At 37.4% G+C, this 70,586-nt stretch overlaps 2 protein-coding genes and 2 long non-coding RNA genes across 9 annotated transcripts in view; 2 read left to right on the plus strand and 2 right to left on the minus strand.

The window, feature by feature from the left end:
* The first annotated feature begins 2,187 nt into the window (after positions 1-2,187).
* On the plus strand, positions 2,188-5,790 carry LOC136258779 (uncharacterized). 2 transcript variants are annotated; one of them, XR_010702993.1, is made up of 6 exons: positions 2,188-2,336; positions 3,970-4,190; positions 4,240-4,331; positions 4,924-5,017; positions 5,069-5,158; positions 5,393-5,790. It is a non-coding gene; the product is annotated as an uncharacterized lncRNA (long non-coding RNA). The 2 variants fall into 2 exon arrangements; XR_010702992.1 differs by lacking the exons at positions 4,924-5,017; positions 5,069-5,158; positions 5,393-5,790 and having other exon boundaries at positions 4,240-4,901.
* Positions 5,791-19,224: 13,434 nt separating this feature from the next.
* On the minus strand, positions 19,225-39,934 carry LOC136257399 (NACHT, LRR and PYD domains-containing protein 12-like). Its single transcript, XM_066050584.1, has 4 exons — positions 39,705-39,934; positions 23,299-26,008; positions 19,510-19,694; positions 19,225-19,457 (listed from the first exon to the last, which is right to left on the minus strand). The coding sequence occupies exons 1-4, from the start codon at positions 39,872-39,874 to the stop codon at positions 19,361-19,363; spliced, it is 3,162 nt and encodes a 1,053-aa protein (XP_065906656.1). The 5' UTR covers positions 39,875-39,934; the 3' UTR covers positions 19,225-19,360.
* A 7,500-nt stretch (positions 39,935-47,434) lies between these two features.
* LOC136257400 (NACHT, LRR and PYD domains-containing protein 3-like) lies at positions 47,435-58,012 on the plus strand. Of its 5 annotated transcripts, none has more exons than XM_066050587.1 (5): positions 47,579-47,719; positions 51,604-51,695; positions 54,275-56,990; positions 57,508-57,692; positions 57,747-58,012. In XM_066050587.1, exons 2-3 carry the CDS (start codon positions 51,640-51,642, stop codon positions 56,550-56,552), a joined length of 2,334 nt encoding a protein of 777 aa, XP_065906659.1. In that variant the 5' UTR covers positions 47,579-47,719; positions 51,604-51,639; the 3' UTR covers positions 56,553-56,990; positions 57,508-57,692; positions 57,747-58,012. The 5 variants fall into 5 exon arrangements, with proteins under 5 accessions (XP_065906657.1, XP_065906659.1, XP_065906661.1 ...); XM_066050589.1 differs by lacking the exon at positions 51,604-51,695 and adding an exon at positions 53,710-53,833 and having other exon boundaries at positions 47,582-47,719; XM_066050585.1 differs by lacking the exon at positions 51,604-51,695 and having other exon boundaries at positions 47,435-47,719.
* Positions 58,013-70,091: 12,079 nt separating this feature from the next.
* LOC136258361 (uncharacterized) overlaps positions 70,092-70,586 on the minus strand; it is a 2,204-nt gene continuing 1,709 nt past the window's right edge. The window contains exon 3 of the long non-coding RNA XR_010702762.1: positions 70,092-70,586. This exon is cut by the window's right edge and continues 279 nt beyond it. This is a non-coding gene — a long non-coding RNA (uncharacterized lncRNA).

Here is a 70,586-nt window from a genome sequence, read left to right on the forward strand (position 1 = left end):
ATTGACAGAACAGCCTTGGCAATAATGCGTCTAACTACCTCACCAACACCAATAGGACAGACACCAGGATTTTTATCCAAAGCAATAAGTCTACACGACACAAGTGGCAAAACAATTTCAGGATCAACAAATGATGTACACAGACGACGAGCTAAAATAGCAATGGAACAACAAAGTTCAGCAGAGGCAGATTTGAAGGATAAACACAAACGTCTCCAGCCATAAGCATCCAGACCAGAAGGTCCTGTAGATCCTGAGGTATGAAGAGCGGCTGCACGAATTACAGAACCATCCAAGGCTTCAAAAATAACTGGGTGATAAACCAAAGAGGAATCAGTATTAGTATCCAAACATTCAGGGTAAAGTGGAGCAGCAGAAGGATGTTTACTTTCAAGCACATCTCGCACTGTTTTATTTTCTTTAGCATCAGTAACTTCAGACAAGTGGAGAAGCCTGCCCTTTCCCTGTCCTGAAAGTATGTCCAAGGCATGCTTGGTTTTTCCATTAAACATAAGCTTGGCAAAAGAGTAAGCTAATCTACCATCTGGATCAGAACAGTTGGAACGTGGCTGTTTATTACTGAGTCTTTGTTGAATTGCTCGCCCCTCTAGTACTAAATCATTCAGATTGCCATCCATCCACAACTTCAAACGTCTTTCAATACACGAGATATGATCTTTACTCTTTGAAGATTGAGAAGGCTTCTGAAGAACCAAGTAAAAGCTGCCTTTAAAGCAATACCTTCTAGGGCAGATCCTTCTCCAGCAGCACGAAACAATCTAGCAAGCTCTAATACAAACTTTTTGATGACATTTCCATTAGGGATTTTAAAACAGTTACTTCTCCAATGAACAACTTCTTGATAGGTTGCTTCCAAAGCATGACAGAACTTTGTGAGTCCATGGAACCCCAAGTGAATATTGCATCTGAAGTAGGCGAAAAATCCAGTAGGTTTGGTAGATTAGGCGAGCTTTCTCCAGCGGATACTGGGGCAGAGGAAGAAATCAACAATTGAGAAGAGTTCCCGCTAGGGAGCTGTGAAGTAGCCTCGGAATTAGCAGTGACAAACCGACAACGTTTCAGTTCTTGCCATCAAAAATCTCACACATTTCAATAAAACTTGACAACGGTTTTCCACGACAGCGAATCGAAGATTTCCAGTTTCTAGATGATGATTTACCAGCATGGCGCTCAAATTCACAAGGTGTGAAAATCTTTAGAAATACAGCGGCTAGAGCCACTAGACAAGTTCTTGGTTTGTAGCTTCGCGTTTAAAGCACCGCAAACAATGTCCACTTCATTTCTGTCGACTTGAGAACTCGACGAGGCCATGCCACACCAATCCCACAATCGAAATCAATATTTGTGCGTATAATGTTTACAAGCAGCCAATGGCGATCAAAAAAGCCAACAAGGGTGGCCACAACTCTAGTCTACGTATATATAAACGTACTTATACACCTTACTAGTCTGGTGCCATCTTAGCCCAGATTAATTACTGTAGTCCACTACGACATTGAATCAATAAAACAAATATATTCTAAATAATACTAACCTTTACGTTCGATTGTGGTAACCAGTTTTGTCATGCCACCAGATTCGAGCTTAGCCAGTGTGGATAGTAAGAATTAGACTAGTATCGTTTAGTAGTTAGGTTTTGTTTACTTAAACCGTCTATTTAGCTGCTTTTTTTGCTCGAGAGAATCACTATGGCGATTAGTCTGGTGCTTAGTCTATATGGCGATTGAGTGATCATGCTGGCATGCTGAGCACTACATGATGAGAGTCGAACAGCGAATGCAGGTTAGTGATATAACCCATAGCGTACTAGCTTTCAATATCTCAGGTGGCTGCAGGGAGAACGTCATCGCAACGTCCGGCTTGGTTACCCACAATCAATGTTAGAAACCTGGCCTTTATAAGTGTTACAGCTGTCTTGTGAGACTCTCCCCACCTATTAGGTGAGTGGTACATAACAGTTATACAACGTGCACTCGTGCTCTGCCTGTATAAATGCACTTGCCTTCGGGCCTGACGGCCCTCAGGCTCGTGCGTTTATATCAGGTAGAGCACTCGTGGCCGTTGTATAACTATATAGGGATTGACTAAGTTCACCCAATCCCATGTCACTCACGTGACTAGTATTATGTAACCACAGTAGATTGCGGGTGAATCACGAGGTGACGTAACACGTACCTTACAACTCTTATTAGAGCGCTTTTACGATGATGACTTGCAGGATGCTTGTAAGAGAAGAACAGCGGTTTCTTTGTTGGGACTAGACCAAGTTTCACTGGGGTTAGCTACTGAACAAAGAAACTAGAGTACTATAAATGGTAAGTAGGAATGTATTGCATTGTACTGGTAGCTAGCTCCATTTATTTATTTATTTATTTATTATTATTGATTAGCAAAACCCATTGGGTAAATCGCTAATGTACAAAAACAAAATTTTAGTGTCTATGCATTTTGCAAACAGTTCTTGAAAGTAAGTAAGTCTATATTGTCAAGATCTTCCATATCTAAATTGTTCCAGTCTGGTATTGATCTTGGTAAGAAAGAGTTACTATATCGATTTGTTCTGGCATACAACTGTAATAGCTTCAAGGGATGGTTTGCCCTGGTACTTGTTGCAGGAGATAACACTGGCAGATACTGATTTGGAACATAAATTAATTTGTTTACAAACTTAAACAACAGCATCAGACGTGCCTGTTTCCTACGATCTTCCAGTGTTGGCCATTTTAATTCCACTAACATTTCAGTTATACTGTCCCTATGATTCCTTCTCCAAGGTCTATTTAACACGAAACGTGCAGCACGATGTTGTATCATCTCTAACTTGTGAATGAGTGATTGTTGATGTGGATCCCAGATAGAAGAGCAGTATTCAATAGATGGCAAGACAATCTGTTTATATGCATGTTCTTTTAAGTGAGGTGGACAATGGTGGAGAGTTCTTCGCAAAAATCCCAGTAGACGATTAGCTTTATTGCACACTGAAGTTATGTGAGGGGTCCATGACAACTTGTTATCTAAAAGTACTCCCAAATAGTGATGTCTCTCAACAACTTCTAAGGGGATTTTGTACATTGTATAGGAGAACTCACTAGCAGAATGTAGTGTAGATATCTGCATGATGCAACATTTTGAAACATTAAATTCCATTTGCCAAATATCAGCCCATGATGATAATGTGTCAAGATCACTTTGGAGTATCTTATGATCTTCGGGTGAGTAGATAGGACGATAAACTAAACAATCATCCATAGTAAGGGTACAGTCCACTAATGCTTCCACTGTGGCCAAATAACTGGGCTGCTTACAAAGCTGCCGTAGTTCTTCCAAGACAGTACAGAGGCCAAACAGAAGTTGTCAGGCTATGGTGCATGGCTGTTAAATACTCATTCTGTATTCTGTTGGTGCTGCTGTAGGGTATGCCCTAGTTGTTGCATGCTGCCACTAGAATTTACTTGATTGACACAATAACAATATACTCCAACATACTGGGCAAGGCAATGTTTCTCATCATCTACCAGGCTGTGTTCCCTTTATCAACTGTCCCTTGTCATCCTTGGCAGTATTTAGGTCGTTGTGGAACTTCAGGCCTGGCCACTATTTGTGACACTTGGACAGTCTTGCCTGAGTAGCCCAGTGATAGTTTGCTGGGCAATATGGCTGCCAGAAGTGTGCGTATGTCTTCGGTTGTGTCCGGTCATATTTTTCTTCAGTAGGAAACTATTACATTGTTCAAGTGTACCCAGCTGTTTAAGTGGGGATCAGCTGCCAGTTAACACCAGATCCCCATTAGATTAACCCAGGTCCTGACTTTAATTACTATAACTGGTTGTACTGATTTTTACTGGGGAAGAAATTCCCAAGGTATATATATATATATATATATATATATATATATATATATATATATATGGATGTACATAGTACATGTTACATGATATCTGATAACAGGCCTAGGTACTGCATGATACATGACGGAACCCTCACTTGATGAGAGCACTGAGATTATTTGCAAGAAATCAGTTTTCGTCATTGGAATGTCTGCCCGGATTTGGTGGTTGGGCCAAAAAACTTCTGTTGAAGGTGTTGCTAGTACACCACAATTATCTACTGGTGTTGTAGCTGATTCTTCTGATTCTTTTATTATGATAAGTAAAACTGTGGACACTGAGGTGAACTATAAGTAGCTACCCCTCAATGGCATCATTCATTGATCCATAGTTGCTGCCATGGAAGGCTTCCCTACAGGAGAGCTCTGAAAATTGTCCTTTATATCAATAGGATCTCGGTGGGTTGAACAATGTACTATTAAGGTAAGAGCTAGCTACTTAAGTGCAGTGGAACCTCTTAAGTAAAGGACACTTGGGGACCATGCTTGCTTGTTCTCTGTATGGAGGAGTCCTATGCAGGAAGGTTGACGTTATTTTAACTTGCAAAATTATTTTAGCAATTCTTTTAGCTAATATTCTGAAGGCTGCAACACACAACTTAGCAAGGAAGTGTACACACTACATTGCATTAGACACAAGTATGGCTTAGACAGCAACTAGCTAGCTTTACAGTAGACTGCATGATAACATAATGTAACTACTTAGTTTCTTACATACCTATTTATTCATAATCACCGTAAATGTTCCACAACACTCCTCCCAATTTGTACTGACTTAAAGACATAAGAGTATTGTAATAATTGGTGCAGTGCATGTTGTCTCTAATAGTGTGGAGGATTGACTTTAAGGAACTGCAATTAAATCAATATGTTATTTAGAGGTAAAGGCATGTATTCAGTGCACAGCAGGGTGTACTCATAGATTGTCCATTACTTGTTATATAGAGGTGTAAAAAGGTTACCAAATGGTAGGGGCCCATGATGTAGTGTCCGTAATTAGGAAATGTCCATTTCAGCGAATGTCCATTAATCGAGGTTCTACTGCTGCTAGATTTGTATACAACCAATTGGTAAAAGTTGCTAGCCGGTTCTTCCTGCTTCACAGGCACGGTACATACACGTACACTGTATATCATCCTGATATGATGTGGATAATTTTAGGCTGTAAACAACAAGGCATAGGTGTTCTCAACCAGGTGTTTTAACAGGTGTTGATTCACTGAAGTTACTGCTGATGGTGCATATTGACAGGTACGGTTAGGTCTTGCAACAAAACTGTGTCTAAAGGGGAATTCTTTAGCATTACTTTACTAACTGCACTGCAGCCAACTAACTTTATCGTATTTAGTGGAATTGCAATTATTGGGCACTAATTAAGTTGTCCGGGTGCCTATGTATGCAACTTATGGGACCAAATTATATAACCTTATTAATAGGGGTGTTACAGAGAATTGGTTTGAAATGTTATGATAACTATTCATGTAGGAGGCAACTGATGACCTCATCACCAGCCATGCTTACAAGGTTATCATGAGCTCTTAAAGACCAAGCCATCCTACACTGTATTATTGGAATGTGACAATGAATGGCAAAGTAGCCAAAGGCTATGGAGACAAGAGAAGGCAGCTAGAAAGAAAAACATCGGTCATACTTGTTTAGTGTTGTACAGTCATTATGTTCCCTTGTAGTGGCAATAATATCTGAAGAATAAGAGAAGCCGAGAAATAAAGAATAATGACACAGCTTGTCTAGACAGCATCCTAACATTCAACTATACATGAATTGAGACCTTCCATATGCAGAATAACTCTACTGTAAAACATGGTATGCATAAAATCTTTTGATCTTTGGGTCTTTAAAATCACTAAGAGACCCCTGGAGAGTTCACTCAGATCTTCGTGGCTTTAAAAAACTTTTACGTCGCCTTGGATTTTTATGTATCATCCTTAGTGTTTAAAACCACAGAGATCCTCATGGTAGGTCTCTAACTATTACTTAGTGTCTGTAAAAGTACTGCTTACTACAGTAGAGTGGTTAAACGACAAATTTTGATGAAATTGTTCACTATTGTGATGTGATAAAAGCACCAAATTTTATGTACAAGTTGAGTAAGGTATACTAAATCATTTGAGATATGGTGCGACATCCAAATCACTGCAGAAAGCCATACAAGTATATTCAAATCTTAGTTTTTGTTTAAATAGCATGAATGTAATTTCAAATTTAGTGCAATCAGAAAATGTAATCAACTGTACTTAGTCACTTCTAAAGGTGCCAATATTTCAGTGTAAAAAGTAGAGACACAATCCGATAGAAACAGTATCTATGGTTTTGTATACCTTAATTCTCCATGCTTCTTAACATTGCAAGCTAATGAATGACCTGGATGGACACCTCAGCTTCTGGATGTGTTGTTTATGGACACCTCCCTTGATCAGCTCCTGGCCAGATCTTTAAACTCGACATAGACTACAAACGTTTTACAAAGCATTCCAACCCAAATTCCTTTGATTATCTTCCAATGACCAGAGAAACCAGGCAATATCATTTCATGCCTCCAACAACACCTACAACAATTTTTTACATCATACCAAAAAAAGCTTTTTTTCCAGAACAGTACAAGAATGGAACTCGTTACCACGATTCCTAATCGAACTAGATGGCTTTGATTCATTTTCTATTTCAAATTACTGTACCAATGTGAATGTATGATTTTTTTCTTCCTGAGCATACCAGCATTGACAAATGCAGATGTAAAGTGTCAGTATGTTCACTTTTATGGCTTCTTCAATACATTTCTGTTGGTTTTACTTTTCAGGTTCTTTGAGCATATTATGATGGTTACTTTTAATGGCACCATATCTAATATCATATTAGCATGAATCAAGCAAATATGTGATCAGATTTGCGAAAAGGGGTCTTCCACACTTACCAACTTTGATGGTTAATGACTTATGATTGGAAAATGCTACTGACTTGACATTTGGCTAGTAGTGAGTACCAGCATAGCTTTATGGATGGAGAAAATTTCAGGTTTGTACATTAGCTGAACACTAAGTTATGAGCTGATCTCCTGAGTTCATACAAATGGATGTGTGTGGAACACCCCTTTCACAAATCCAGTCACATTGTATCAAGTTTGGAGCTTATATCAAAAAGTGAACAATTTTTTTTTTGCTTAGCCGCTCTACTATTATGGACACCAACTAATAGTGTCCTGATTATCAAGGCTTCCTGCTTTTCCAGGTCCGTCTATGTACTATGGGATACTTTGGGATCATTACTGAGTGTCCAGATTGCACAGGTGTTGCTGTAACAGGTTAACGAATTCCACTGTACCAGGTACTAATGACTATTAGTCATTAAATCTCCATCTGCTGCAAATACTTTAAGGTGTGATATTATTACATGGTTACTTGTGTACAAAGTGACCTGCTAATTAGTAAGGGTAAGTGAAATTAAATTAACGCATTCTTTGCTATCCAAACTTTCTCATGGACAAATTTAGACAAGTCTTATAACTTGGTATTATTATAGTCATGAAGGAAATGATGATTTCAAACTGTCTAGGTGAAGGGGAGCAGTGTAATAAGCAGCACACACAATAGTGTAAATGTGGTCTAATTTTATTTGGTGATTTTAATTGGGAGACTATGCATTGGTTTTGTCCATGGCATGGAGGGATATTGGCAGAATTTTATTTCAGGGAATTTTGTAGTTTAAGTTTCACACCAATGAAACCACATATCTGGTAATTCATTATATCCTTTAATTATACATTAGATAATCACACATAATAGCTGTATTGGCCTGTCAGATCAGTATTGCTCCATATCATACTTCAGACCGCCATTCCTCCAATATCTCCTGTATACAAATACAGCAGTAATACCTCTTTTAAGCATCTAACTCTCCACTAGCTATGTAGACAAGGTCTTTAGCCTTGCACACTCCCTAGCAGATTTTCAGGTCCAGAGCTTATAAAGATCAGAATGGATGGATGGATCAGTGAGATTATATCAACCAATCGAACTAACATAAGTTGGATACTGACTTTGCCCTTCTTCATCACATTCCACAAGTAGATAGCTTCATCTTTAGGAGCTCAGGACAACCCTTGCGAACGTGGTTGGTGATGAGATCATTAAATGTGACCGGATTTGTGAAAAGGTACCTTTTTCACACACAAAATTTGGCCCATTTTTGAACTTTGAAGCATTATAACTTTTTTATCATGACATATAATTGCCTAAAATGTTTCATGAGTGTAGCTACAGTATCTGGCTGTAGTTTGAAACCAACAGCAAGTTAATCAGTGCAAGGACTCAAGTGTTACATCATTTTGTTTGCTGGTATGTAAAATGTGTGGAAAAGGTACCTTTTTGCAAATCTGGTCACAAATGCTTCCTACGTGAATATATTTATCATGATACTTCATCTATTTATAAGGAGTATCTCTGTCATATAGTTTGGTCCCATAAGTTGTGAACATAAATTAACATACATGGGCATCTGGACAATTAGTGCATGCCCAATACCTCAGGTTCACAGTACACAAATAAGGCAAGCAAGATGGTTCTATCATTCCATCACACAAACTGGCTCACACCAGGTACTTCAGGGATGTGCCCAGGTTTAGAATAGTGGTGGCTACAAGAGACAGGGATGAGTCCAGAAATGTTGTGTGAGGCCTTAACTCATGTATGGCAGAGGTGAATTTGTAGTGGTTGTTGAGTGGTAGTGGTGGCTATTTCATTTGAGAGGTCATCGGTACCGACCGCTGTGGGCTCATCCCTGCTTCATGGTTTGTAACAATGTTTAGTTTAGTACATGGGCCGTGTGCATAAGCAGTCCAGGTGGACCTAATATCTTGCAAAAATGGTCCAACTAGATCACATGTGACAACAAAATGGTTGTGATGATATACATAGGATATTGATTACTTCACCCAACAGTATCACAGTTAACATCCCACCCATGGAACACCGCACATGTTTCCACTCAAATAGATAGCCAGGCCATTTGTTAGTCTATGAATGGAGCCATACTAGTATATAGTGCTGTGGTAAGCTTTCTGATCGGCCAGGCAAAGTACAGATAACTTGTTTCTGATTGTCCACTTAATACCTCAGCTTCGATACAGGGTGGGTTGGGAATTTAGGAGTATGCAATAATGAAAAAGACTATATCTCAATAACTTTCAATAATGAAACCAATTATCACAATAATAATGAGTCTTTACAGGTGCAAAAAAATTGTTTACGAGCAAGCAAGTAATTATTCTCAAAATGGTTCAAACAGCACTGCCACAACTGGTTGGAGAAATGTCTCACAAGTGTACCCTCAAACTGCCCTTGTTAACAGTATACAAAGGTTTCTATTATCTCAATAATTAGAAAATCAATCACAGCTGTAAGTCATACAGGTGTATAAGTGATTATTGCACAGCACTAATCTAGGTAACCAAAATTGCAACAACAGCAGGCTATTTGTCACTACAAAGATTTGAAAGACATTCTAATCACAATTGCTTATAGACCCCAAGGAGTGGTCCGGCTAAACATTGCTATGGCTTCAGATTTCGTGTTTTATATTTATGGGGAAACTGAGGGCAGAAGCGTTGAGTGTTCTATTACAAATACAAAGCGGAATAACTAGACATGGAACAAGTCTTTTGCCTAGTAACTTACTTTTCAATAGCAATACTTTACCTTTCAGATTCCTTTACATTAGCATTTATAGAACATATACATTTTTTGCCCTATAAAAAGGTGGATGCACTTTTCACGGCATGTATTAAAGTGCCACACCCTTGTGCGCACAGAGTCTATACTGTTATCACTTTTCTGAAAACATTTCATAGATGTAAATGATGGTTTGTCTATCGTAACATCGAGCTTGCACAAATTACGTAATATATTTTGAGGTGGTGGATGTAAAGTGAGGTAGGCTGCAAAAACTAGGGCATACCCAACAGCACTACCAGTGAATACAGAATGAGCATTAATAGCCATGCACCGTAGCATAATTAACAAGCTGACAATTGGCTGTTTCTTCTGCTTGGCCTCTGTACTGACTTGGAAAAAGAACTACGGCAGCTTTGTAAGCAGCCCAGTTATTTGGCCACAGTGGAAGTATTAGTGGACTGTAGCCTTACTATGGAGCTAGCTACCAGTATAATGTAATACATTCCTACCATAGATATTCGAGTGTATTTTAATATCTATGTTCCTACTTACCATTTATAGTAGGCATTCCAGTATCCGAGATTTTTTAATAAAAAAATTCTCCGTATATTCCCCAATAGAACCCTGGTACAAAATGACAACTGGTGTTTAACTTGGGATTGCTCCGTCGTCCGAGCTCCAATGAGGGTGAAAATCGCTGTGGGGTTTGTCCACACGCTGATCATCATGAAAATCTTAGTTTTATCGTGCGCGTTACATATAAGTAAGTTTTGTGTTGTTTTGTAATCTTTTCAAGCCTTGTAATGTATGTAGAATACTTTAAAACTTTAAAAAACGTACGGTCGGGTGGAAGGTAGTCACTGGTGCTTACTTTAAAGTGCGTAGTTACTTCGCTCGGGTTAGCGACTTTCAGCTCCAGAGCAATTTTCTGATGGTTGTGTCATCAGCTCAAAAGTATAAACCACTTCAAACTCCCCATAACAATGCCATAATTGAAATCACAACTCCACCTTAGGTATTGTTGCATCATTGTGGCACCTCCACTTTAGTTGTTTAGCTTTATAAGTTGTTAACTTGATGTTTTTACCAACTTGAGATAGCCACTTGCCTATGGGCATACACCATTGTATTGAGAAGTGTGCAGTAGGTGAAACATATTTGCTCACCACAAAGCATACAAAGATCGCTGAGATCCAATAAGACCTGAAGTTACTCTCATTACATGTACAAACTTGCAGCTAGAAACAACTGCAGTTTCAAGATAGTCCAGATTGCTAGATGGCTTCCTGATTCAATTGTGCCATTTTCCCCTGTAAAATGTATGGGGAGCTCTGGAGAAAAAATGTACCTTTTTTCAGTTTTTAGTACTGTGCATGCCAAAGTAGCTAATTCCAACCCAACAAACTATATATTTCTGAGATCAGCAACAATACTCTATCTATTGAGCATATAAAAAGCCCGTTTTTCCAAAATTTTAAGATCAGTCTGGAATGCCTATTTATAGTACTCTAGTTTCTTTGTTCAGTAGTTACCCCACTGAAATTTGGTATAATCATTGGAAGACATTTGATCACTTACACTGATTTTCAAAACAAACCACTGTACAAACATCCTGCAAGTCTGAAACGTAAAAGCGCTTTAATAAGAGTTGTAATGTACGTGTTACGTCACCTCGTGATTCACCCGCAAAATACTGTGGTTACATATACTAGTCACGTGAGCGACATGGGATTGGGTGAACTTAGTCAATCCCAACTATATAGCTACCAGTGCGTATATATCGTTAAGGCAGTGCGTATATCTCGTTAAGGCAGTGCATATATCTCGTTATACACTGCCCTAACGAGATGTACGCACTGCCACCAGTGTGTATATCTCGTTAACTTGAGACATTGCATGCCTAAGAGGTGTGCACACTATATCCACAAATCATCAGATTTCTTTGATGTTTTACTGTTATCATCTTATATAGGGAATCAAGCAAGCTGTGATTGTGGGGTTGAATTCTACCAAACAACCTGTGATTGTGGGATTCAATCTTAATACATTAACAGTTGTTTGTTTTTTACTTTTGTAAATGTAGCAAATAATGTAACATAATTAGCACTAGTCTCTTAAAATTGCTATATTAGCAATAATAAAATCAAACTACAGTTTGATATATTAAAATTGAATCCCACAATCACAGTTTGTTTAGTAAAATTTAATCCCACAATCACAGCTTACTTGGTTCCCTATATAAGAGAAGGGTATAGCAACTAATGATTTTGCCAATTAGGTGAGTCTACATGCTAAAGCAGAACATATTAGTTATACCTGTGTATATATCAGGCAAAGCACTCTTGCCCATGGTATAATTATTACATGTATATATATATATATATAATTATATAATACATATATTTATTACACGTCAATTAATCCCTATAGGATAACTTTTTTGCAGCTGATCTCTATACTGGGTGGCCTGAAAAATGTAGCTGAACTCTCTACAGGGTGATTTGCTTGTACATAGATTAACTCTCTACAGGATTCTCTCTACATGGTGACTTGACTGATCTAGCTGAACTCTCTGCAGGGTTATCTGTTTGTAGTTGAATTCCCTACAGGGTGATTTGTTTGCAACTGAACTCTCTACAAGGTAACTTCTTCTAGCTGATCTGACTACAGGGTGAGTTGTTTCTAACTCATCTCTATACAGGGCAATTTATTTGTAGCTGAATTTTCTACAGGATGATTTGTTTGCAGCTGAACTCTCTACATGGTGGTTTCTTTGTAGCTGAACTCTCTACAAGGTGACTTCTTCTAGCTGAACTCTCTACAGGGTGACTTGTTTTTAGCTGATCTCTCTACAGGGTGACTTGTTTCTAGCTGAACTCTCTACAGGTGATTTGTTTGCGGCTGAACTCTCTACATGGTGGTTTCTTTGTAGCTGAACTCTCTACAAGGTGACTTCTTCTAGCTGACCTTTCTACAGGGAGATCTTTTTGTAGCTGAACTCTCTCTCTACAGGGTGATTCGTTTGCAGCTGAACTCTCCACATGATGGTTTCTTTGTAGCTGATCTCTCTAAAAGGTAAGTTCTTCTAGCTGATCTTTCTACAGGGCGAATTGCTTGTAGCTGAACACTCTACAGGGCGTAGTTGAACTCTTCATACGATAGTTTCTTCGCAGCTGAACTCTCTACAAGGTATCTTCTTCTAGCTGATCTCTCTACAGGGTGACTTGTTTCTAGCTGAATTATCTATAAGATTTTAACTTTAGCTGAACTCTTTACAGAATAACTTGCAATGTAGAATAATTCTTTAATGGAACAAGTTATAGAACGGTAACACCTGACGTCGCAGTCATTGCATAGTTACTTCCGCGGGGCAGAAAATGTACGCATGTACGCATGCTATTGGAGCACAAGTTTCCATAGGCGGCGGAAAGGGGGGGGGGGGGGGGGGGGGGGGCTAGGGGGCTTACAGAATGATATAACAACACCGAAATTATCTTTCTTAGAGTGGGGCTGAAAACCGTGATAAAGATCGAGATACTCTAATAGAGCAGTCACTCTAATAAAGTAGTCAGTGTGTAGCGAGCTATGAAAGGATTTTTATGTAGTTTATCAGCTAGAAATGGTAGCTGGTGAGGTGGAAAGCTCTTGTCAGTTAGTTGCGACCTTTTTTCTTTTCTTTCTTTTTTTTTGGTCTCACCTTACCAAACTATAGAAATAAGTCTGGGTCAGCCCAGCCCCCCCTCATATCAACTACTTCCTCCGCCGCTGCAAGTTTACTTCGCCTGAGGTTTGTTGAGACCGTCTTTCACGTTGTCAGGAACATGGAAGAGAGTAGCATAACAGATATTTAAGTAGTACAGGTTAGTTTGATCCATGCTAGGTGAGGGCACAAGGATTTTGTCACTTCTGAAAAATGTGATAGAAGAATCCCACAATCATAATGTTTATATCGACAAATTGACATATAATGGTTCCGGCATTATTGTTCATTCTTTCTTACTGAAGTGTTGTTTAGTGACAATGGCTTTCTCTAGTTGAGCCCAAAACAGCCGTTCTATCCTTTTAACCTGGGTAAAACCAACCTGATGCCCAAGTGATGTTTTTCATCGTGTTTCCCACTTCTGTTCAATGTCCTGAGTAAGTTTCATGCCGAATGAAGTACCAGAAGCTGACTTGTAGCCTCTTGAAGGTACCCCACCATTAAACTTGCCCTGCGGAAGTTTCGGTTACGCATTTTAACGTAATTAATTTTTGTGACGTAAAAGTTATCGCTCTATAAACATAGCCAAATTCTGACTGTTCTATTAGAGTATCTCGATCTCGCATTTGCTACAAGTAGTTGACTTTCGAATCATAACTCCGTAGTTTGTAATCCGATTCTTCTGTATTACTGGGAGGACTTTCTATGATGATTATTCCAGCTACACACCGATTTTCAGTAAGCGGTTTTCCTGGTAGGTGTATTCATAAAAATCGGTCGCGTGATTGTGACACAGGTTGCGTTTTATGTCATATCTCCATGGTCTTTACCTCGATTCTTATCAAACCACAAAAAGCACTCCTACGATGGTTGTTCCATCTACATAGTAATTTTCAGCTCATTCCTTCAAGGAATTTACTGTGTGGGCGTGACAGACCTTCGACCTTATTTTACGCAAATAATCGGTCATAACTCCGTGAATATTCCTTGGATTCCTACCAAAGTTGGTACGGATATCCGCCTCAATCAGCCGTTTAAGTGTGCCAAAGTTCAGCCCGATTGGAGCACGCATTCGTGTTTTATGGCAGAGTTTGCGAAGTGTGAGTAATGAAGTAGAAGAAAAAAGAAAGAAATTAAAACGAAATTTTGTTCGCTCGTATCTCGGAAATTACTGCAGCAATTTTTTTTCAACTTTGGTAGGTGGATTCCCCTAACTGGCCGGCATTCCTCTAGCAAATTTGGTTCCAATTGGATTAGGAATCACAGAGCTACATAGATGTGAAAATTGCGTTTTCTTTCTTCCTGTTAATAATACTGACGGTGTAGTGCGCCGGATACTTGGGCCGCACGACACACTACCTTGTGGGTCATTCCATGCCAAATCACCGAGAAATTGTAGGGTCACCTCTCGGATTTCGACGAAACTTGGTGTGTTTGTAGTACCTATGGTGCTCATCATCCATACCAATTTTTTGCCTCATACACCACATAGTTTCTGATTTATGACCACAAATATTTTGAATATTTCATGAAAAATTGGTTCGTCTTGAGTTACAAAATCAACTGTAGCTGACCACTGTGTTAATATTTTAAAATAAAATTTTGAGTGATTAAAGGCTGTTAATTGATCTTTCAAGTAATCCATAAACTATGGAATATCAATTTAATTAAGGTTCAAAAAGGCTCCAATAAAAATTTTAATCCTTAATATTTCAAAAGTGCTAATTCAAATTCTTTGAATTTTTTAGTAAATATTAATTGGGTTATGGTCTAAAGTTGGTAAAATTTTTGTGGTGGGGCCACAATGGGTTCAAGAGATATAATTAAATATGTTGTGGTATGTAGTGGAATTTTGTAGTCTATTATTGCTATATGAGAGTGTACACCTCTAATAACCACTGCTGATAAGGCCATATCAACTTTGTCCCTCACAATGAAGGTGTCTAAGTACAGTGCAACCTGTGTTAGTGACCACCTGTATTGAAAGACCACCTTTGTGCTGCAATTTATATAGTTGTATAGTTTTCAAATGCAGCCAGCTTATATAGCTTGCAAAGGCAGTACAATGACCAGCTAATGACGCCACGTCAGTTGTTGAACTGAACATGTAGCAACATACCTGCTGCTTACTTTGAGTATTGTAACAATGAAAATTGTTCAAGACAACAGGGGCGTTGCTTTCAATTCTCACGTACAATCTATGGTACAAGAAAACTGCACTCTTCTGTGCCAATCTCAGATAGCAGAGTGGAAATAAAATTTTATTCATAATCTGATGTTTTCAGGAAAGAGAGAGTTGCTCTAGCAAACAATGAAGCTTCACCAGAATTGATTGCTGGATTTGTCACTTGTTTACATGAAGAAAATCGGTGGTTAACTTGTGTGCTTCAAGTTTGCAGTGACACTAAGGAAGTGAAGCTGACATTTCTGTATCCACACTCATTCAAGTACCCATAGCCCCAGAATATCCACACTATACCAATGGATGACATTCTAACTCTCGTAGACCCAAGGACAAGAAGTGGTTGTGTGTACCCTGACAAAAAAGAAAGACTTTTGCTACCAAACAGCATCACACTGCATCACCACAGTAACAGACTTGTATTACATGCCTTTGTCACAATCTGTTTATATATGCATATACATTTAACTTGCAGCTGAATCAAAGAGTCTTGTGTGTCTGCAAACCTAAATCAGCAGAATGGGCTTCAAGGTGTGCAATACTGCATGGGATATCTACTATAATAACGTAAACACCACTAGCTACCTAACTCAGAATCCCATAGAGACCCCAAGCTGAAACTTTTGCAACTAATAGGTGAATGTTTGACAAGTATTCACACAAATTCTAATCAGCACTTTTTGGTAGAGCAAAGGTCAAAGATTAGGAGACATGGTTAATTATCAACATCATCAAATTAAGCTGTTAAATACACTAAACAACAGCTTTTTCTTTGAGCTTTAAAGTGGTGCAATTTATTTTAAAAATACCAAGGTTATGATGCTTTGAATGGTCACAAGTACAGCAAAAATAGAATACCAAATAAGCCATTTCTGGGAAGCCATACAAGCAATGGGTGAAGGGACACATGACCACTTTGGATACCCACACACCAAATTTCATCCAATTCTGAGGGGGCTAGGTGCAAAACTTTGGTGAACTGATATGGAATTACCCATACTGTAAATCAGACTAAATAAATTGTAGCACAAAGGTGGTCTTTCAATACAGGTGGTCACCAATACAGGTTGCACTGTACTTGGACACCTTCAATGTGAGAGACAAAGTTGGCATGGCCTTATCAGCAGTGGTTATTAGAGGTGTACACTCCCATATAGCAATAATAAATTACAAAACTCCACTACATACCACAACATATTTAATTATATCTCTTGAACCCATTGTGGCCCCACCACAAAAATTTTACCAACAATAGACCATAAACTAGTTATTATTTACTAAAAAATTCAAAGAATTTGAAGCAGCACTTTTTGAAATATTAAGGATTAAAGTTTTTAATGAAGCTTTTTTGAACCTTAATTAAATTAATATCCCATAGTTTATGGATTACTTGAAAAATCAATCAATAGTCTTTAATCACTTAAAATTTTATTTTAAAATATTGATACAGTGGTCAGCTACAGTTGATTTTGTAACTCAAGATGAACCAATTTTTCATGAAATATTCAAAATATTTGTGGTCATAAATCAGAAACTATGTGGTGTATGAGGCAAAAAATTGGTTTGGATGATGAGCACCATAGGTACTACAAACACACTAAGTTTCGTCAAAATCCGAGAGGTGACCCTACAATTTCTTGGTGATTTGACATGGAATGACCCTTGTGTCTTGATAACTAAACATTAGCTATAAATTACCTCTTGAAATACATAGAAAAATAAGATATGGCAGCTAAATACAGAAAAGGTGGGTTTTACGTACAAGCATAAATATTGGTAGGATTATAAAACTTCACCTGGTAAACGTGGAGCCAGTTCCAACTTTGACATTTTGCGACCTACAACAGGGTTCTGGGGGAGTCACCCAGAAAGCCCAGTCAAGCTGAACAACATACTAAGTAACTGCAGGTAGCATTATCATTAGTTGAACTTCATACTTCTGAATTTACAGTGAATATTTTACATCAACTATCCAGTTCTTGGAATCTATTTGCTTACAGATTAAAGATAATTTTTGTTCATCCAAGGGAGCTTTGCCTGACCAATATATAATAAACAAATGTTGCTTCCCCATGTCCTGTTTGAGTATTATTTAAAAGGCAACCACTTATTAAAATGGCATCAATTGTATCAAATTAAAGGGCACTTCAAGGAAAAATTTAAAGTTGAAACAAGTCTGTATGCTAGGCTGTTCAAAAGTCGTATTGTTATCACATATACCAATAATGGCGGATCGAGGATGAGGCATTTGGGGCAAATGCCCCCCTCAGTGGAAGAGCTGTGCTTCCTTTGATAGAAATACTATACAACTTGTCAGACCAAAATAATTTATATAACTCATGACAACTGCTTATTATCATCATTTACTGCTTGAACCAAAGTGAAAACAGTTGTGAAACTGTCGTCTAGCACCTCTGAACTTACTAAGTGCCTCTAAAAATAATTGTGTTGTGTGGTTGTGTTGGTTGTTAAGACTTTCATAGCCTTTTAAAACAGTTGTTAAGACTTTACAAGCAACTGCAAAGGACGTAATGACAAATATCAACATACTAAAGGAGTGATCATTGCTGCTAAAAATACAGCAACTGACAAGAGAATCCCAACCACATACAACTTAGGCTGTTTGTGCCCCTCCCCTTCCCAGTTCCTGGATCCGCCCCTGTATACTTTCAAGAAAAAGACAATTATAAAGCCATTTAATAATGACTATAGTACTATAGGTAGTGGAAATAAGGAAAGAGACCATCCCCTCACCCCTCATTTTTAGTTAGAAAATGCAATACTGAATATACTCTAATAAAGCAGTCAATTACTCTAATAGAACAGTCCCTTATATTTCGGTCTTTGTAATGTATCTGTTTAATTATGCAAAACCTCTCAAATCATCTAAAGTACTCTCCCCCAGGGCCTCTAATTATATAACATGAGACATTATACTGTTACAATTATATGCCTCAAACTCCACTGTGCAGTTGTCGTCATCAACATTGGCCACTTTGACATGTTCAACTACCCCTGATAGTCCTCAGTTTAACCTTGCAGCCAACCATCACATTATAATGTTTTAAAAAAAAACATTGTGAAGTAGATAATTAAAAAGGGAATGGAGCATCCTCACTGCATCTCTTGTTTGATTAAGGGACTAATATGTATCCACATGATCTTCACGTGCATCCACGTGACCTTTGATATGACTTTTACCTTCAAGACAAGCCTTGTCTTCTTGTATAGATATCTCTAGACAGGATATTCTACAAATTTAATGAATTGGATGAACTTCCAATGAATATTATATAGCTATTTAGACTCTTTTGGTAAGGAAATGGCATGGAACTACACCAATAGTTGTGCAATATAAGTCATACTACCATATATGAATACAAAGGGTAATATAATAGATCTGTCATTTTCCAGGCTGAAGTGATGGGGAAAGAACAAATGTAACAATACTTTATCATTATCATTTACTTGAGTAATCAACTCGATCAACTATTCTTGTTTAGTCAACCACTGCTAGGTAAAAATCATAGACAAGTTTCATGATTAAGGAGCAAAGTTTCTTTTTTCTCATCACAAAAAGCTAGGTGATCATGCATATTCTGAGAGAACGTTATTACACTGTTATGAAGTGTGTCCAATATACCAAAAACATCACAGTATACACACATGTGCAAAAGTGGTTCTATTGCATTTTTTGGTATGTCAGACACACTTCGAGTGTGTCTGGCATACTTCTAATTTTACAGTGTAAACTTCAAACTTTACAATAATAGTCAAAATTGACAGGCTATAAGACTGATTTTGTCAGACCGGGTCACATATATAATAATATATATATATACAATATAAAAGTCAAATTCTATTGAGTTTAGATGCACACATCTTTAAACTCTACGGTATACTCCAAGGTGAGCCTTGCACTTTGAGCAATAGTGAGATACATCTTTACATTGGTCCAGGCAAAGAGGCCATAAACAAATTCTGCATAAGAAACAGCACATACTTAGCGGGCGACACAAACATAATCACTTACATCCACATAAATGTTAAGAACAGCAGCAGAACAAACACCCATGTCAATGAACCAATGGTGGCAGCAGTGTTAGTATCCATCTCTTCCCCACACTCTGGACATTTAATCTTAACTGAATACTCTCCAAGATTAACAACTATCTTCTTTGATGACTGTGTATCTCCTGTGGTGACACTTGATGGTGACTGATGAGAACAAATATACAGTAAATCAAAACAAAACTAAACATGGAACACTCTGTTTAAAGTGATGTCTACTAATTCTGAATTAAAAGCAAGCTCTTGTTGTGCAAGTTAAATCTAGTTATGAACTAAAATGTATGTCAAAATCATGCAGACAAGTTGTGACATTCTATTGGAAATCTATATGAGACACAACAGGTAGTACATATGCAATGCATGTGACCCAAGCAGCCAATTAAAGCACCACACCAGTGTTTGTATTATTACAGTAACCACAACATCTAGGACCAAGCGGTAACTGGGTGGCAATGTGAAAAAACAACATGGTCTACTGCTTAGTAAGTCTTCTTCTTCACGGAAACCATACCAAAGTGTTAATTTTCCTAATCGGCACTTTCCTTGAAGGAGCGTATTTAGATGCCATGAAACTATTTGAGGAGCTTAATGGACTGTAGTAGCTAAACTGTGCTTTTAAAACAATTGCCACACCCCATTCAACAATTAGAATATGTCACAACAACACTCTAGCACCATAGGAAAGCAAGGTGTTGTGCCATGTGTATTAGCTTGATCTACTGTGTAGCTGAGTGGCAAGACGAGTTGAGATACTCTAATACAGCAGTCACAGCCACACATGTAGTTCATAGCTATGCTCTAACAAAAGTTAACAAACTAATGAATAATAATGATAAAAAGCAGTGAAAGAAGCTTAAGTAATTATTTAAGATTACTGACAGTAATGTGGAAAAATCTTGGCTTGCCACATTGCCACAAGGCCAAATAGCTAGGGATTTTCCCTCATAGCTACCATCATCCCTTGTTTCACTGATTTTTATTACTGGAACCCTACTTCATTTTTTAAATTAATATTTTTTATTACACTAGTTTAAAATGGTCCACACCCAGATCAATATGTTTACAGTCACAGTCATACTCATAATTACTATGATATCTGCAGCCACTGTTGAGATAATCATTGAACAGTGAAGGAGTGCAAATAATTAACAGTCAGGTAGCATTTCAGTTGTATCATACAGTACAATAGTACTGCATAGTAGGGACCAAAAAGGTTTGGACATGGCCCATGAAAAAATCATCCAAAAACCAGCCTCACCTTACTCTGATGATGATGAAGCAATATTGGTTAGGTACAATTAACCCCAAGCAAGCCTTCCATCAACCCAAAATACTTTCACAAGTTGCTAAGTATTTGTAAAATAATTATTAAACGGAATTTTCTAGTGACTGACTGAATGACTAACTGATGCCTTCAGACAAGCGTAACTTGATCATAGTACAGCTAAAGCTACAGATTTAATTTTTTCTCATTTCAGCCGGACACATGCCTTCTGGAATACCAAGGTACGTACAATGCATTCACCAGTGTCCTCCTTGTGTCCCATTCATCTTCACTGACAGCGAAAGGTGTCAATTTCGCATTAGCGTGTTATGGCTTCTCTTCGTAATGGAAAATGTCCATATTTTTCATAGTGGCTAGTTTGATTGCAGAGGTGCTTTTTGAACAGTTCTTGATTTGTAATGCTGTGTAATGGGTTGAACATAGCTGACAACAGAGCAAAATGGATACCTCACTTTTCAGACGATAATTGATTGTTGGGGAGCATGGCGCCATTTCTTTCTCTTGATGTGGTATGTATGGGTTCACCAGTCATAATAATTTTATTTGCAAAAAAAGTTAACAAACAAATACACACACAAAAAATAGATTTTTCAACTAGAGTAGGGACCATAGCACATCAATAAAAAGTATTGAAACAAGCTGGAGTAGTGCACGAATGCATGATATGTGACTGGATTTTGGAAAAACGATCCAAATCGCACATTAGAAGTTTCGAGATAAACAGTTTTAAAGAATTGAAGCCAGCATAACTCTCCAAGGATAGCAAGCACGCGTATGAAATTTACACAAAAGATGCATCAATCTGTTACCTTTCAAGCCACTTCTAGTACTTGTAGCTGCTTGTACAGTTTCCCACCAAATAAGATAGAAAATCTGAGCAGTTGGACGAGCGAAGTAGTATCACGAGTGCTCACAAAGAGGTGGAGGCTGGGGGGTGGCGGGGAGGGCAAAAGATAGGCCTCAAAATGGAGGCAGACTACGATTGGAGTCCAGACACGAGATTACAGGGCTGTGCTGGCTCCTTAGTGGCTGATATGTAGCAAAATCTAGAGAGAACACGTCTGGCCAACATTATAAGGCTGGCCAACATTATAAGGCTGTCCACCAGTAAACCACTGATTCTTGCCAAGCCAGGTCCTTCACAAGGCCTGAAACCGCCATTTGGGCACTCCACACCACCCAGAAAAGACGTCTATTAAAACCAGCCTCGTGTAGTTTGAGTAGTGCTGAGGGTCAAAACTTGTAGTACGATAGTGTAGCTATCCACTGGTGGTGTTAGTTTGATTTTGCCTGATGTGCGATTTGGTTCGGTTCTGTAAAATCTGGTCACATATTAAATCACAAATAAAAATTCCAAACTTTTGTGTACTTGTATGCATAAAATACCTGCTTTGGAAGGAGAACTAGTTTATATTATATAGGCTTTTGTTCGGAGCTCTGTATAGTAACTATGTAGTACACCACCAAACACTATAACCTTAATAAAGCATGCATCTGATGACCATAATACCATACACAGGTTATAAGTACTGTAACTTGACATAATTATGAGTTTGAACATTTGGTCTTTAAGAATGCAGCATCTAACTACTATATAGCTATACAAAAAATTTGTGTAACTATACACCCATGCATTACAACTACTAATCAACATGCATAAGCAAAGAGTTTATCCTACTTGTAATATCTAACAGTATTTAAAAGGCTGGCCAAGTGCTGTTACAATTACAAGGCAACAATAGAAACTTACCTACTACGATTATCCCTGAAAACCAGCCTTACTGCTTATCCTATGTACATTAGAGACCAGTAGCTGTTTAGCGAGAGATCAGACTTTTATACATTAGTTGATTGTATGTATCTGATCATTGTATGATATGGAGGAGTTTTTTTACATTTCAGGGAGTCAAATTCATAAGTTGTGGCTGGTTTGTTAGGTTGGAGGTAGTGTATGCTAACATGGAGAATGTATAGTAGGCCATATACAGTAATAAGATTTCAAAATTGCTTTTAAAAGGCAGCATTACACAATTCACAGTATGTGAGCTTTACTTTGATCCACAGAACTACTAAAGGGGCCCTGTACACAGCACCAGCATACCCTTTGTAGCACTACCAAAAGCAAACCAGTTAACGTTGGAGGGTTGTGACAGCAAAATAATTATAATGGTACATCATGTGGCTATATACACGCCATGTCTATTGCAAAACTGAAGATTCCAAATCATAGGCAATAGAATCAGTTTGTTACTTGCAGCAAAGCTTTTTTTTGGTCTCATATCATAAGTACTCAAACTTTTCATCTATATATACGTATGTGGATAATCTGCCAATTGAATGAATAATGCTTGATACTAGTGACCATGGTGGTATAATAGTCACACCAAATATACAGCTAGTCAATATATTATATATAAGTATATATAGTGTTTATGCAAAAGAAGCAAACAATTTTCAGGCACTTACTTTCTTATCAATAAAGGGCAGTTTAGAAATGAAACGCTGGCATACTTCATTGTATTTGAAACAGTCAAGTATAGCAAGACACAACTTGTCCACTCCTCTCTTTTGTCTTCTATCATTGATGATTTTCAACTGATGTTGGACCTTACTTGATGTATAAAAAACACTGTCGATAAACATCATATAGACTGTATCATTACGACCACGTATTATTGCCTGTAACAAAACAATAATGTCTTCCTCTGTCAGTGTTTCCATATTATTGTTCAGGCCAATCCATTCTAAGGTCTTATTTTTTGTTAACATATTGGCAATAGCTGTAATGCTGCTTCCGGTAAGTTTGCAACCAATTAAATGAAGCATTTTCACACAGGTGTTGTGTGCTAAAACTTCTGCAAGTTCAAGTACAAATTTGTCATCCACAAATTTACAGTACGACACCACTATCCACTGAAGATATTTTTGAGTCTGGGCCAGTTTTACTATGCCATCTACTTGATTTTGACTTCCATTAGCATCAAAGACACATAGACTGCTGTCGGTATTACAACAGAAGCCATGACACTTGTTACATTTGCAGTGGGAAGTTTTACTGCAAGTCAAATACTTTAGCAAGTAATCTGCTCCATTAGAGTCCAATCCGTTACTCTGAATCATCCACTTCTTTCCACTGTGTGCTATGCAATACGACAATGCAGATAAAATCTGAGGTGTTGCAGCAGATTCTGGAATGTAAAACCAACAAGGTTCCCTGTAAAACAAGTAGCTTTCACACACATCTTTACACAACTGAGGATTTTGTGCCTCCATAACTGCTGCTATGAGTGTAGTCTGAAACTCTCTTGAAATGCAGTGAGATAAATCATAAGAATACTGTTTATTGGCAAAAAATCCATCCATTATTTTACTTACACCATGAAGTCTAATAAATCTATTACTTACAAGTTGCCACAATAGGTAGTTAAATACATTGTATCCAAGCATCTTAACTTTTTGTTTAAAGTTATTTGGAAGAATATCCTTAAAAGTTACATTTGAAAATTTTGTCAAACCTGAATAGAATATCCAAATCATCTCAAACTCTTTTTTGTTAAACAACAATTGCAGCTGCTTTTGCTGGTATCTTTTATCTTGCTGGGATAAATACCAAGCTGCTAATAGCTCCTGAAGAGTGCGATGAATAAATTCGTATGTTTTGCTAATGGACTCAAAATTCTTGTGGTTTGTTATTTGCAATAGTCCCATCCCATCAAAGCCATCAAGGTTCTCATTTCTTGAATCAAAACAATATTGTCGTATCTTGTGTTCATCAAATGTTAGTATTAAATTATAATGCAAGTGGTCAAAAGCCATTTCACTTAGTTTATCCAGCATCTCTTTAATTTCTAGAGGTAGCACCTTGAGAGTATCTATACATGCAGTGCCATGTAGTTTTCTGGTTTGATATCGTCTCAACTGAATCAGCACCAAGTTTGCATACATATCTGTAAATGTTTCTGGTAACTTATGGTCACTTTTGTCAAAGATGTAAAGAGCAACACATAAATTTATGGGAACAAACACAGAGCATTCTAACAGAGGAAGTCGTTTTAGCTCAGAATGAAACCGCTCTGCAAGTTTCTTAGCATTCCCCTTAGCATTACAAAAATAGAGTGCAACATTATGGTTCACTTGCTGTTTTGTAAACCCGAGAATCTCAATTCTACGTTTGATATATTTGTATTCAAGACTTCTAATGGCAGATGGACGGCTTGTGATTACAATTACTGCTTCAGGCAGTTGGTCACCAGATATAAGCCATGTAAACAAGCTGTCTCTCCGTTCACTTTCTGGTAGTTCATCCCATCCCTCCAAGATGATCAAGATATTTCTACCATTTGTTTTGTAAATTTTATCAATGGTTCTTTTAGTTAAACTACCCATATACAACTTCATTAAGTCTCTAAATGTGTTGGCTTTTAAAAGTCTTGGATTTCTTAATTGTAAAAAGATAACATAGACAAATGACTGCAGCAACTCTCCGTTAGCCCACTTTGTACACAATCTTTTAGCCAAAAATGTCTTGCCGCTTCCAGGATATCCTTGTATCAAAACAATTCTACAGTTTTCAATGACAATGTCTGAATATGATTTTAAGAACTCCCTACGATAACTACCTTCTTGTTTCAGTAATAAACTATAATAGTCAAAGAAACTAGATTGTCCTTTGTGCTCCTTTTCACTGACCTCAATTAGTGCAATATTAATATCATCTGATATTGGAAGATTAAAATCAACTTCTGAGATTTCTATGAATGAGGAACTGTTGTATCGCTTTTGCAAAAAGTTTCTGAATTCGTCAGGTGAGCAAGTTGGATATCCTTGTATTACTGCAGTAATTAAGTCATCCTTCCTTAGCTCCTTGAGACATGATAGAAATATTGTAAAATACTCCAATTCTTTATCTTTTAAAATTTCAATAATATGTTTCACTTCTTTACTCATTTTGTGCAGTTTTGATTCTTCATATCTTGTAAAAAATCCTTTTATTTTCAATTTATCAAGTATTTCTTCATATTTAAGAGCTTCTGTTACACTTTCTTCAGCCTTTAAGATTGAGTAAACTAATTTCATTTTTTCAGCTATTTCACAATAATAAGGATCATTGTAGAAAATTTTGAGCAGAACTTTAAAATGATTGTGTATTCTGTGAACTAACTCTCTAATCATAATCCTGCAATAGACAATAAAGTACATTATAGTATAGCAGCACAACCAAAAAATCGTTCACTTTTTCATAAAGCCATGAAACTTTCCACATAAACAGTAGTCCTCAATACATGTAATTTTAGATATAGCGCCATCGCTGATTGGACCTTTAGTGACCTTTACGGCCATTTTTGTAATGAAAATTTATCATTTTTGTCTTTAACTCCCTGAGGCAGTAATTAACTTGTTAGAACATGGTACCAAGCAAAAGATCTTGCTGATACAAACAGCTTGGTTTTTATTTGAAGTCAATAGGTGATTTCATTACAAAGTTAGGATCATAATTTATTAGCTGCAAAATTTGATAAATTTATGCATAATTATCTGCCCACAGGTAATTCACACCTCGAGGGCAGGTATATCAAATTTTGCAGCTAATAAAAATGATCATAACTTTGTAATGAAATCACCTATTGACTTCACAATAAAAACCAAGCTGTTTCTATCAGCAAGATCTTTTGTTTGATACCATGTTTTAACAAGTTAATTACTGCCTCAGGGAGTTAAAGACAATAATGATCACAAAAATGGCCGTAAAGGTCACCAAAGGTCAAATCAGCGATGGCACTATGTCTAAAATTACATTATTGAGGACTACTATTTATGTGGAAAGTATCATGGCTTTATGAAAAAGTACACAATATTGCCAACTTTGGGGGCTACGCCGCTATACTATTATCAGTGTTGGGAGTAACGCGCTACTTATGTAACGCGTTACGTAATATTATTACTTTTGTGGTAACAAAGTAATATAACGAAATACGCTATAAAAACAGGTAATATAACTCAAGTTACTTTACTTGTAAATGTAACGCGTTACCTAAGTAATATAGTTACTGTAACGAATCTAATATTACATAATATTATTACTAAAAGTAACAAAGTTACTAATCTCGTTAGTAACCCACTGAGTAACGCCTAGCCACAATGAAGTAATGAAGCCTACTAAGTGAGGTTTATTCGCCAGCTACTTACTTATATCAAGACTTGCACATTGTCCAACAACGCAATTGTGTCACGTGATAAGGTGATAGTTTCACACGTGACAGCTTAAGGCTATGGACACAAAGTAATATAATATGTAATATTATTACAGTTACTTTATTTTATGGGTAATATGTAACTGTAACTAAATAGTTCAGCTGCAAGTAATATGTAATATGTAACTAGTTACTTTTAAAAAGTAACTTGCCCAACACTGACTATTATATGCATCATGGGTGGAGGAAGTAGTTGATGTGAGGGGGTGACAGAATCTCCAGATCTGGGGGGGCACAAATAGAAACACATTTTTATGAAGTGCTTTGACCACTCTATCAAGGTATTTTTTTCACGGTTTTCAATCATACTGTAAGAAGGATAAGATATCATTCTGAACCTTAGACCAAGGGGAGGCTTCAGTCCCTTAGCCTCCTCTTTCCACCATCTATGATATGCATTGTGTGTTAATAGTAGGCATTGCACAAGCCATATTAGGCAAGTGGCCAAGATGACATGTAGAGATGAAGCCAAATGCTGTGTACTGTATAAGTAGAAGGAACTTTACGGATCAAGTAGTGAAACAAGGGAATAGCTAAAAAGTGGTGAAACAAGAAAGGTTGCCTATACCTGCATATATACTAGTGGACATTAAATCCCTAATTCAGTCTAATTAGGGATTTAATGTCCACTAGTATATCTGCAGGTATAGGCAACCTTCTTTTTTTCAGCTATTCCCTATTTCACTACATTTTCCTTTCATCCTTACTCCAATGTAAAATTCCTAATTTTTCCTTCTACTTGTTTGTTTACTTTTAATTATGACAAATGAACCTGCGTATACTGCATTAAAAAAAGAAAGAATAATGCCAGGAATTCCATAAAAGTAATCTTTGCGCCAGAACGCGTGCCTCAACAATCAATTACATAATGAAAGGGAGGTGGCCATTACACTATATTTTCAGCAATGCTCTGCCTGTTGCGGTAATTACACAGCATTACAAAATTAATGAAGAATGGTATGAGAAGCATCTCTGCAATCAATCCAGTCACTACAGATAATATGGGAAATAAGCATAATAGCCAACACAGCCACAGGGAAGCCACATTGTGTTATTACGAATCAACACCTTGGGTTGCCAGCAAAAGAACTGGAACATAAAGGAGGACAGAGGCAAGTCCATGATGGGTGTATTGTACATACTGCAGTTGGCAAAAAGACACATCTAGGACATCGAACAGTGAAGAAATCAAGCTTGTAGCCTTATCCATTGTCGAGTTGAAGCATCAGTCAGTCAGTCAGTCAGTCAGTCAGTCAGTCAGTCAGTCAGTCAGTCAGTCAGTCAGTCAGTCAGTCAGTCAGTCAGTCAGTCAGTCAGTCAGTCAGTCAGTCAGTCAGTCAGTTACCTACTCAGTCCCGTTAAATAAATTATTTTTAAAATTCCGTAGCAACTTGTTGAAAGCATTGTGGGTTGATCTGAAAGCTTGTTTGGGCTTAGTTTTCCCTAACCAATACTGCCTCATCATCGTCAGGGGAAATTGAGGCTGTTTTGGGTGATATTATTTTGTGGGCCACGTCTACTCCTTTGTGGTCCGTACTATATAGTACTATTGTACTGTATGATATTGGTTCTAATACTATAATATTATGGCTGAAATATATGAGTGAAGTTTAGCATTTATAATAGTGTCTATAAGTACAGTGTGTTACGATCTGTTGATTAGCATCATTATTACTTTATCACATACTAATAATTACATACCACTGAAGCCATACCACAGACATTTACTGGGCCTGTATGGTGCAGTTTATTGACCAGGCAATAACTACTACAACACAGTAAAGATTTCCGAACTGCTCTAGAGTAGGCAAATAAAATTATTATCAAAGTTTTTACTGTTAGACTCTTTCTTCTCAAGGAAAAAGGTGCTTAAAAACTTGGGTGTATATATCAGCAAAATCTCTCGCAGCCATGATATAACTGTTCTATACCATATGCGTATTTTGTACCATACGCGTATGGTGCATACCATATGGGTATACGCGTACGGTACAACCATACGCGTATGGTACGGAAAATCGTACCATCTGAGTATAGCTAACCTGGTATGCGTATAATATCAAGCAGAAGGTTTTTGCACTGCCGTACCTATTGACTACGCCTGATGGCACTCTGCTTTCATTTCTGTTGGGGAAGAGGGAGGGGGAAGGAACTAGTCTTTCTGTTCAGTGAAGAACACCTGAAATGGACAAACCATATCCAACATGTTACCTGTAAAGCAAACTCAGCCAATGCCTTTTTGCGACGTAATATTAGCTCTTGCACTCAACAAACTAAGAAGCTCTGTTATCTAGCAATGGTACGTCCTATCTTAGAGTATGCATCAACTGTCTGGTCTCCATACACTAACAGTAGCATCTACAAGTTAGAAATGGTCCAACGAAGAGCTGCAAGGTTTATTACAAACAATTATTTACCCTGGGCTAGTGTAACTGAGATACTAGATCACCTGAATCTACCCACTCTTGAACAGCGACGAAACAATTTGAAGCTAGTTATGATGTATAAAATGGTGCATAGACAAGTTCACATCGATAATGGAACCTATTTAATCCCAACAGCAAGCCAAACACGAGGTCACGATCAACGATTTTTGCAGCCACACTCCAGAATTGATTCTTACCTTTACTCTTATTATCCCTCTACAATTAAATTATGGAATAACCTATCTAGCAGTACTGTGGAATCACCTACCTTAAGCACATTTAAACAATGTATTAATTATAGCTAAGTACAATCACTACAATTTATTCTTAATTTAATCTGTTGTACTATATACTCCATATGGAGGTTTCTGTACAGTAAACAAATAATAATAATAATAAAAGATCGAGATACTCTAATAGAGCAATCATTATTATTATATAATTGCAAGATCTCGCACAGCGAGTATAAATGCAATATACAAATCAAAATATATAGCTACAGCTAACTAATTACAATTTTACAGTTCATTTATAAGAAGGTTGTTAAACACAGTGATATAGATGAAGTTTCAAAAGTCTCTGGTTGCAAGTTGTTCCATATAGCAGTGAAAGGAAAGAAGCTGAATTTATATGTGTCAATTCTAGTGAATGGCAGGGTAAGTTGATCTGATTATAGCTATTCTATTCTCTAGAGCTAAGATCAATTTAGCTTTACTGCGATTAAGATATAATTTACTTTACTGCATGATGCAAACCTATTTAAAATAAAGCATTCCTTAAAATAAAAGAATAACATGATATCTCGCATGACTATATATAAGTGGTGAAACTGACATCTTGATTTAGGACAATATATGATAAAAACAATCATGAATTCATCACACTGTTGGCAGATCCAGTCTTGAATTGTGTTAAGTCCTGCTGATCTGGTAGGATCCGATGAAATTCTACATTGTCAAAACTAATAAAGGTCAATCATCTGGGTTGGAAGCTTTACGAAAAACATGATAACACCTAGCTGCATACAGTATAAGTCTGAAAAGTATAAATCAAAGGAAGGGGATTAAATATAATATTTCTTGATTTATACGTAGTCATTGGTGTATATCTAGCTATAACAATGTATCTCGTTGTCTGTTTAACATTTCATTTCATCAAAGCATCTGACAATTAATTGTGCAATAATTTTTTTTAAACTGTAGTTCTGTTCGCTGAATCTTTGCTATTGAATGAGGCATGTGCATGGCCTGCTGAGATGAAGTAGGAAAACATAACATGGCAGAGATTTTATTGTGAGTTTATGAGTTCTAATGTATAGTTCAGTAATGAATGTATATTAAGTAGCATTGTTTTATTATTGTTAAGTGCGTTGTATAGCTACTCGCTACTTACTGTCATGCTTGCATGTGGATGGGAAGACAATGTGTTTAGCTACTCTTATCTGAATGTATACTCCTTAAAGGTAACAATATCCACATTAGTTTGTGCTGTAGGTCCAGTGTGATGAATATCAAGACACACGGTAGTGTGTCGTGCGGCCCAAGAAGCCGGCGTGCCACCCGTGAGTATATTAACAGGAAGAAAGAAAACGCAATTTTCACACCTATGTAGCTCTGTGATCCCTTATCCGATTGGAACCAAATTTGCTAGAGAGGTGCCGGCCGGTAAGGGGAGTCTACACACCAAATTTGAAGAAAATCGCTCCAGCCATTTCCGAGATACGAGCGAACAAAATTTCGTTTTAATTTCTTCGTTTTTTCTTCTTCTTCTTCTTCTACTTCTTCTTCATTTCTCACATTCGCAAAATCCGCCATAAAACACGAATGCGTGCTCGGATCGGGATGAAATTTGGCACACTTAAAGGGCTCATTAAGGCGGATCTGTGTCCCCCCTGGTAATGTCTGCCTCTGGTGGTCTGGCTCATGAGGCTTCTGTTTTTTATCAACGCTTGGCTCATCAACTTTCAAACAAGTGGGGCGATGATTACTCTGTTGTCATGGGGTGGTTAAGGTGCTGTCTATCTTTTTCTCTCATGCGGTCCTCCATACAATGCATCCGCGGAGCCCGCTCATCCATCGGTCACTATGTTAAGACTCCCCCAATTGTGGAGCTGATTCGGGCAGAGTCTCAGTTTGCCGTGGACTAAGAAAGTCCCGGTTTGTCCAGCACAGGCCATTTATGTGCTGGGGGTGGTAGGCAAGGGCAGTCCATCAAGCCCGGGTAAAAAAAAAAAAAAAAAAAAAAACTTTGGTAGGAATTCGATGAACATTCACGGAGTTATGACCGATTATTTTCGTAAAATAAGGTCGAAGGTCTGTCACGCCTACAGGGTAAACTCCTTTGAGGAATCAGTTGAAAATTGATATGTAGATGGAGCAACCATCGTAGGAGTGCCTTTTTGTGGTTTGAAAGGAATCGGAATAAAGACCACGGAGATATGACACAAAACCCGACCTGTGTCAAAATTACGCAATCGATTTTTATGAATAAAAAACTATTAGTTTTCGTATCTACCAGGCAAACCGCTTAGAGCAATGAGCTGAAAATCAGTATGTAGCTGGAATAATCATCATGGAAAGTCCTTCCAGTAGTACAGAAGAATTGGATTACAAACCACTGAGTTATGATTCGAAACCCAACTACGTGTTGCAAATGCGAGATCGAGATATTCTAATAGAACAGTCACCCTATTAGAACATTCAGTGTATAGCTACACATGCATGCACGCATACAGTTCATATTACTTACAAGTTATTAGTTCATTGTGTAATAATAATGGAATTGATTTATTTGATAGTGCTTCTCTTTGTTCTTGTAGAAAAAAAGCAAAGAAAAAGATGTAATATCTATATGCATAAATATTGGAATTCATTTATTTGATGGTGTTTCTATTTGTTCTTGTAGAAAAAAACACAGAAAAGATGTGATATCCATGCATAGCTACCAAACTGGATGCTGCCAAGCTATATACATCATGGCTGCACCAAAGGCTAAGCCTGTACAAGGGTGCTTCCACAACATACAACATACACAAAAAACTTGACACACACCTACATAAACTATACATTGTACCGATAATGTAGCATTGTTCATTATATGATTATATCACCTTTATACCAATTATCAAACTTCAACAAACATTAAGCACAATAATATTTATTATTTTCAATGTACGTAACTACACTCACTAATATAGAGAACATACAATGCAGTTATAAGTAGGGCTCAGCTTTCAAGTGCATTATTATTTATACAACATTGGATATTCAAATAATATGATATTCAGGATGCTGTTCAACATTCTACTACTAAATCATTTATAATCATTAAGTGAATGCAGTACGTAGGACTAAACAGTATATAAATCTATGGGCTGCTCACTGGCAGCTCCACCTTACAATCAAAACTGCATAGTGAGGCTTTGCTGAAAACATAACATCATCCATAGCAGTGTTGTTTTAGTAAGGAATTTTAGTTTTAGTTATAGTCATGGCCAGTTTCGTCAATTTATTTTAGGTATAGTTTTAGTAATCTTTCCTAATTCCTTTTAGTTATTGATTTAGTTAAGGTTAGCTATATTTCTGTGTCATTTTAGTTTTAGTTAAAAGATGTGAAAATCTTTTAATTATAGTTTTAGTAAAATTATAAAAACCCAATTATAGTTTTAGCTGTACATAAGAAAATCTTTTGGTTTTAGTTATCTTAATTCTTTTTAGTTTTAGATTTAGTACTGGTAAATTATTCTGTTGCGTTTTAACTATAGATTTAGAGTTTTAGTTTAATTAATATATTATGAAGTTGCTTTTAGTTTTGATTAACTAAAACACATATATCAAGACACACGGTAGTGTGTCGTGCGGCCCAAGAAGCCGGCGCGTAACACCCGTGAGTATATTGACAGGAAGAAAGAAAACGCATTTTTCGCACCTCCGTAGCTCTGTGCTTCCTTGATGAAACAAGACGATTTTTGCTGTGGACATTCCCTCCAACTGCAGCACTCCACATTCCAAATTTGAGCGAAATCACTTCGCGCGTTCCCGAGATATGCGACTTCAAAAATTGGCTCAGTTTCTTCGTTTTTTTTTTTCTTCTTATTTTTCTTTTTCTTGTCGCACACTTACAAAAACTGCTATAAAACGCGAACGCGTTATCCGATTGCCTTGAAATTTGGCACACAGAAGGGGGATATAAAGGCGCATCTCGGTACCACCTTTGGCTGGAATACGATAAACAGGAAAAGCGTTATGAGCGATTATTAACGAAAAATAACACCAATATGTTGTCACGCCTACAGGGTAAACCGCGTATGGGAAGAAGCTGAAAATCGGTGGGTGAATAGGTTAACTATTGAACCTCAAACCTTTTGTGGTTTGAAAGACATCGAGCTAAAAACCAGGAAGATACAACGAAAAAACCAACAGTGTGTAACAATTACGCAATCGAGATCAGCTAATAAAAAAACGACTGCTTGCCACGTCTACCAGATAAACCGCTTAGGGTAATGCTTTGAAAATCGTTGTACAGATGGAGTAATCATCTTAGAAAGGCTCATCAATGGTGTAGAAGAATCAGACTTAAAGCCACGGAGTTATAACACGAAATCCAACTTGGTGCGGCAAGTGCGAGATCGAGATACTCTAATAGAGCAGTCATCCTAATAGAGCAGTCACCCTGAAGAGAATTCAAGAGATCAGCTAGAAATAAGAAACCTGTATAGAGATCAGCTACACACAAGTCACCCTGTAGAGAGATCAGCTAGAAGAAGTTACCTTGTAGGGAGTTCATGCAACTATGGAAAGAGATAGTTCAGCTAGAAAAAATCACCTTGTAGAGTTCAGCTACAAAGAAACCACCATGTAGAGAGTTCAGCTACAAACAAATCGCCCTGTGGAGAGATCAATAGAAGAAGTTACCTTGCAAAGAGTTCAGCTACAAAGAAACCATCATGTAGAGAGTTCAGCTACAAACAAATCTCCCTGTAGAGAGATTAGCTAGAAGAAGTTACCTTGTAGAGAGTTCAGCTACAAAGAAACCATCATGTAGAGAGTTCAGCTACAAACAAATCTCCCTGTAGAGAGATCAGCTAGAAGAAGTTACCTTGTAGAGAGTTCGGTTTCAAACAAATCACACTGTAGAAAGATCAGCTAGAAGAGGTCACCTTGTAGAGAGTTCAGTTACAAAAAAACCACTATGTAGAGAGCTCAGCTACAAACTAGTGACCTTGTAGAGACATCAGCTAGAAGAAGGTACCTTGTAGAGAGTTCAGCTACAAAGAAACTGTCCTTTAAAGAGCTCAGCTGCAAACAAATCACCTGTAAAGAATTCAGCTACAAATAAATCACCCTGTAGAAAGATGAGCTAGAAAAAGTTACCTTGTAGAGAGTTCAGTTACAAAGAAACCACCATGTAGAGAATTCAGCTACAAACTAGTGACCCTGTAAAGACATCAGCTAGAAGAAGTTACCTTGAGAGAGTTCAGCTACAAAGAAACCACCATGTAGAGAATTCAGCTACAAACTAGTGACCCTGTAAAGACATCAGCTAGAAGAAGTTACCTTGAGAGAGTTCAGCTACAAAGAAACCATTATTTAAAGAGCTCAGCTGCAAACAAATCACCTATACAGATTTCAGCTACAAACAAATCACCATGTAGAGAGATCAGCTAGAAGAAGTTAACTTGTAGAGAGTTCAGCTACAAAGAAACCATCATTTAGAGAGTTCAGCTTCAAACAAATCACCTGTAGAGAGTTCAGCTACAAACAAATCTCCCTGTAGAGAGATCAGCTAGAAGAAGTTACCTTGTAGATCGTTCAGCTACAAACAAATCACCCTGTAGAGAGATCAGCTAGAAGTAGTTACCTTGTAGAGAGTTCAGCTACAAAGAAACCATTCTGTAAAGAGCTCAGCTGCAAACAAATCACCTGTACAGAATTCAGCTACAAACAAATCACCCTGTAGAGAGATCAGCTAGAAGAAGTTACCTTGTAGAGAGTTCAGCTACAAAGAAACCATTATTTAAAGAGCTCAGCTGCAAACAAATCACCTATACAGATTTCAGCTACAAACAAATCACCCTGTAGAAAGATCAGTTAGAAGAAGTTACCTTGTAGAGAGTTCAGCTACAAAGAAACCATTCTGTAAAGAGCTCAGCTGCAAACAAATCACCTGTACAGAATTCAGCTACAAACAAATCACCCTGTAGAGAGATCAGCTAGAAGAAATTACTTTGTAGAGAGTTCAGCTACAAAGAAACCACCATGTAGAGAGTTCAGCTGCAAACAAATCACCCTGTAGAAAATACAGCCACAAACAAATTGCCCTGTAGAAAGATCAGTTAGAAGAAGTTACCTTTCAGAGAGTTCAGCTACAAAGAAACCATTCTGTAAAGAGCTCAGCTGCAAACAAATCACCTGTACAGAATTCATCTACAAACAAATCACCCTGTAGAGAGATCAGCTAGAAGAAGTTAACTTGTAGAGAGTTCAGCTACAAAGAAACCATCATTTAGAAAGTTCAGCTTCAAACAAATCACCTGTAGAGAGTTCAGTTACAAACAAATCTCCCTGTAGAGAGATCAGCTAGAAGAAGTTACCTTGTAGAGAGTGAAGCTACAAACAAATCACCCTATTGAAAGATCAGCTAGAAGAAATTACCTTGTAGATAGTTCAGCTACAAACAAATCTCCCTGTAGAGAGATCAGCTAGAAGAAATTACCTTGTAGAGAGTTCAGCTACAAAGAAACCATTCTGTAAAGACTCAGCTGCAAACAAATCACCTGTACAGAATTCAGCTACAAACAAATCACCCTGTAGAGAGATCAGCTAGAAGATATTACCTTGTAGATAGTTCAGCTACAAACAAATCACCCTGTAGAAAGATCAGTTAGAAGAAGTTACCTTTCAGAGAGTTCAGCTACAAAGAAACCATTCTGTAAAGAGCTCAGCTGCAAACAAATCACCTGTACAGAATTCATCTACAAACAAATCACCCTGTAGAGAGATCAGCTAGAAGAAGTTAACTTGTAGAGAGTTCAGCTACAAAGAAACCATCATTTAGAAAGTTCAGCTTCAAACAAATCACCTGTAGAGAGTTCAGTTACAAACAAATCTCCCTGTAGAGAGATCAGCTAGAAGAAGTTACCTTGTAGATAGTTCAGCTACAAACAAATCTCCCTGTAGAGAGATCAGCTAGAAGAAATTACCTTGTAGAGAGTTCAGCTACAAAGAAACCATTCTGTAAAGAGCTCAGCTGCAAACAAATCACCTGTACAGAATTCAGCTACAAACAAATCACCCTGTAGAGAGATCAGCTAGAAGATATTACCTTGTAGATAGTTCAGCTACAAACAAATCACCCTGTAGAAAGATCAGTTAGAAGAAGTTACCTTTTAGAGAGTTCAGCTACAAAGAAACCATTTTGTAAAGAGCTCAGCTGCAAACAAATCACCTGTACAGAATTCAGCTACAAACAAATCACCCTGTAGAGAGATCAGCTAGAAGAAATTACCTTGTAGATAGTTCAGCTACAAACAAATCACACTGTAGAAAGATCAGTTAGAAGAAGTTACTTTGTAGAGAGTTCAGCTACAGAGAAACCATTTTGTAAAGAGCTCAGCTGCAAACACATCGCCTGTACAGAATTCAGCTACGAACAAATCACCATGTAGAGAGATCAGCTAGAAGAAGTTACCTTGTAGATAGTTCAGCTACAAACAAATCTCCCTGTAGAGAGATCAGCTAGAAGAAATTGCCTTGTAGAGAGTTCAGCTACAAAGAAACCATCATGTGGAGAGTTCAGCTGCAAAGAAATCACCACTGCCCAGATTTCAAGGCAATAGCTCTTTCCAATCTGAAGTTATCAATTGTCAAAGTTGGCAAATTGGATGTGTGTGGAAGGCCCCTTTTTGCAAATCCGGTCACATATGTATTATATATATAATTTGTACATTTACTGATAAAATATTTAAAGTATATCTACTTCATCTTTACTTCTTCCTGTAGTAAAGAAAAAAAACATAGGTTTAAAAAGTCCCAAAGCTGGTCATAGGCCGGCTTTGGGGTATACAAATACAAAAAGAAATGAAATCTAATCCAAAACAGCCAAGCTGTAAAAAAAGTGTGCGGCCCTCAGAAAGGCTATGGTGAAAAAAGATGTGAAATCCAAGGTGGCGGCCAAGAAATGGCTGTGATGGTAGGTTAATGGTAAAAATTTTAATAACGACAATTCAGGTGAATTTTTGTGCCGCTTCACAAAATTTACCTGAATTGTCATTATTAAAATTTTTACCATTAACCTACCATCACAGCCATTTCTTGGCCGCCACCTTGGATTTCACATCTTTTTTCACCATAGCCTTTCTGAGGGCCGCACACTTTTTTTACAGCTTGGCTGTTTTGGATTAGATACTATTTACAGTATGTATAAACAAGAAAAGTACGTAAAAAAGAAATTGGATCCTCAAAAGAAGAAGAGTGTACATATAGTGTATAAAAATGCAAATACAGTGAGGAGCCATGTTGCACAACTGATGACACTTACGAAGTGCATTTTTCCAGTTATTAGCTTTGCACAAGCAGTATAATTATGTATAATTCAGTTAGAACTTACTAGCTACCATGCATGTTGTAATTGCTCTCCTTGCTTATTTACCCAATTCTGTTGTAAATTGTCACACTTATAATTGAGTATATTATAAGACCATCTGCATGCTTCTGATAGCTAGCTACTGTATAAAGTAGCATACATGCACAGTACCATTTATGTAAAGTTCTGCAGACAAAGTGAGATCATGTACATAAGATTTAGGTACATTAGTATAGGGCTATAGTGGGTATTGCATGGGCATGGCAAGGATAAAATGCATGTGTGTGCTGATGAATAAATTTATAGTTACAGCTCAGTAGTAAACAGATTATTGTGTTGTGTTCTAAGTTTGCTCAGCTAGAAATGCTTGTAAAGACAGCCCATTGTAGCTAGGTGATGGCAAGGCTAGAAGATACTGAGAAAAGGCATAATACGCATATGGTACGTACCATACGCGTATGTCTATACCGTACGCGTATGGTACGGAAAATCGTACCGTACGCGTATGGTATGTACCATACGCGTACGGTACAAAATACGCATATGGTATAGAACATAACTATTAATTAAACACCAAATGGCAATGCTGGCAACCAATTAAAATGCAGTGTCAGTATAACATATTTCAGTCTGCAAACTGTACATGAAGCCATACACATCAAAGTATCCACAAGTCCTTTACTTGGATATACATAAGACAAAAGTCATAAAATGGATAATATCTGCAACAATGCTTTCAGAAGGCCATGCCAATGTGGTGACTTTGTACAGGGAGGTATATATTGGGTGAGATAGTGTTTCCTATTTTAGCGTTTATCAATTCAAGAAGGTGAGGCATAATAATAGTCTATAATGCAATACAAATAAGCCTATTTGTGTCAGAATTTAAATTTTTTTGGTCTGCTTTCCTTGTTGGAGTGTGTTTTACATTGTCACGGTACATGTACAGATGTACTACTTCTTACCTTTATTTTCTCCTGGTTCCATATGAAAAAAACTACAGACAGACAACATTCATTTTGAATACTCTGTGCTGAAGTCTAGATCTGTAAATCCCTCACACTGACACCATTTTGTAACTTATGACATCAAATTTCTTCATTGCAGATATTGTCCATATCTTAGTTATAACTCTCATCCCAAGTCTCATCCTCAGCTTTGCAAACTGATGTCAAGATATTCTACTCCTTCTGTGATACAACTAGCTAGCAGCTATAACTTACTCTCTGATACCTAATCTTGGCTTCTTCAAGTGACTTTGGTTATTTTACATACCACACTATGAATAGTAACGCATTATATTACGTAGAAGCCCCAAAAGTTATTATTGTGCAACATGTTGCTATAGTAACACGTTATTCCAAGCACTAACTTTCACTCAACAGGTCAAATTGATTTTCCACAAAATAAAGGGCTCGTCAGTGTACGGAATAAATAGCTAGTGAGGTAATATTCATTAGCTACTAAAATCCTGTAGTCTACAAAAATTAAAAGGCAGACAAGTGTTCACGCCGGCATGCAACCAATCGGACCAAACCAGGATCACGAATGTCATAGTTACACATAAAGTAGACTATAATCTACGTATCTCTTAGCCTAGCTACGTACTTACATTTTCCTTTCTAATAAATCCGTTTGCTTATTGATACGTCGATACTTCTTTTTCTCTATCAGACCATTGTTATAGAGTTCCACCACAATTCTATCGCAACCATACGACGCGTCTGAGATTTCTCCGTAGAGTTTAGCAAGTGCGAGTTCTAGTAGCTCGTTTTCCTTCATCGACGGCGAAATCAACGGCTACTTGACAGAAGGTGTTATTCAAAACGAGATTCAAAAACAATTTGGGAGTTTCCCATAACAGATAGCCACATGTTTGACCACATGATCACATGATCAACACCGCAACGTACGTCAGGTTACGTATTCTCGCGTGTTTGCCAGACCGGCTGTAGGTGGTCTGGTGACATTACGACCAATTACTAGCATACTGTGTGCAAGCAATTAGAGCGCAAACGGCGCGTATTGGCGGGTTTACCTTTGTTTGGCGACTGTTGCTATGGGATAATAACGGTGCGCAATGAAATGTAACCTATCACCTGTGCCAGCTGTGCTATATAGCTAGTATAGTCCCAACATTACCATAATAAAATATAAAGTATCCATGGAAAGTGGAAACAGGCTATACTGCGCACGCTACTTCATTCCAGTAGAAATGGTAGAGTCGTAATGTCATTAAGTCTAAGTCTTTGAAATTTAAGTTAGGTAATTCTAAGGCTACAGCGCATGCTGCTGTCAGACCTTCAGTGCTGGTCACTGAAAAGCGTTAATAATAAATACTTTAGGTTTAAGGAAGAAAATCCATCCCTCCTGGAGGAAGACCGCCCGACTCAGTAGACATTGGATGACCTGCAGTTCGAATCCTAGAATTGGAGGGATTTTTCCTTACTTTGGCCCCTTTTCTGTTACACCTTATCAGTCACTAAGTCAAGTCATTAAGTCTAAGTCCTTGAAATTTAGGTTAGATAATTCTAAGGCTGCAGCACATGTTGCTGTCAGACCTTCAGTGCTGGTCCCTCTAAAATGTTAATAATAAAAATAATAATATCACCAGACCAATCACAGCTTTAAAAAAAGACCGATTACAGTAGGCGCTTAGGTCACTCCTTGCTACAAAGAAGAATCAGCAATATAATGCGTCTTCGTGGGAGTCGTTCTGCTGCTGGTCGGCCTCATAAAGATCTCACTGACTTTTCTCTTGCTGTGAGTGAGGGAAAGCTCCCTCTTTCTGACTGATGAACTATATGCAATTTTTTGTGTGTGTGTATGTTTGAATACTTTAAATGAAAAATTCCTGCCAAAAAATAAATAAATAAAATTACAGTAGGCGCTTACCGTATATGTAAAAATTTTCGAGGTGGAAAAGTTTCGTAGATCACATTTTACCTACAAAAATTTACCTCCGAATCCAGCAATTATGCATATAATTAGCTATTGTGACTACCTAGCTACGAAAAGTTTCCTCCGAATCTTGCCATAGTCGTTCATCTAGGAAGGTTTTCCACCTCGACACCTTTTTACGTATATACGTACGGTATGTCGATAGCGGCTGGCGCGTATTGGTCTGGCAACGCGAGCATAGATAGTATAGTAATACAATACCATCTATGACGCGAGACTAGTATTTGTAATTTTATTTATTGTAACTAACCACTAAAATTGTAAATTGTTTGTAATTGTGCTTGTAGTGTAGCTGTAGAGTAGTTTGCATTGTTGTAGAGTCAACTATCAATTATCGGGCACTATGGTTTTCGAACAGCTGCCACTCACTTCATAGAAATCCAACAGCTTAGGTTATTATACTACAAAGTAGCCTACATTAAGTAGCAATTATCCTCCAATAATCAGGTATGTAGGATTAATAGCGTGAGAGCTGCAGCTAATAGTATGCAAGGTCCGATAAAATTCCAGGTTCGAACAAAACCATCCATTTACGAACATTGCGTTTTACTAACAGAAAACAATGCCCAATTTTTATCAAATTTATATATAATATACCTGTGTTCATTAGCTACCGATGACCAGAAAATGGTTTCGATATCTTTAGCATAGAGGGAGTACAAGCCTTACGATATTTGGCGGTATTTTGGAACGCCATTTATTTTTTATTTAGCCATGCCCACCAGTAGTTTTACACTTCTGCAAGAAATGCACCAGTGTTAACGTACAGAAACCGGTAAATAAACGCCTTGCATGTATAAAACTGTACTGTGAAGTTGATATCAAGGATATTTTCCTTGTTGCACTTCATTTTTAGCTCCTAAATGAAGGAGATGCAAAAAAGCGAAGCAAGGAGAAGCATCTTCCTGACCATCCCTATATGTTAGTCTTGGTGGTACACCACCAATACAACCATAAACTTTAATGGGCGTTGCTTTATCTACCTTATATGGGTGCATAAAGTAGTGAAATTTACAAAAAAAAACATTGGCTTTCATTTATACATTGGCTTTCAACAAGATGGCGGTTGCGTAAGAGATTCATCTGCTACACGACGACTGTTCATTGCTACTCTATCGTCGCCCCCAACGGGACCTGGACATTTTCGGACTGGTAGTGTGATTTTACGTCGTCTGCTGGCTGCTGGGTACACTCTGGGATCCTCTTCACCCCAATTAACGCCCACAACTAAGCGACTCACCTCGTACCGTGGTGTCCAACCTCGCTATGATTGGTAAAACGGTACCATAAAAGGCGAGAAATCAATTTATCACCTGTGGCTGTACTGTGTTTTATTGTAACATTTTCAGTTGTGAATTTTTGTCACCATGATGACACCTCAACGACCCCACAAAAGAAAGAGACCACAACTGAGTTCCCCTGGGGAAAATTCAACAATTTGCCCAGTCTGCCTTGACCTTATTCTAGATGCTACTGAAAACATTGAAGGCCAAGAAGCAATATTTTGTGAAAGTACTTGTAACTCTTGGATACACCGCCAGTGTGCTGGCCTATCTCAAGTTCTATTCAAAGTATTTGAGGAAAGTGATGAGCCTTTTTACTGTCCCCATTGTCGCCTGGTCTCACAGGACAAACAACTGCAGGAGTTGAAGAGTATGGTGGATGTTTTATCCAAGGAGGTGGTCTCACTCAAATCTATGGCATCCGATCAACAAGCTCCAAAGTCACCATCTTCAACTCCTCAACAACGACCACTACAAGAATCTCAGACAATTTCAACTGCAGCTGGTAAGCAAACTCAACCACCTACTATCACAAAGACAAATCCATCTAGCAGAGGAGATCGTAAGTTTAATGTGGTAGTATATGGCATTGATGAGTGTGATAAGGGAATACCTAGGCATGAGAGACTAAACCATGACTTACACAAAGTTACCACTATTGTTACTGAGGCTAAGACTAACATAAATCCTTTATCTATACGTGACCTTCTGCGACTGGGAAAGTACCGTGACAATTCCAAGAAACCTCGACCAATACTAGTTAGATTCAATCGAGATGTTGACTCTTCACTTTTGTTGTCCAAGGCCAGTGCATTGCCTAAAGACATAAGAGTTAAGCCTGATATGTCCAAGGAAGAAAGACTTGTAGAGTCACTTCTTCTTAAAGTAAGACGGCAACAAATTGACAAGGGAATTGAACGCAAACATATCAAAATGCATAACAACAAGATCTACATACGAAATAAGTTACATGGTCAAGTAATCGATTCAGTATTTGTCCCGTCTCGGTCTCAACAAGATAGAGATGAAATAGATGCTACCCACAACAAAGTTACTGCTGACCATGATTCTCCCACTCAAATGGATTCATCATCAAACTGACTACCTAACAGACAAGTTCATGATTCTACAAATTACACACATGATCGCACAATCAATTTCAAAGAATCAGATACTAAAAGTGGCAGCAGTAATCTCAAAGTTCTCCTATGGAACGCACGTAGTTTAAACAAACAAATTACTGCTTTTCAATCGTATGTGTACTCTCAAACTTTTGATATAATTGGAGTAACTGAAACTTGGCTCTCAACTAACAGTTTTACTAATGAAATGTTTCCCTCTTGCTACACTGTTTTAAGAAAAGACCGAGATAGTAGAGGTGGTGGTGTATTAATGGCTTTCAAATCTTTCCTCACAGTAATGCAGTTATCCTCTCCAAATGATTTAGAAATAGTCTCTGCTGAGATAGACCCAAATTTGCTCGTGTGTCTGATATATCGTCCACCTAACTGTTCTGATCAATATAATACCTCACTCATGGCATACCTCAATTCATTTGATAGTACCCAAAACATTGGGAGATTTAAATTTTCCTGACATAGACTGGAGTATCTACAGTGGTAGTTCCCCCACAACTGATGATTTCGCAGAAGTAGTATATGGACTCAATTTGATTCAATGCATAACTGCGCACTGGGAACACCCTAGACATAGCCTTGTCTAATATTAGTGGCCTTCAACATATTGAAACCTGCACAAACCTACCACCCAACCTCTCATCTGACCATTATTTGATAAAACTTCTCATTAACCATGTCCTCAGCAAACCTACAAAAATACGTATACAAAGATTAGATTACAATAAAGTTAACTGGGAGGACATGAACCAATTCCTTACAGAATATGACTTTACCTTAGCATTGAATTCTAAAAATGTCGAGTTTATCTGGCTATACCTGAAAACTGCCATAAGTAGTGCTTTAAATCTATATGTTCCTAAGATCTCTATTAAAAAATCAAATCATCCTAAGTGGTTTAACTCAACAATCCGTCACAAAATCAAGTGCCTCCGCACTGCTAAGAGACAACTTGTGAGACATCCTACAGAAAGGAAAAGACTTAAAGTGGAGGATCTACAAAGGGAACTACAACAGATGATAACTGAAGCTAAGCATGATTATGAAACAAATCTAGCTTTAAATTATGCTCACAGTAATGGCAACAAAATTTTTAAATATATATCAAGTATCAAAGGGCGAGAAAGCTTTCCTGCTAAAATGCACTACATAAATGAATCAGCATCCACTGACTTGGAAAAAGCTCAACTATTTAACAACTATTTCCACTCCGTTTTTTCTACATTTACAGGTTCAACATCATCTGTATCTGACTCACAATCAAGCAGTGTCACTCCTCATGTTCAAGATATTCTGTTTTCTGATTCTGACGTCCTTGATTTACTTATATCTCTTGACGAAAGTCACGAAACCAAAGCTTGTGGCATTGACAGCTTTAGCCCAAAAATCTTCAAACACTGTGCAGGGCCATTACTTCATATAATTTGCCATCTTTTTCACACGAGTATATCATGCAGTTTTATTCCTCTTGACTGGCGCACTCATTGTGTGGTTCCTGTGTACAAATCTGGGGACAAAAGTTCTGTGAGCAACTACAGACCCATCTCACTGTTATGTATTTTATCGAAGGTTCTAGAAAGAATTGTGTATAATAATATAATTAATCGTGTCAGAGAACAATCCACCAAACATCAGTTTGGTTTCCTTCCTAGAAGATCTATGTTACAGTAGCTACTAGTATTTGCAGAAAAAGTCTTTGAACCTAACAAATGTGAAGTGGATGTAGTATACATGGATTTCAAGAAAGCTTTTGACTCTGTCTCTCACCACCACTTACTTGGCAAATTACAAACCTTTGGAATAACTGGTAAAGCAAGACAGTGGTTCGAAGCATATCTACACAATCGCTATCAATGTGTCAAGATAGGAGATTCGCTGTCAGAATTATGTTATGTACATTCAGGGGTGCCCCAAGGAAGTGTCTTAGGACTTTTGTTATTCGTCATTTTCATTAACAACCTACCCGAATTCATTCAATTTGCAACTCCTTTTATATACGCTGATGACACCAAACTTCTATATGCAATTAGATCTCGTGAAGATACTGCAAAGTTACAAACTGATATCAACAGAGCTTCTAATTGGAGCACCCTGACTGACTTACTTTTCAACGAATCCAAATTTATTCATTTACGTTTCTTCTCGACTACAACAGTTCCCCCTACATACACCATCAATGGAAATCCTATTAAATGTCTAGCACAGCATAAAGATCTTGGAGAAACATTCACATCTGACTTCAGCTGGTCAGCACATTATAACAACATATGTACGAAAGCTTACCAAACCTTAGGACTTATCAGAAGAACATTCCAGGTTAACAGTGCTGAGGCAAAGAAACGTCTATACCTAGCACTAGTCAGATCACAACTATTATATTGTTCACAACTATTGAGGCCTCAACTAATAAGAGACATTACTGCACTAGAACGCATTCAACGAAGAGCCACTAAATATATCCTTAACGATTACACATCCTCATACAAACTCAGACTGGAACAACTGCATCTCCTGCCTCTCATGTATCACTATGAACTCCAAGATATACTGTTTCTAATAAAATCATTAGTCACCCACTGATAATTTTAACATCTACAATTACATTACTTTTGCAAGAGGCAACACCAGATCTGGGATTAACCAAAAACTGAATCATCCAAGGACATCATCAGTAACACAACATCATTTTTACTTTAACAGGATAGCCAGACTATACAATTACTTACCAGTCATTGATCTTTCACTGTCTACCAACACAATTAAATATCGTTTAACTAACTATTTATGGTCGCATTTTACTAATAACTTCAACCCTGAGAGAGCTTGTACATTTCACCTTTCGTGCCCTTGCCACCGCTGCTCTAGAGCACCAATTTCTACCAATTTTAACAAGCTCTAGTTATCTATTGTAATTATAAGTAACTAATAGTTGTAATTAAATAGTTATTGCATTGCATTGTATGTATGTTTCTTTGGCAGTGGGTATCTATTACCCACTGACCTTTAATGCAGTCTTGAACTGCATTAAAAAGTATTAAAATAAAAATAACACAGTAAAATAAATAAATAAGGATGCCATGTACACCAATATACGGTCACACTGCTTGTCTTGTGTGCTTCACACACTATATCCTGAAAGTGTGCCTGCACCCCAAGGGTGTGCTGCTGGTTAAGTGTGCTATGACCACCTCAGTATTAACAGTGTAGGTTTGCATCATGCAGTAAAGCAAATTATATCTTAATTACACTAAAGCAAAATGCATCTCAGCAACTAATCAGACCAAAATATGATTGCTCTATAGAGGTATATACCTAGCTAGCTCGATCTTCACTGAACAGAAACCGCTAAGCGAGACTAGCCCCTTCCCTGGCCCTCCCTCTTCCCCGAAAAGAAATGAAAGCAGAGTGCCATCCGGCATAGTCAATAGGTACGGCAGTGTAAAAACCTTCTGCTTGATATTATACGCAAAGCAGGTTAGCTATAGCCTATACTCAGATGGTACAATTTTCCGTACCATACGCGTATGGTTGTACCGTACGCGTATACGCATATGGTATGTACCATACACGTATGGTACAAAATACGCATATGGTATAGAACACTGACACTGTTTCAATTAAGATATAGCTTTTACTGAGCCTATCGGTATGAAAGAATAACCGGAAAATAATGGAAGAATACAGAATAATGGAATTTAGAGCTGGCAGTAGCCAGATGGGCCCGTGGGGGCGGTGGGCGGGAAACAGAGAATTTATTTGGATTGGCCTAATTTTGTGTTTTTTTCCATTGCTTTTCCTGTTTAAAAACATAATAAATAAATAAAACTAACCACTAAAAAAGTACATCATTGTCTAACTACGATCGGTGCGGAAGCGACTTCTGACTTCCGTCACAGGTGAATTAGTTTGCTCACGTGGTCTGCCCCCGGCTAAGATTAATAACTACTCACTCTGCGCCGCATGAAAAGGATTCGGATTCAATACGCGTGCGTGTGATTCCTGCATGCTGTGACTAAATCGACTACGAGATCTACTACAAACAAATTCGTTTAATTCGTTCTAGTCTTGATCTGTTGGATGAAAGAACAAGAACTGCTAAAGATCACTTTCACAAAACTTTACGAAGAGATTGACGATGTCACTTACGATTGTGGACATATTCTCGCTAAGCTTTACGGGAGCCATTTGATAACTGAGGAGAGACGCCGTAGCATTGAAAACAAGCAAGAAACTACTGAGAAAAATAGGTGCGTTTGTCATGGTCTATGCAAACATACCCGGTATAATAGCATAGATAGTATACTATGCTATCTAGCTATGTTAATAGTGCTGGACAGACATTTTAGTAATTGCTTATTCGATTTTGTATAGTAGCTAACTAGCTAGAATAGTTAAGTACATAACGTTTATGGATTTACAGGCGTAAGCCTTTAGCTATCAGTACTAATACAATAGCTAGTTAGTATACTCTAACTATACGCTGTAATGGTGCGGAAAACTATTAAATATCAGTATCGTGAAGCCACTAACAGTAATTCTATTTTCTGGTTACTTTGTTACATTCAGTAACAAAATTACTCCTATAACATTACATGCTAGGGACTAAAAGTTGTTTATATTATTCACTACAGTACTATGATATAACCAATTTACTTAATGGTTGAATTGATGTAATTGCTATACATGTATTGTGGTATTCACAGATTTCATAAAATGACCACAAGGGTTTCTCCACACATTTTGTGGTGTGTAATGTTTTGCTTTTTGCTATAAGGCCACATAAACAGGAAGACTACAAGCAGTGGAGTTTTGCAATTTCATTTTCCGAGTTTTCCAACCTGAGAGGTGCAACACTTTGAAATCTGTATGTGATTTAAAATCAATTCGTGATTTTATGATCTGAAATTTAATTTGTGGTTTGAAAATTCATGCATGATTGCTGTAGTGTAATTTGTGATGTTATTACTGGGTTGTAACAACCTGGAGTAAAAGTACAATATTAAATCACAGTAAAACAATAAGAAGTATTATATTCCTACTGTGCTCAAGATACCATAATGGAAATGCACAGTAGGGATATAACACTTCTTATTGTTTTACTGTGATTTAATATTGGGCACTGCTCCAGCTTGTTTCAGTACTTTTTATCAATGTGCTATGGTCCCTACTCTAGTTGAAAATTCCAAAAATATTTTGTGTACTTGTTATTATATTATAATGATGTATATAACACAAAGCACTGTGGATTTTTTGTCACTTTGAACATTACATACTGCATACTCGAATGTGTATTGTGTATTAGCGCATAATTATTCACATGGATTGTTATGCATTACATGATACGCAGTACGCATTGTTCAAATGGACAAAAATCCACAGTACATACTATAACAGCTTACTGCTTGGTATAATTATAAATTGAGACTACGTAGCAGCTATAGTAGCTACTGTATAATGCATACCATGTGTAGTGTTAGTTGATGCGTATATATGCAACTAGCTCCAATCATAGCTCCTAATGTTTTTAGCCTGTTACCATAACAATCACACCCAGAACTACAATGTGACCACATTTCAAACTAGTGCCTTATCCACAAGTCAATTGCAGGGTTGCCAGGTACATACAATTGAAAAGGCTATAAGATCCCTTTTCGCAGATCCGGTCACGTATAAGTTTAACTTCTAATCCTAATTTTTTTTATCACTGTGCAAACCCATAGTTGACTGCACTATTGCATGTGTTTGGGGTTCAAACATGGGCTATAATTATTCATTATGCACATGATAAAGTATTCAGCTTTGAAATAGGTCAATAATACATGCAAGTGGTCTGTAAAATAGAATGCTTTAGTTGAATATGTACCAAGTTAGCATTTCTAAGGATAGCATACAGCAACCCCTGAATAATGAATTTTAAAATAGAATGAAAAAAGGTAAAAACCGCTAGAACAGTATTCCATTCTAGTGGTCCAGTCCACTGTTTTTACTTTCCTCACAGAAAATGTGTTAGCTATAATATACATAGCTACATTTCAAGTACTGTAGCTACAGTAGCAGTATATGGAATTTTTGCAAAAAAATACCATTGTGGGACTAATAATTGCAGGGGTGTAATCAATTAGCCATTAAGGATGTTACATTCTGCTTCTGCCGACATGGATATCCTGCCATTCTTACTTGCAAAATGTCAAATGCTTTCGTGATTCCTTGGACACTCTCCATCTCCCATAGTATTCTCCTTTAATCAGTGGAAAATCCAGACATGAGGATGGTAATTAAAGGCACCACAATGCTTTAAAGTATAAAATACGTTTTTCTGTGGATCGTAAATGTGCCCATATGGGTGGTTTTCAGTCACATTTGGGTTTTTCTACAAGCTGCACTACTAAGGCCTATTATATATACAAGGCTTACAATGAAAACTAATTGACTACAAAGCTATAGAGACAGAGATATGCCAACGCAACCTGCTATATAGCTGATGCAATACATGAATAGAAGAGCTAATAAATAAAATGAATGAAGTCAGTTGTTTACAGCTAGTCTGCTTAACCACAGATCATCATACTTAAATAAAATTATTAAAATGGTTTATTATTGGACAGTGACACAATGCTAATGAAGTAATGGTGACATATAGTCCCACATGCATGTTATGGAACTAACTATAGGATGTTTATATTCTATACATCAGCTTGTTAATTAGACAGTGTAACTCAATAGGCAAGTATATATGCATTGCACAAGAACAACAATGACACAATTTCACATATTTACAGCATGGTCATATTATAATTAAAAAATGATCATTCTTAACCAAGTGATTCACCACAGCTTGACACATGCTGACTCTGGGTTTCTTAAAATAGAACTATTTTAAATTGGTAGCAGAAACAGTTTATTACTTATGACTAGAGAACTACACTGAAACCTCTCTAGTCTGACACTTCTGTAATCCAGAATATCTCTATAATCTGACATCGTTTTGTATACCAAAAAGACTAATACTACCTCAATAACCTAACACCCTTGCTAATCCAACACAATTTTCTTATCCCAATGAACCACGGATTATAGTGGTTTCACTGTATACAACCTTATAGGTTGTTCACTTAAAAAGTTATTTACGCTATCAGGTCAACAATTTCCACTTACAAGTTTGCCTTTTGTAAAAGGTTTTCTGGCAGCCTGTATTATAACAATGTCAGACTTCTGTACACAAAGGTGTAGGAACGATTTTCAGAGTGGGGGGGCCAAAGATAGCCTTTACCAGTTAACCATAAACTGATCAACACTCATGCAGATACACAGGGTCCCATTGATACAGCTCCTCTGTACCCAGTTCATACGTGCGTTTATATAAAGGTGTTGTGGTGTGTGTTATCACTACCTAATAGCCCTACACCTATACTGCATAGCTATATCTTGACACTCCCTATCCTACAAAGGGCTGCTATGCTCCTCTACATCTACTGTATGTGCTCGATGCATGTATATATCACATGAGAAATCATGGTCACATGAATGTCTTCTCTTTATGCGAGCTTTACATACTTCACACTACAAGGGCAACAGCATTAATAGTTGTTATCCGCAAAGTGAAACATCATTACCTTTAACTCACAAGCTGGGATGTCTGCTCTAGGAGGTGTTCCCAAACTATGTGTAAATCACGTGAATACTACACTGCGTTCATGGTTGGCCACTTCCATTTTCAGCATCCTTGTTTAATTCTTTTGTTAAAACAACTTCACCACAAAGTCTTAATAATTTCCATCGTTAGTCAGCAACTCCCATACACTCACGCACTACAGTGAGACTGCCCTTGTTATTGTTATTAGTACTTTACAGTGACCAGCACTGAAGGTCTGATGGCAACATGTGCTGCAGCCTTAGGATAACAAGAACTGGAGACTTTAAATGATTACTTAACCTAGCTAACAATAAGGTGAAACAGAATACTTAGATCTGTTACCACCCTCAACTGGAGTTAAATCTTTCCCACATCATATAATGCTGGATGTGGCACTCTTTCTACAGTTTAAACTTCTCAATGCATGGGGTCTAACAACAGACATCACGTGCAGGTGTAACAGAAATAAAATTACAGGCACTTTTGTGTTTAATACAGTACAATGAATGGCTTGACAGTTGCGGTGGACTGGTGATGCCACATCTCAGAGAGTGCTTTTGTGTGGTGGTTGTATGGTTTCTCAATTGGAGGTACGTATATATTTCTCTGTGTGTAAATAACTTTGGCTGATTGGCTACTAGTATTTGGCGAAAAAAGTGGGAGGGACAAAACATGCTTTTGAAAATAGTGTGGGGCATGGCACCATGCCCCCCTCTACCCACCCTGGTTCTGATGCCCTTGTATGTACAGGTCTCTGAACACCAGATATGTACAGCTATAGATGCATACAGGTACAAATATCCTGGACAGACGAGCAGAGAGCTGAATATTGATTTATGTCTGTTTTGAGATATTTCAGCCTCTTTCCAGCTTTTGACAGGTTGTTTTGTGGTAAAAGGGAGTTCCGCTTATGAACATGGTATATTTACTACAGTGACGCGAAGTATACTGACCGGTACCTACTTAGTGGTACCAAAAGATCATACCCTGTCACTGTTTAACTCTGAAGAGGCAAAAAAGCAGTTGCTAAACATAAAGATACTTTCAACAGACAATCAAGGGCTCTTTAATTTGCTAGGAGGACACCTGGGCCATAGATCTATTATCAATGGGTTTAGAAACTTTTCCTCTATCTTTCTGTGAAACTTATGCATTTACAAAAGATTTTTATATATGTGGGGATACCCTCGAAGAGTAAATGGCTCAGGTTCGAGTTTTTTGTGCTCTACAATCATTCTGTAATGGGTTTTGGGGTTGTGAAACCACCAAACTGTTCACAATAACATGGTAACTAGGAACTAGGATTATACAAGAAATATTTTCTAACACTTATATCAGTTCTCTTTGTTTAATCCGTATACTGCTATTCTTGTTATAATATTATTACCATTTACGTTACGCATGCCTCAATACCATCGATAATAGGTATGCATCGATAATTGGTCTCTTACGTTAATGCAGCAACTAATTTAAGCTGGTGTAAAATTGCCAAAGCAAAAATGTTCATTATCATTTTGTGCTTCTCAATCAAACAGACGTAAGCAACTTCAGCGATATATAGGACCTGATTAAGCAGTAGCAACAAGTAGACAGACAATGCAAGTGACATCAGCTGGCAGTATGCACCACCACTGTCTCTCGTGAACAGACTGGGTTAATGAGTGAAGATGCCATAGGCGACAGCATGGTGTGGAAGCCCATTGCCTTCCTGTCTGAAGTCTGACAGAAGACCAGAAGAACAGCAATGCAATGTGGCTCTGTGTCAAAAAGACTCAACCTACAAAATCAGAAGAACAATACGACAAGTGCATGCTTATCGGTTGTACCCTATAGTCTGTTTTACTATCCAGTCACCACAGATAATATGTATGATTCTGGTTTACCCGCAAATTGACACCTTGGGCAGTCAGCAAAAAGAAATGGGACACAAAGGAAGACAAAAAGTCCTTGATGCATGCATTGTACGTACTGCAGTATGCCAAAAGACTCGTCTCAGGATGAAGCGACGTTGAACAGTGAAAAATCAAGCCTGTAGCCTTAGCCACAATTGAGTTATGCTTGCCTGAAGGCAGGCAGACAGGCAGTAGAAATTTTCACTGAATAAAAATGTTAAAATTTTTGTAGCAATCTATTCGAAGCCTTTAGAATTTTACTAAAGGCAGTTTTGGGCTCGGTTATATACTTAACAAATACTGCCAAGGTGCCAGGATGACATTGTGAAGCTGCTTTTTGTGTTTTGCCCAACCTCCATCTCTAATATGTGACTGGATTTGTTAGAAGGGTCTTCCACACACATACATCCAATTCTATGAACTTGGAAGACTGTAAACTTAGTGCTCAAAAAACTTATTTACCTGAGAATTTTTCAATCCACTAAACTATGTTGGTTCTCATTACTGACCAAGCTTCAAGTCAATAGCATTTTTCAATCTGAAGTTATGAGTCATCAATGATGGTAATAGGATGTGTGTGAAAGACCCCTTTCGCAAATCAAGTCACATATACAGTACTACCATACTGCATGATGATTAATTTGCTGTCAAATCTATACTCATCAATTCTATAGTACTTCAAGCTTGTGTGTTTTCACATTATTTTGTGTAGAACGAAAGACAACCAATACAAGTCACAATCATGTGGCTATGTTCATTGCCTGATCCTTTTTAGTCTAAGCATCCAGATCCATCCCACTGTGATGGCAAGAGACTAGACCCTGCCATCTGGTCAAGTGAGAGGCTTCAGCATACATGTATCTCATTCTAAATGTTATCCCCTCTTTGGAAACATCTCATTATTCTATAATACATAAGTATATGTACATATGTGCCTGATAAACAAGGATCTTAATCATCAGTTACATGTGCATAGCAACCATGCAACTCTTAAATTATTACATACCCCCACCAAACCTTTATTATATATACAGTCGTAAAACCAACTATTACAGTTGCCTTTAGGCCAAAATTTCCTGACCTACAGTAGGTGATTAGCTATAATCTCCAAATGCATCATTTACACACAAAGATAGCATGCAGCCACCCAAGGAAATTTTGGCCTAAAGGCTACTGTAAGCTAGTTTTGATAAGTGACATATTTTACAGTGACCTGTTTCATAGTATAAAACAAATGCAATATCATTGTAAATGATGAAGTATTACTATTACTACAGATGCTTGATAGATGCTTTACTAAAGGGAGTTCATAACATTCATCAGTTTAAAAAGGTACTGGAAATGTTTTACTCAGAGAGAGAGTTTTACGAGGTAGCCGAAAGTATGAAAGTGGTTTATTGTGTTCTGAAAAATGAGGAAAAGATTATGAAAACCCTTAATTTTAACAATCTCTTTATGTGTTTAAGAAAACAAAATTTTTTTACAAATCATGAAGAAGCTACTCTGTTAAAAAAGAAAAAGGAAATCCAAGAAATCATAGAGATACTAAAAGACAAAGATATGCATTCTTTTAAAATCTTTCTATCATGTCTCAAAGAGTTGAAACAAGATTTAGTCACCACAGTCATCAGTTCAAGTGATAAATACCTGACTCCATTACTAGATAAATTCAAGCAATTTCTTCAAAAGCGATATATTAATGGCTCTTTCACACAAATATCAGAAGTTGATTTTAAACTTCCAATTTCAGATGATATTAACATTGCACTAATCGAAATCAGTGAAGAGGATCACAAAAAAGAATCCACTTTCTTTGACTATTACAGTTTACTGCTTAAGCAAGAAGCTGGCTATTCTAGACAGTTTCTTGACTCGTATTCAGACATAATTGTTGATAACTGTAAAGTAATTCTGATTCAAGGATATCCTGGAAGTGGTAAAACATTTTTGGCTAAAACAATGTGTAAAAAATGGGCTAGAGGTGAATTACTACAAACTTTTTCATTTGTTATCTTTTTACAACTAAGAGACATAGAAGTTGCTAATGCAAAAACATTAGATGAGTTGATTGAATTGTATATGGGAAGTTTAACAAAAACAATCATGGATGAAATTTATGAACGAAATGGTCAGGACTCGTTGATTATTTTAGAGGGTTGGGATGAGCTACCAGAATGCAAACAGCATAGCTGCCTATTCACACGTCTTATATCTGGTGACCTTCTTCCTGAAGCTGTGATTGTGATCACAAGTCGTCCTTCTGCCATTAGAAGTCTGCAGTATAATTGCATTAAACGTAGAATTGAAATTCTTGGGTTTACAGAGCAGCAAGTAGGACAAAATATAACATGTTATTTTCAAAAATACACTAATGCCTCAGAACTAATACAGAAATTTTATTCTGAACTAAAACGGCTTCCACTTCTAGAATCTTCTGTATTTGTTCCCATTAATTTATGCATTGCTCTATACATTTTCAATAAAAGTAGTTATCATTTACCAGAAACATTTACCGATATGTACAAGAATTTGGTACTGATTCAGTTGAGACGTTATCAAGCTAGAAGGTCACATGGTAGTGCATCTATTAACACTCTTGAAGATTTGCCTAAAGACATTGAAGACATGTTACTTAGACTGAGCAAAATGGCTTATGACTATTTGCAAAAGGATTTAACTCTGATATTCAATGAGACAAAGATTAGGCAATACTGCTTTTATTCAAGGGATGTGAGCCTTGATAGTTTTGATGGAATGGGACTATTACAGATTACCAATCATAGACATTTTGAATCTGTTAACAAAACGTATGAGTTTATTCATCGCACTCTTCAGGAGTTACTTGCAGCTTGGTATTTATCTCGACAAAATGAAGTGTTTCAACAAAAGCAGGTGCAAAATATTTTTAACAGGAAAGACTTTGAAATGGTTTGGATATTTTATGCAGGCTTGACAAAGTTTAAAACTGTTTCTTTCAAAGAGATCCTTCCAAGGAATTCTGTTCTGAAGATTAAAATGTCCAGCTATAAGGCATTTACCTGGCTAATGTGGACTGTTGTAAGCAATACGTTTACTAGGTTTCATGATATATGCAAAATAATTGATGTCTTCTTTGGTGGAAAACAATATTCTCATAATCTATCTCACTACATTTCAAGAGAGTTTCAAACTACACTAATAGCAGCAGTTATGGAGGCACAAAATCCTCAATTGTGTAAAGAGATGTGTGAAAGCTACCTTTTTTATGGAGATACGTGTTGGTTTTGTGTCCCACAATCTGCTGCAACTCCTCAGATTTTATCTGCATTGTCTTACTGTATAGCACACAGCGGCAAAAAGTGGATGATTCATAGTATAGGATTAGATTGTAGTGATGCAGATAATTTGCTAAAATACTTAACTTGCAATGAGACTTTCCACTGTAAGTGCAATAAATGCAACAATTTTAGTGGTAATGCTGATAACGGCATATGCGTCTTTGATCTCAACAGTAGTCAAAGTAAAGTAGATGGTATTGTGAAATTGATTACAACTCAGAAATGTCTTCAATGGTAGGTATTATCCTACTGTGAACAAGTAAATGAACAGCTTGTAGTTGAGCTTATGGTAGCTTTAGAGGACAATGTCAGTTTAAAAATGCTTCATTTATTTGGTTGTAATATTAGTAGCAACAGTGTGAAAGCTATTTCTCATATGCTGAAGAGGAACAAAGCTCTACAATGGATTGGCTTAAAGAACAATCTAACAACACTAACAGAAGCTGACATATTTCTGCTATTGCAAACAATAAGTGATTGTAATGATACAGTCCATATGCTGCTCCTTGACAATGTATTCCACACTTCAGATAAAATTCAAGAACAGCTGCATATTATAAACACTAATAGACACTGGAGAGGAGTAAATAAGCTAAGCCTTGCTTTTATAGACGGCTTAAGATATCAAGAAAACTGTCAACAGATAGTTTCAAAATTCTCCTTTTTGAACAATGAGGTAAGCTGGTTGGTATTTCACATGTCTATAGAAAACGTATGAAGACATGCATGTACCTGTGTGCATATAGGCTAGATATATTCTGATTTATATAGTAATAGACTAAGTGTAACACTGCTGTACACATCAGAGTTTAGAGATAGTCTAATAAAGTGTTATAGAGGCTACATATATATTCCACATGTTTGATCTCATTTTTACCATTTTCAAGGTCACACCATGTACCCCAGCCAACAGAATTATAGGTAGCTATAAAGTACCTTTAACAGCACAAGTGTCACATCGTTGCTGTGAAGTCTTTTTACAAATAGTCAAATACTATTATAGGTAACTAGCTATACCGTAATGCCTTGTCCCATTTCAGAAGACTAGATCATGATCTAGATTCAATCTACCAGATTGAGAAGTCCATAACGCTTTGGCTCCTGACTCTACTGATTTTATAATTTTATTATTTAATGACTGTGCAATATGCACAAAGAAAATAGCTAAACTCTGTTGTGTTTACATTTTTCAGTCTCCATCAAGTGTCACTACTAGAGATTTGGAATCAACAAAACAAGTAACAGTTTATCTTGGTGAGTACTCCATGAGAATTGTCTGTCCTGAGTGTGATGAGGAGATGAACACTATCACTACTAAGAAAATTAGTTCAATAACATGGGTGTTTATCTTGATCCTGATCTTCACATTATGGTGGCCGTAAGTGTGTTTCTATTGTATCATAATTATGTTATAAATTAGACTATTCCACAGGTTTTGTTTATTACCTCTTTGTGTGGACGAGTGTAAAGATGTATATCACTCATGCTCACAATGTAATGCTCACCTTGGAGTTTATCGGAAAATGTGACAATCTTTACTACTTATTTTCAAGGAAATTCGTAATCACTATATACACTATTTGTTATACAAAGCTATAATCGTTCCTGATGATAACACATCTCTGTGTTAAGTTTCTTATGTATCTAGCTACATGTACATGAGTTTTGTTTTATGTATGATTGTTACCTGAGAATTTACATATACCATATGCATCTATAGTGGGTGTAAATTGGTCCATTTTTGTGAATGTAGATTGTAGTTAGTAAGGCATTTCTGGTATTTCATTCACGTATAACAGTTCATAGCCACTTGGTTGCTAATATTCAGAAGATTTTAGAGGCTATGTATAATTGTACTATACCCAGATTACAAAAATGTGTATTGTGTGTGACATAGTATTGACATAGCATAAGGGGGACTTGAGCCTCCACCCCCTCTTAAGTTTAATTGTATAGTCATCCACTTTGAGATAGTAATATCATCTTCTGTTTGAGCAGTCGTTCCTTTTAGTTCCTGATGTTCCTCCAGCGCAGTTAACAATATTTGAATGTTTAGACAATTATAATCTGTATAATATTATATTAATATGACATTATGATCTGCAAGTATCATCACCAGGTATAATTATGCAGTCACCAAGGTAAAATAGTATACCCAGTATGGTATCTCAAAATTGTTTTCCTGGAACATTCCCCTAGACCCACAAGGACTGCTATGTTTTGCAAAATTGACACACAGTGGTTTTGTGCCATAGCTGATGTACAGGAAATGAGGTAATTGAATTACAATATTCACAAGGCACTGGATAGTAGTGCCAATGGTCAGTGGATTTACAGGTAGTTTATTATTGAAGTATTTATTGACACAACAAGCCAATTTAAACCCTTTAAATTTCCCATGCTTACATGTATTTATTCAAACTTCACTAGAATGCAATTTTACCACCATGCAATTTTAGATGAAATGATAGAGTATAAAATCACATAAATAGACAGTATACAAGGCAACTCAAGTTGCATGCAGAAACATACAGTATGTCTCAGCATACAAATCTATGTACCTGGTTATAATGGAGGTACTTGAAATGCAAACCAGATTACAGACTGAATTGTTCGTGTGGCTACTTCAGAGCTTATGATCCTCTAGTTTACGTATCAAGACAGTTTATTCTACATGGCGGTGGCTTTGTGGCTTAATATGCTACATACATGTAGTAATATTACAGCATGCAGATATGTGTACTCAGGAAAGGTGTGCAGATCAATGCTTGAAATGTCATATTCATCTTATTGTAGAATAGCATGTCTAATAAGTTATAGCCACTTGTGGCTCAAACAATGATGTAGGCTACTAGCTATAGTTCGCTTAGGTGCTGGTGCTGAATACATTATTTTCCTATAAAATATTGAGGCAATTTAGAAACAAAAGCCAATAATACAGACTCTACCAATACTACAAACTAACTTTGCTTGCAAGGGAAAAGGCAAGAATGTGTGTTTGGTGGCAAGTGTAGTTATAGCCACCCAAGAAAGCTGCCTAGATTCTATACAAATTTATACATCTTTCCCAGCACCTTTTAAAGTTTCCAGCAACGTGAAATAATTAGTTTGTCTTTATGACAAGCTAGTGTAAAGATACATGTACAAGGGTAGACTGTTCAGCAAAATAATGCTGAACAACGTATTAACCTACCTTAAACTAGCTGTCGTAAAGAGAATGATAAATATTTCACATTGGTGGAAACTTTAAAGGGTGTTGGGAAAGATGTATAAAACCTAATTGTAATTATGTGAGAGCTGAAAGCAAAAATGGCCATCAAGTTTCCCCATGGCCAGTATAAGTACATTTAAGGTATTGAATATGGAGTGAAATGCACCTATAGTTTTCCTACTTTAATTGAACAAAAATTAGAAAATTTAAGTTCGATTAGGGATCATAGAAAAAAAAGTAGGGAAACAATCAGGGGCGAATCTAGGATTTCAGAAGGGGGGTGTTAACATAATGATTGGTTGGCTACGAAAAGCAACAGCTGGTTAATACAACTAGCTCAGCATGTGGAGCATGCTCTATCTAGGGGGGTCTGGGGGCATGCCCCCACAGAAAATTTTTGCAAATTTAGCCTGTTCAGTATTAAAATTTGGCAATATTTTTGACTGAAAATGATGCCACTTTGTTTAAGTGATTCACAATCCTAAGCATTGTGAGTCACCTAAGTGTAATAATGATGAAATGACACCATTATTCCAGAACAGTTGTAATACTAGCTGTCATATAAGAGCACAGCCAATAACTAAAAATATATTCTTTACATAAAGAACAGGAAGGAGAAGGGTGCAGCTATACATGATCAATACTTGCCATTAATTTTGTGTTTGAAATACCTTAATTTAGCAGTACATTAAATTTAGCAATTTTAGAGTTTGATTTTTGCAAATTGATTACATCAATTCATGAAGTGATGAAATATGTGACCAGGCCTGCAACAATAGGGCATGTGGGCACAAACTACATCCCGTCACTCTATAGGGAATATCTCAGTATTGGAAAAGTATATTTCCATTCTGTAACTTACATCATGCTATCCATTAACTGCTTACTAAGAGCTGAAAATTGCAGAGCCATAGCATAATGGTACATAAAGTTATGAGTGATGAAAGTTTGAAAAAGTAGGCAAAAATCATGTGCCCACATGCCCTATTTTCGCAGGCCCAGTCACATATGGTAAATTCATCAATATACAAGATTGCTAAATTTAGTGTATTGCTTGGCTTAAAATATAGCTAGTGTGCTTTACAGTCTCATGACTCAAACTGTATACAACGTCCAAACAGTAACAATGAAGAGAGGGCTTGAGAGGGCAAGTATGCACCATGCAGTGTGTAGAGTACTAGGGACCCGCCGATTATGCTAGCATAACAGTGAGCATAATAGGTGCCTGAAAGCATTGAGCATAATGCTAGCATAATAGGCAGAAAACTTGTGCAATGCTATAAATTCTTGCTTATCAAAATACATATCCGACAAAAAGATCGATATACTCTAATAGAACAGTCAGTAACTCTAATAAAATTATCAGGTAGCTGACTGTTCTATTAGAATATATCGATGTTTTCTGTGACATGCATTTTGATAAGCAAGGATTTACAGTCTGTGCTTCAACCACTTACTGCTTTTCCATAAAATGCAAAGTTATTAGAAAAACATGGGAACTAAGGTAAAAATATTGAGCATAATTTGAGCATAATAGGTAAATATTGAGCATTAATTTAAGCATAATAGGTAAATTTTTGAGCAGTGCAGCATAGCATAATAGGTAAAATAATGAGCATAATCGGCGGGTCCCTATAGAGTACGCATATGTAGAATTTTCCAGATAGGGGGGTCTGGGGTGATGTTTCCTTTGGAAATTTTTGGAATATAGCTATCACAAGATTGAATGTGGAAGCTATGTTTAACCAAATACTCTATTGTACTGAAAGATTGTGGGGGTACAAGATGAATGAGTTCAGTTGTATGCACTTTTAGAAAAACATAACTACACCTTTAAATGCTATTGGTCCGATAAGGCAATACATAATAGTGGATTGTCAAGGACATACACAGGATTGGATCTTAAGGTCACTGTAGAGATTTAAAATGCACACAAAATTAACTTCAACGTTTTAGTATATATAGCCACAGACTGTTCTCTTACTATTTCAATCTGACTATTTCAGCTATATATGGCCACATCACCATATTAATTTTTTACAACGAGAGTCAAAAGTCACTTATATATACAACTAGTTTTCGGCCACAACTAACCACTTATAATGTGACAGCGTAAATGCTGTGGTATCATTTGAGCTTGTAAAGTTGAGCTTCAAGGGGTTTGGGAGTGAAAACCCTGTATGACATTAAATTATATTAGCTTCAATTGATGCTAGATTCAGATAAATGCAGCATGGAAATTTGGTACTGATAAAGCAAAAACAAACAGTTCTCAGATACCACAGCCTTGTTAACCGTATACATGCTAACAAATTAACTGTTTTACTTAAGCATTTTAACCCAAGCATCCATATAGCAACAACTGAAAATACCCACTATAATATTAGACAGAAGTTGTTCTCAGAAAGTGATTAGTATATGGCAGGATGTTTGAAGCATTGGTAAGATAGCAATGCACAGGTCAGGAAAACACACTGGCAACTTCTTGAAAAAAAACATTATGATGGATGTTCTATTAGAGTAGTTGACTGTTCTATTAGAGTATTTCGATTTTTAGCAGCTTTTAGGTTAACACACCAAAAGTATAATTTGAACCCCCTTTAGTAATTCTAAGTAAAGATTAGCCATTCTCCCTTCTCTTTCCATCTTTTCATTGTCCATGTATATGTATAAGATGCAATTGCATCTATACTGCAACTTCTAGAAGCTTCCTAGCTTGCACATGGTAAAATTTTGGAGGGGGGTGCTTCAGCACCCCCCTAAATATGCCCTTGAGTCAAGGGAGGTTGCCTACACCTCCAGATATACTAGCGAACATTTAATCCCTAATCCAGTCTTGGCGGTGTAGGTAGGGATTTTTGGGGCTGAAATACACTGTAGGCAGAGTGCGTTTGTTGACGTCAGGGTTTTCAACCCTTTTGCGTGTTCTTATTTTTGCTCCCAATTGTCCAGATGTTACCATGCAGCTTCATGAACGTGAAAAAAGATGGGCATATGATGAGCGTGTGAGAGAGGTTGAGAGAGCTTGCTTTTCACCATTGGTGTTTGCAGCTGCTGGTGGCATGGGGCCCACTGCTACATCAGTTTTTAGCAAGCTTGCTTCAATATTGGCTGAGAAGTGTAGCATTAATTACAACAAATGCTTATTCTGGCTGCGATGTAGGCTTTGCTTTCATTGTTAAGATCTGCAGTGATGTGTTTGAGGGGTCATCGCTCTTCAGTTGGCCGTCCATCAACCACTAATATTGATCTGGCCTACTCCGAGGGTCACTTGGAGTCTGGCGGCCTTGTTTATTTCCAGCTGTCCAGCACTTTAACACCTAGTGCTGGGGGTGGTGGCAAGGGCAGTCCATCTAGCCAGGGAAAAAAAGTAACCTCCCTTGTTTCCCTACTTTTTTTTCTACAATCCCTAATCGAACTTAAAATTTCTAAGTTTTCCTTAAACTTGTTTGTTTACTTTTTTTGTAACATTATTATGACTGGTGAACCCACGCATACCGCATCAAAAGAAAGGATGGCGCCAAAATTAATGTTTTTGTCTGAACGCATGACTCAGCTATCAAAAACTAGTTCGAAAGTGCAGTGGCCATTATGCTTCGCTTTCAGCTATGTTCGAGATGAAAAACATTAGAAGGAAGTGTCACTGCAACAATCCAGTCACCACGAAAATACGACGATTCGCGTGCCCTCAACTATCAATTTTTTTTTAACAGTAATAATAACAACCATTGCTATTAAATACAATTAACAATTATGTAATGGAGAGAATCCAGTCTCTGCCTTGATCAAATCAACAGCAGCAACTGGATTCTCACGAATGAATCTGCCAGCAGTAGAATTGGAAACACGTAGACATCTAATTGCAGAGCGTAGTAGAGAAATAGACAAGCAACCTCTAATTAGTCCCATTACCACAGCATAGTGATCATTCCTCTTCTCTTAAATGAGGGAAGCTAGACGTTTGTAAAACACAATAACTTGATCAGCCATCCCACCCGTTGCAGAGAAAACAAGAGGAGCCTTGCTCAACCTCACAAATTCGAGCTTCATAAGCACGCTTCTTCACATTTTCGTGACGACGATAAATTGACCTTGGAGTAGAGGAGCGGTTAGTAGGCGCACAAGGATTGAACACTTTAACATCAACATAAGACTTCTCACATCTGCCACCCCAAAAAAACCATTCATAGCAACATCTAGACGTGCCCCATCTTCCGTGTTAAGGGTGGCATGATCAAAATGTTCCTCAGAAAGAGGCTGTAAGGTTGGTTCAACCTGCACTTCATGGCACACCTGTCAGCAAAGAAGCTGTTAGATCACGTATTTCACTGTGTCAATTACAGACCTCTCAACCTGGAAGCAGACCTGGTCGTGAGAAAACCAGCCACCCATCCCCATGCAGCTGTAAAGCCTGCCATCTTTGTGATGGGGCTCACACACATATTATTATGACAGGTTGAGCACTGGATAGATATTTTGTACCCAAGTTGACCTCAAAGTAAACTATATCTTGTATTCCAATCTTTGTCTAGCATTTTGCAGTCAGTCAAAGGACAAGCACAGTTTGTAAAGTGTATACCACAATCAATAACACTTTTAGAATAACAAGAACATACAATTTGGTCAAGAGTCAAGTGCGTTTTTAAAATAAAAGTCAAGGTCAAGGCTTATCCTAGAGGGTTTGTTGTTCCAGTAGTGGAGAATGATTCTTCTGCAACTCCCCACCATGGTCTGACCTGAAATAATTTGGTAGATTGGGTGTGACACTGATAGGTGCACCATAGATCCTTAACTCCATACATGATCTATGGTGCACTCAATACTTGTAACAGAGCAAAATTTCTGGTAAAAACACACGGAAACAAACTACTTAATACTTCTTTTCATGGAGTTACCAGATATTCAGCCCTATGCATATACATATGTAAGCTTATTGGTGTACATAAACAAGCTTATACCTTCCACATTGAAGCGAGTATTGAAGCTATCCACTAGTTCTGGCACTCCATCTGGAAACTTGAAACAACCCCCAGGTATAAAATACGGTACATCTTCTGATCCTGGCCATGGTGCTAAAAGGTCGCTCGTTTCATTTTGTTACGCGGAAAAACACGGATGACCATAAGGCACTCAACTCACGTGATCGGGGGCGCGCCGTGTTAAAGTCTGCACATAACGAGATTCATTCTGTCGTAGCTTTTTTTTTTAGCTACAGATCAGTGCATGGAGCCCGCAGAAAAATGACGCTTGCAGGGGCATTTTTCAAGCCTGTGTACCTCGCCAGTGTAACTACCAATACTTTTTGAAGGTTTTCTCACAGACGAAAGTTAAACTGAATGCTAGGAATGAAAAAAAGTACCGCCGACTAGCGGAAAATCGAACTCATGCTCACGGACTTTACAAGTATTTCGATCGTTTCTACCGTGCAAGAAAGGGATTTACTAGCTGCTGCATGCCACTGCGCCTGTAACTATACAAGTGTGAGTTATATAATTCGAGATAAAACTGATTACTCCAACATTTGGTTTTCGATCTAAGGCCCCTATTTGGTGATTATTAGTTTCTCATCCACCGCCCGCATCCTTCTTAAGCTACCGCAAAGCCATTATTTACTCTGCGCTTGCTCAGAAGAACACGTGATACCAAATGTTATAATTTTTGTAGATGAACGCTACAATGCGCTATATATCACCAGGAGAACTGTTGTTTTCCTTAGCAAATTGCTGCAGTGCCAGTTGCAATCGTGCTCTATCGACTTCATCAAAGCAGGCTTTCAGTTGACTGTCGAAAAACAGTTGGCGATCACGAAAAGTAGAATCAGCTGGTGAAGGAAATGTTTGTAGTAAGAAAGAAAGACAATTCGGACAAGGTCTGTACATCAGTGTGTTAATATTATAAAATAATGGCATAATGGTAATACCCTCCCGCCCGCATCATAATACTGATTAGAAAGGCTGGATGAGAAACTAATAATCACCGAATAGGGGCCTAACTGATCCGGCATTCTTGTGAGTCACAACCTCGGTCTCAACTGCCTAGCGCAGGGGTAGCTACCTAGCTACTGATGTTACCATCGATGACTTTGCCAAAGCATTAGATCAGAAACTTCAAATAGATGTAGGTATTCTAGATTTCTCGACAAAGTATCGCACCCCAGATTATTATACAAGCTGAATTACTATGGGATTAAATGCAGTATGTTAAATTAGCTAATTGAGAGCATTTTTATCTAACCAAACACAACAAGTAATAGTAAATGGATCATTGTCCTCCCAGTGTAATGTAACATCAGGAGTGCCCCAAGGCTCTGTCCTGGGCCCGGCTCTGTTTTTAGTCTATATCAATGACATTGTAGCTGATATTCAAATTCAAATTAGATTGTTTGCTGATGACTGCCTTATCTACAGAACTATTCACTCTCACAAAGATCATGTAATCCTACAACAATACTTGAACACCTTAACCAAGGTTCAATGTATCAAAATGTAGCATAATGCAAATAGGTAGCTATGGCTCTTCACAAAAGCGCCTTTGTCTACACTATGAACGACAATCCACTAAGTTTTGTTACAGAACACAAATACCTTGGAACACTGATAAATGACACTGAAACTATCGTGGCATCCCCACATCAATCAATTGTGTCACAAAGCCAACCAGCTACTAGGGTTTCTACAACGTAATCTACAAGGCTGTTCAAGAACACTTAAGGAACATAGCTACAAACAACTGATTTTACCTACAATAGAATACTGTTCAGCTATTTGGGACCCACACCATCAGAATGCCATCCACCCACTGGAAATGATTCAACACATAGCTGCAAGATTTGTATTACGTAAATAAACCTTGGTGTTGAAATGACCAAGACAGTATATCACAGATGCTAATGGATTTGAACTGGCCTTCCCTTCAAGATCGAAGAAAACATTCTCACCTCCTTCTACTTTATAAGGTAATAACGAATCATTTCAAAGTTCCACTACCTTATCTACCCTGCCAAGCATACTCCAATACTTGAGTTCAACACCCTTTTAAGTATCACCACTATAAAGTATCTACCGATGTTTATCATTATTCCTTTTTTCCAAGAACTTTCCCTGAATGGAACAATCTTCCTATTAGTAACATTAATGAATTAACTCTAGAACAGTTTATAAAGAATTTGTACATTAGCATGTTACCCTTACAGGGTTTTGTTAATAATAATAAAACATGCAGTTATAGCTATGAGCATTTAATTTTTTACTGTATTTTAACAGTGCAGATATTGGTTGTTCCAGGAGAGCATCGATATTCAATAGTCAATTGTTTCTGTCGTGTTTCAACTTTAACCTCAACAGGGTCAGGTTGTAGCCATTATCAGAACTTGTTATCCCAAACTTGGTGGCCATTGGTGCCAACTCCCAATGTGCTATAATCGACCACAGGATTAGAGAAAGCAATTGTGACTTCTGCTGAACCAATGATGTAGGTTACATAACCAGAGCATCCAGCAAGAGATAAATCTCTTTCATAATTCAAAACTTCTGTATGATCATTGCCACCAATTGTACCTGGCCACTCAAATCCATCTGCAAGACGACCTCTATGATACCAATCTGATTTATATGTCATTTCAATTCCAGATGAGTTTTGAATCTTCAACAAGACACAATGGATCTTCATCTTTGAATGCTAACCACAAATCTGAGCTTCAAGAAAAGATTATATTAAAATGTGGCTAGATGTTTGTCAGCTTTTATTTCCAAAATACAGGATGTGACATCATCACCATCAGAAGTTCTAATATTTAAACGCATAATACTTTTATAGTAAAATAATACCATTTAATGGCCATGACATATAGCACAGAAGATAATCCAGTTCATAGCTTTAAGTTCACTTAAAGCACAGCTGCATATTGTATCCTAAATACGAAAATTCAGGAAAGTTACAATCTTGAAATTAAGCTTTGTAATGTAGGATAGGCAACAAGTGAAGATAATATAATTTACAAATATTGGTGCTGCTGTGCATTTTCTATTTTCTTTGGCAGATACATGACTTGGATGTGATACTACTCTTAGAAAAAGCACTTTTGTTAGTACTTAGTTTACCATGCCAACAGTCAGTTAAAAATGCTTGCCAAAAGAAAGACTTTCCTTAGAATAGCTAAAGCACAACTAAAATGGCCATTTCAAGTAATGATCACTTGGATGATTTCACTAATGCTTTGCTGGCCACATATCATAGTCATGTATAATATTATTGTTTACAGATCACAATCATGGTTTTATGCAGTCATTTAGCTTCATTCATACTTTGTGTAGGGAAAGTACAACATCTGTGTGGTCCTATAGGCTGTTAACCACATGTGGTTGCTCAAGGCCAGTACTTCGAATAGTTTATAGTGTACATGACCTTCATATATAAATGATAATTGACAGTGGCGTAGCTACCATTGAGGCAACCGAGGCAGCTGCCTCGGTAAAAATAATGCTCAACAACAGGCTGAGCAGGCCTGAGTTTTGGCACCACACATTTTCTATTCAAACGTTACTAGACAACACTGATTACTGTAGTACAATCCATAGTACACATTATAGAATCTATGGCTGTAGTACTAAGCAGGGCTGGAGCCCATGGTGACATGGTGCTGGACCACCTTTCAGCTACGTGACTTGCAAAAAGATTGAGGTACTCTAATAGAGCAGTCATCGTAATACTCTAATAGAGCATTCAGTACAGATTATAGCCACTGTTTTGATTACACTTGTTATTTGTCTTTGCATTAGCTACTTTTCAAAAGTTTCAATGAGTCAACTGCATGGCACTGGATTGAACTAATTGACTATGCATTAGCAGTTACAATAAAAATTAGCCTCCACTTGCCATTTCAAAGCATATACTTTCAAAATTTTCCTTGAGGGAGCATGCTCCCAGTCTCCCTAGCTTGACATGCTTAGCATATGCAGTTGAGCATCACATGAAAGAGATAATCTCTGACTTAAATATCACAACAGATCAATAAACTATATAGTGTGCATGATCATGATCTCCGTTGCGGTCCATGGGTCCAAATATCTACAGAACAAGTCAGTATTTTAAACTAGTCTATAATTTTGAGCGTTAATGGAATGGCCGCAGGTTTGAGGCTGCCCAGGTCCAGTCATGGATTTTTCTCGTTTCTCCGCACCTTTTCAAACACACTTTATGTAACAATTTTAAACAGGTTGTAGGACCAGGTGTCCAGCAGACCTTCAGCACTTGTGCTGTAAAGTCTTAATAAATAAATAAAAATAAATAAATAAATTGAAGCAAGGTCTGTACATTAACTAAGCTGGAGCATTACTTATGACATGTAGCAAAACACTCAGAGTCTTCTGAAACAATTTCTCCCATCTAACCAAGCACACCTTCAGTGCTGGTCACTGTAAAGTGTTAATAACAAGTCAACCTGCAAATGCTGTACCACCCATACTTGAAAGTATTTTACAAGGGAGATCAGCTCAGGGGCAGATCCAAGAGCTGGGCAAGGTGAGGGGTACAAACAGGCTAAGTTGTAGGTGAGTGGGAAGAACATATTATTTATTTAAATTCACAGTACTCGGTGAAGTCGTTCTTCCGTACTGGAGTACACAAAAGACACAACACATATGTACACTGTAGCAACACCGTATATACAAACAACACACTTACACACATATTATACTAAGAACTATGACAACTATATTATCAGAACAGGATGTATTCCAGTTAGATACTCTCTCCCTTACTTGTATTATGAACTCTTGACTGAACCATATAGACACACAACTCTGTTTTACATACACTGTCAACGAGGCATATAGTCCTTGCTAATGGCAGCTCCCCACACAGGTAATGCAGAAGTGTATCATGAAAAACCAAGGATTCTATCAACACCTTGGTGGGCAAATACTAACCATGTGAATTGATTATAATCAACATCAACATGTGAGGAGGATCAATTTAGCTTGCTGTTAAAAGTTACTCCTAAGTATTTTTGCTTATCAATGACAGTTAGCTAGAGGAGTGTCATCATGTAGAATTGGAGGTTGGGAAAAGAAACTGAACCACATCAAACCAGATTTTTAAGGTGAAATGTCATTTTACTGGTGGTAATCTGTTAATTGTGACAAATCACATAAATCATCTTGAAGCATCTGAGTAACAGCATCAGCAAAATCACCAGGACAAATAAAGCAGGCGTCATCAACAAACTGAAACACTGGGCGAAAAGTTCCATGTCAGCTTGTAGTAGTGTATGAAATGTGTCATTTCAGCAACATTTCATATTTAGAAAATTCATGGATTTCAGTGGAGTTTTCTGCAGAGGATAGAAAAAGATTTACTGCATCTAGAATGGTGCTGGAAATGAGGCAGTGAAGAAATGTACATTTCAACACTGTGAAATGCATACAGCATGTAAAATCCTGTAGCTGAAATCAACATTTTCTATATTGTGCATCTGCTTTATAGTGCACTATATAGCTAGCAATATGCCTCGCTTCTGTGTTGTATTTACCACCCACAATACTGTATAATATTATATCATATCTCATAAAAGCACATCATTTGTACAACAAATATAAAACAGGATGATTGGCTATGTTTTAGTTCACAAAGTTCTTGATCAAAATTGACCAGTAAACATGCCATCAGGATTCTGAGAATGTTACATTCTCAATACCGTAAGTTCTCTAAAAATTCGGCCCCTCTATTTATTCGGCACCCGTATTCTAACAGTGAAATAATTACCTCTAATAAAAAATTCGGCATGTTTGCTATTTTTGCGATGGATGCTGATAGTGACGAGAACGTCAGAGTTGTTTAGTCTTAATATCGACGATACAAATTATACTGTGATGAGTGGTCGATCAACTAAAATTAATGGTGATTACTATCTAATTATAGGCTGAAATTCGGTGAGACGAAAATTATTGATTTAAAAATATGCCGAATTTTTAGAGAACTTACGGTACCACTAAATCCACATGTAGATACATACTTGCTGTTCTACTTGAGTCAGTTGAGTGAAGATTTCTTCTCATTATCTAC

The sequence above is a fragment of the Dysidea avara genome, chromosome 6 (genome assembly GCF_963678975.1).
Source record: "Dysidea avara chromosome 6, odDysAvar1.4, whole genome shotgun sequence".
Taxonomy (NCBI): domain Eukaryota; kingdom Metazoa; phylum Porifera; class Demospongiae; order Dictyoceratida; family Dysideidae; genus Dysidea; species Dysidea avara.

Coding starts and splice junctions, on each gene's coding strand:
- LOC136257399 (XM_066050584.1), bottom strand. CDS start 39,874: ATGAAGGAAAACGAGCTACTAGAACTCGCACTTGCTAAACTCTACGGA. Junction 26,009..39,704: donor GATTTATTAGAAAGGAAAAT/GTAAGTACGTAG, acceptor TGTCTATTGCAG/GATTATGATTAGAGAGTTAG. Junction 19,458..19,509: donor TTCTTAACATTTATGTGGAT/GTAAGTGATTAT, acceptor TTTCTTATGCAG/AATTTGTTTATGGCCTCTTT.
- LOC136257400 (XM_066050585.1), top strand. CDS start 47,550: ATGAAAGAACAAGAACTGCTAAAGATCACTTTCACAAAACTTTACGAA. Junction 47,720..54,274: donor GAAACTACTGAGAAAAATAG/GTGCGTTTGTCA, acceptor CTATTACTACAG/ATGCTTGATAGATGCTTTAC.